Source organism: Myotis yumanensis, unplaced genomic scaffold (genome assembly GCF_028538775.1).
Source record: "Myotis yumanensis isolate MYYU_CA2020_CCGP unplaced genomic scaffold, mMyoYum1.0.hap1 SCAF_17, whole genome shotgun sequence".
Lineage (NCBI taxonomy): Eukaryota > Metazoa > Chordata > Mammalia > Chiroptera > Vespertilionidae > Myotis > Myotis yumanensis.
In genome coordinates this window covers 17,338,328-17,401,770 of record NW_027223768.1, presented here as the reverse complement: position 1 = coordinate 17,401,770, position 63,443 = coordinate 17,338,328, and the positions used below count along the sequence as shown (strand labels likewise).

General features: G+C 41.1%; 2 protein-coding genes and 1 pseudogene across 3 annotated transcripts; 1 reads left to right on the top strand and 2 right to left on the bottom strand.

Annotated features, from left to right (window-relative positions):
- The first annotated feature begins 5,596 nt into the window (after nt 1-5,596).
- LOC138995410 (tubulin alpha-1B chain pseudogene) lies at nt 5,597-7,004 on the top strand (annotated as a pseudogene).
- Nucleotides 7,005-23,140: 16,136 nt separating this feature from the next.
- On the bottom strand, nt 23,141-40,297 carry LOC138995348 (flavin-containing monooxygenase 1). Of its 2 annotated transcripts, XM_070395656.1 has the most exons (9): nt 40,163-40,294; nt 37,898-38,086; nt 36,519-36,681; nt 34,588-34,730; nt 31,571-31,770; nt 26,328-26,683; nt 25,507-25,579; nt 23,941-23,988; nt 23,625-23,707 (listed from the first exon to the last, which is right to left on the bottom strand). In XM_070395656.1, the coding sequence occupies exons 1-8, from the start codon at nt 40,292-40,294 to the stop codon at nt 23,979-23,981; spliced, it is 1,266 nt and encodes a 421-aa protein (XP_070251757.1). In that variant the 3' UTR covers nt 23,625-23,707; nt 23,941-23,978. The 2 variants fall into 2 exon arrangements, with proteins under 2 accessions (XP_070251758.1, XP_070251757.1); XM_070395657.1 differs by lacking the exon at nt 23,941-23,988 and having other exon boundaries at nt 23,141-23,707; nt 40,163-40,297.
- Nucleotides 40,298-43,033: 2,736 nt separating this feature from the next.
- On the bottom strand, nt 43,034-62,339 carry FMO2 (flavin containing dimethylaniline monoxygenase 2). Its single transcript, XM_070395654.1, has 9 exons — nt 62,265-62,339; nt 61,769-61,906; nt 54,602-54,790; nt 51,997-52,159; nt 51,355-51,497; nt 49,004-49,203; nt 47,207-47,562; nt 46,666-46,738; nt 43,034-45,234 (listed from the first exon to the last, which is right to left on the bottom strand). The coding sequence occupies exons 2-9, from the start codon at nt 61,898-61,900 to the stop codon at nt 44,898-44,900; spliced, it is 1,593 nt and encodes a 530-aa protein (XP_070251755.1). The 5' UTR covers nt 61,901-61,906; nt 62,265-62,339; the 3' UTR covers nt 43,034-44,897.
- Nucleotides 62,340-63,443: the final 1,104 nt, after the last annotated feature.

Below are 63,443 nucleotides of genomic sequence, written 5' to 3'. Positions count from 1 at the left end.
TAAGTATGTCAGTGACATGCATGTCTAGAGCTCAGAGGGGAGTTGGTATTGGAGACAGCGATTTCGTGTGTTTAAAAATGGTGGGAAATGATAAATTCTCAGAGTGGGGGGAAAAGAAAATAGGGCCAGACCCAAGGAACAACAACATTGAGGGGTCAGGTGCAGGTGGAGCGCTTGGCAACGATCATGAAGGAGAAACCAGAAAACTGGAAACCCCAAAGAGGATGATGTCACAAAAGCCACAGAGGAGAGATTTACAAGAAGGTGTGAGCAATCAGCTCTGTTAAATGCTGCTGAGAGGTCAAGTCCGGTGAAGAAGGAGCCACAAGTGCCCATTGTGTTTGGCAATGTGGAGGTAGGTCACTGGTACCTTTTGCAAGAAATTTTGGTGGAGCAGTGAGGTCAGAAAGCCACATGGTAGTGAGCAAAATAGATGTTGAGAAACTGAAGACTCGATAAACAAGTCTTTCCAGATTGGAAGTTGTTCTAAACAAAGTAGTGCCTGGAGGGAATGTGGACTAAAGAGGGGCATTCTAAAGTATTGGAGGGAGTAGGTCATGTTTGTATGATGATGAGAATCATCCAAAAGGAGGTGGGCAGCAATAACGTAGCAGAGAGATGGAACCTAAAGGAGGCAAAGCCATGGGAAGGTGGGAGGGTGAAAACAGAGCTGATCCAGGATTCAGCTTTGAAGGAGAAATAGGTACAACTCTAAGGACGTTTGATGATAGTTGACGGTGGGGACACTGATGGCTTCTCTTTTCTCAGTGAAGTAGGGGACACGGTATTCTGCTGGGGGGGCTGAGTGTGTGTGCGGAGGAGAGGATCCCAAAGTTAGCTCAGTGAGTGGAAAAGTAAACCTGGTGTGAGGAGCCCTGTAGGACTGGCACGCTCTGCAGGGAGCGCGTTGGAAGCCTCTGATTATGGACGTAAACTATGCGGTTCAGTTTATTTATATGATTTCTCCAGCAGTGGTCAGCTCTTTGGTACAGCTATAGAGAAGACAGATAGTAAGATTCCTCCGTGCTGCGTTTTTCCAGGCAAGCTTAATGTGAAGAGGTGAGGGCATCTGCAACTGAGAGACAATAATTATAAGATTGCGTTTGAACATGTGGTGTATGTGTAGGAAATGGTAACCGTGTCTATTTTATGAATTATCTATGGTATATATTTTTTTCTATTACCATTTATCCCCTCTTCCACCTTCTCTGCCCCCACCACACTGTTGTCCATGTTCTGTGGTATATTTTAAATCCAGAGACTTCCTGCCACTTCTTTTGGTTGGAACTGTCTTCCCCATCAGTATGGTGGTAGAATTGTCACTGTAGCCATGTTAGAATAAATAAAATAATAAACAGAGGTAAATCACAGGCACTACTCCCCCCACCCCCATATCAATGGTCTTTTGAAATGGAAAAGCTTGGCTGCTATAGGGTCATGGCCAGGGGAGTGCCTGCTGACTGTCGCCAAGAGCACAGGGAAGCATTACTTTGGTGAATTTTCCGCAACCCTCCAGGATCCAGTCCAGGTTGTCTTAGTCTCAGAAATATCTTCCTTTAGCAATGCCGAGCAGCTCCAGCATTCAGATGAGCTTACATTAATCAAGGTCATGAAACAATACATGTTAATACAATCAGAATATTCATGGATTGATTTCCAAGAGCTTATCATTTATATACCTGAATACTAAAGACTGAAAAGCCAGTGCATTTTCTATATAGACTTCCAGGAAAGCAAAGGCATTAATCAGAAGCTTGCTTGATGAGCACGGATTTGGAAGGAGTGGAGATCTGTGGTATAGCTTGTTCCTGATTCATCTATCTCTATGACAGGATGCGTTTGTCCCAAAGATAGAAATACTCAACATTCCACATTGATCTCCAATACAATAGGGACATCGTGCTGTGCTGTTGATTTGGGCTCCCTCTCTCCTTGATAGCACTGGTCCATGGTGCCCCTGTGTGCTCCTTTCTCTGTTTCCATGGCTACCCAAACCTCTTACTAATATTCTCTCAATAAAAATCAACTTACAGTCAAGCCAGGCCAGTTTGTGTGTGAAAGATGACTTTGCTTGCTTGTGCTCTTATCCATTGCATGTGATCTTAAAGTTTAGCGCTCAGAGAGGAGTCTTATTTCCCTTATTTCCAATATCTTGAGGAAAATCTATAGGTATCGGTACAATTTCCAAAGCCAAATAATATTCTTCTTTTAAAATTTACTTTGTTTTGGCTTATTTACTCCTAATACTTCTTCAGTTGTAAATACACTTGTCATAACAAAATATTTTCATGACATATTGAATGAAAACTTGTCATGTAATTTCCAGTTCTGCTTTTTAAACAATAATTTTAGGGTAACATTATCAAATTGCCAGTTGGGGATATAAAATCAGGCAAACTAGTTTCTTATTGAAAACCAGTGGATTCTCCAAATAGCATGACCTATTTCCTTTGTCATTGCCCAGCTTTATTAAGCTAATGGTTTTATTGAATTTCTACCCTTCTCATTGGGTTTGATTCTATAAACCTGTAGGCACTGAAGACTTATGGGATATAGGTTTCCCCAGTAGCCGAAATTAGAGTGTTTCTGTGAAACTTTTCATAAGCCCAAATGGTGCAAAGCAAGAAAGCAATTACCATTAATTTACATGGAAAAATCTTTGAGTGTTCGCCCAAAATATCCTGCTAAATCAAATATGCTTAATTATGTCCAGTTTTACATTAAGCTAACACCCTTGCCAGCTCTCTTGCACTTTCCTGATACCTTAGGACTCACCTTCCTAACGGATGCACTGAATCAACTGAGATAAAGCACACGTGCTCACAGACATGGTCAGAGCCCTGGCAGCTTTGAACTGAGATGCTGAGTGTGGTTCCTGAAAAGGAGCTCTGCAGGGCCACTCTCACTGCTCAGGTGTGCACTGCCCCTGTACGCCTCACTGTCAAACGTTTGGCAGAACACTATTTTCACTTTGCCCTTTTACATAAAAGCGAAAATCCTCTGCAGATTTCTTAGGGTCAGCAAAAAGAGGAATAAAGGAGGTCATTCATGAAAGCAAAGTGGTGTAATGTGAATTTTAAAAAAGCAGGGGAGACCTGTATTAGGTGAAAAATAAAAGAAACGATGAAGGCATCATGTGTTACTAGTTGCAGTGTTTCTTAAACATTTAGGGGCACATGACAATTTTGCTTTCTTTTCACCAGTGGTCCAGCAAATCATACTTAATAAAGTTGAAATATTATAAGCTTGATGTAATGAATGCTGTAATACCCAAATACTGTATGAAAATGTAATCTTATTAATGAATGTCAACAGATATTATAACTTTGCTAATAAAGATAAGAAAAATATTGCCAGTGCTTTGAAAAATTACCTCGGCCAACTTTAGAAGGTTATATATTAAATGAACTATATATTATATGTGTTATATATAAAATATCACATTACTGGTATAAAGTAGGATAACGATTTCTGTAATTTATCACTTTATTATTAGTTAGCTCAATAAACCTTTTTTTAATAATGAAGTAAAAGGTACATTTTGGCGAAATGTTATTTATTTTTCACAAGTCATATGTTAATACGACCCCAAATTTCACCAGAATTTTCTTAACTGTGAGGAGAAACCAAGTTCCTGGAACAATAGCTCCAAGTCAAGAGGGTGTGGCATTGTTAATGAGCAAAATTTGGGAGCCCTGGGAAGAAGGCAGGGGAAGAGGGAGGAGATGGGAGAAAACAGACTTGCAGACTCAGCTCTGCCTGAGGCTGGAAGTTCACCTGAGACAGGAAGTGAGTAATGAAAAAGGTCAAGAGACCAAAGGGTAAGGGGGTGGGTCTAGGGAATGCAGAGCAGAAAAGATGACAAAGGAAATTAGCCAAGTGGTAACTGAAGATACAAAATAGGTGATTTCTTAACTTTTCGGGTCAGAAAATAGAAACTGGAGATATTGCTAATAGATATAAATACTACCCAATAATTATCTCTAAAATTGTAACTTTGGCTGCTGTCTGTAGCATTAAAGTTTAAGACACTTTATTTTTTTTGCTGCACAACCAACTGTATATGACATGTGTAAATGAAACCACCCAGTTTCAAATTTTTTATTGCTCCATAGTAATTAAGAGAGGTAAGGCTGATAGTCCATTTTTTTTTTTTTTTTTTTTATGGCAGTGGGACAGGGTATTTTGAATAACTCTGACCGAAAAGAGAATTTCTTATATTACAGAGAATCAGTAGTCTATGTCTGGTTCAGATTTTGTTTCTGTAGAGTAGTCTCCATTCTTATTTCTGCTGGGGTTAATTAAAAGTCACTTCACATATATTTCTTTGAGTCTCAGTGATATAATTACTTCGAATGGGAATTAGTAGTATAATACTCTAAGGGTGGGACCATTGGCACAGTCTTGATCAGAAGAAGAGAGAAGAGGAATAGTGACTGAAAGAGAATTGAGGAAACCTTCTCAAAGTACTTAACAGCCTGGGTAAATTGCAGTGAAATGAAACTCTCATTTCAATGCCCAGTATTACCTATAGGAAACTTGTAATTGCAAAGTCTTCATCATAAAAGGTTGATAAAATAGTGCCACCATGCCCAGCCAGCATGGCTCAGTGGTTGAGGGTCGACCTATATGACCCAGGAGGTCACGGTTCGATTCCTGGTCAAGCATATGCCGGGTTGTGGGCTCGATCCCCAGTGTAGGGTGTGTAGGAGGCAGCCAGTCAATGATTCTCTCTCATCATTGATGTTTCTATCTCTCTCTCCCTCTTCCTTCCTCTCTAAAATCAATAAAAAAAAATATTAAAAAAAAAAAAATAGTGCCACCTGTTAGGCTCCATGTGACCAGGCCACCGGCTCAACCTTGAGAAGATGCTGGTAGGGCAATGAGTCATCCCAGTTTGCACGAAACTGACATGACTTTCATTCCCAGGAACTTTCTTAGTCCAGGGCAAAATGGGATAGTTGGTCCCCCTGTGCTGGCCACAATGAAGTGGAGACATGAATCTTAGTTTCAAGCTTCTTCCACTTTAAAATTTCCTTTTGATCTCTGCTATCTGCCTGTCAGGATGCCCTTGATGAGACCACTAATAGGAAGCATTCTTTGTCTGATTCTAGAGAAGGTCCTCTTAATCTTGGGGAGCTAGAAAACTGAGAATCTGGGCCCGAGGAGCCCCTGGCAGCAGTTGGTGTGGTTCCCACCTGGCTGTTATTGCTGCATTAACTCCTTCCCCGCCTTTATAGCTTCGAGTTAGCAAATGCCCACTGGGGCCAGCACTGCGCTAGGTCCTCTGCACATGCCATTTTGCACGGCAAACTGCAATACAGATACTAAAACTGAGGCTCAAAGAGGACAAGTGAGTTGCTTTGAACTCACAATGCATTTTGGTGATTGAGCTGGTGTTTGAGTGGAGGTCCAATTTCAAACCCAGCTGACGCCCTCATCTCACTGCTGCCTCTGTGAGTATCTGTGCAGGCAGAGAGAGGGAGAGAGAAAATGCTAATTTCATTTCCAGGCTGACTGTACCTACAGAAAATCTCCATTTGGCTCTGCTTTCAAGAATGCCCAGCTGTGAGTGCATTACTTACCTCGACTCAGCTTGTCGGGAACAGTAACCGGGACCCGTGTCTACTCCTGTTTCCTGCGCTTGCAGACCCGCAGCCATGCGTGAGTGCATCTCCATCCATGTTGGCCAGGCTGGTGTCCAGATCGGCAATGCCTGCTGGGAGCTGTACTGCCTGGAACACGGCATCCAGCCCGATGGCCAGATGCCAAGTGACAAGACCATTGGCGGGGGAGATGACTCCTTCAACACCTTCTTCAGTGAGACAGGCGCTGGCAAGTATGTGCCCAGGGCAGTGTTTGTAGACCTGGAACCCACAGTCATTGATGAAATTCGCACTGGTACCTACCGCCAGCTCTTCCACCCTGAGCAGCTGATCACAGGCAAAGAAGATGCTGCCAATAACTATGCCCGTGGACACTACACCATTGGCAAGGAGATCATTGACCTCGTCCTGGACCGAATTAGGAAACTGGCTGACCAGTGCACAGGCCTTCAGGGCTTCTTGGTTTTCCACAGCTTTGGTGGGGGAACTGGTTCTGGGTTCACCTCCCTGCTGATGGAACATCTCTCCATCGATTATGGCAAGAAGTCCAAGCTGCAGTTCTCCATTTACCCAGCCCCCCAGGTCTCCACAGCTGTAGTTGAGCCCTACAACTCCATCCTCACCACCCATGCCACTCTGGAGCACTCTGATTGTGCCTTCATAGTTGACAATGAGGCCATCTATGACATCTGTTGCAGAAACCTCGATATTGAGCGCCCAACCTACACTAACCTTAACCGCCTTATTAGCCAGGTTGTGTCCTCCGTCACTGCATCCCTCAGGTTTGATGGAGCCCTGAATGTTGATCTGACTGAATTCCAGACCAACCTGGTGCCCTATCCCCGCATCCACTTCCCTCTGACCACATATGCCCCTGTCATCTCTGCTGAGAAAGCCTACCATGAGCAGCTTTCTGTAGCAGAAATCACCAATGCGTGCTTTGAGCCAGCCAACCAGATGGTGAAATGTGACCCTCGCCGTGGTAAATACATGGCTTGCTGCCTGTTGTACCGTGGTGACGTGGTCCCCAAAGATGTCAATGCTGCCATTGCCAGCATCAAGACCAAGCGCAGCATCCAGTTTGTGGACTGGTGCCCCACCGGCTTCAAAGTTGGCATTAACTACCAGCCTCCCACTGTGGTCCCCGGTGGAGACCTGGCCAAAGTACAGCGAGCTGTGTGCATGCTGAGCAACACCACAGCTATTGCTGAGGCCTGGGCTCGCCTGGACCACAAGTTTGACCTGATGTACGCCAAGCGTGCCTTTGTCCACTGGTACGTGGGTGAGGGCATGGAGGAAGGAGAGTTTTCTGAGGCCCGTGAGGACATGGCTGCCCTTGAGAAGGATTATGAGGAAGTTGGTATGGATTCTGTTGAAGGAGAGGGTGAGGAATACTAATTCCTTTCAGCCCTGCAACGTGTCATGCTCAGAACTTCAGCTTCAACAACTGACAGGCATTAAAGCTTTCTGGTTAGATTTTTTTCGCTTTTACTTGTGATCATGTCTGCCTTTTTCCCCCCATGTATACCTGTACGATTTCCCCTTCGTGTTTAAAAGTAAAGGCATGAAGAAAGAAAAAAAAAAGAAAAAAAGAATGCCCATCTGTGCTCAGCATTTCCCCCGTGCACCTGCTGATCCTCATGTTTTGGACAAAGTGGTAACCCAATCTGTGTCAGAATAACTGTTCATTCTTGGTTTTAACATCATAATTTAAAAGCTTGTAAAGGCTTCTAAGAGTTACCAACTGGTCTAAATCTTACCTTGTGTACATGTCTTAGATTTGCACCAAAGGAATACTGTGAGTACCTCAAGGGAGAACCTTGAAGACATAAGCAAACTGTAGTCATGGGAACATCTTGGAGGCAGTTTGTTAGTGAACTGCTGTCCCAGCGACATAAGGCAATGCTATAGCGACTCCGGTAGAAGCAGTTTGGGGATTTGATGGCCACCAGAGAGATTCTCAGGGGGCTTTCTAGAGGGAACAAAAAACATTTGGCTAGCTGCTGGCACATTTGTATTCATTCAACAAATATTTATTGAGCTCCCATTATTATACTCTAGGTGCAGTAGAGAAAGCAGAAGAAAAGATAAAAGATTTTTAAAAAGTCCCTGAAGCCCTGGCCGGTTTGGCTCGGTGGATAGAGTGTCGGCCTGTGGACTCAAGGGTCCCAGGTTCGATTCCAGTCAAGGGTATGTACCTTGGTTGCGGGCACATCCCCAGTAGGGAGCCTGCAGGAGGCAGCTGATCGATGTTTCTCTCTCATCGATGTTTCTGACTCTCTATCCCTCTCCTTTCCTCTCTGTAAAAATTCAATAAAATATATTATAAAAAAAAAAAGTCCCTGAAGTTACTGAGCTTTCATTCTGGTGTGGGAGACAGATAATAAAACAAGTACAAAGGTATTTTCAAACAGCAGAGTACAAAGCACCAAGTACTTCTAATTAAATCTTTCATTGTGATCGATTAAATTTATTGCAAGAACCCTTTAGGTTGATCGGTCCAATGGTTTATTTCACAATAAATGTGAAGATTTCTTTGTGAAAAAAACTAGCAGTATTAGCAATATGATTAAGTGCAAAACTGGCTAGTACCGATTCTAAGAGCCATGACATTTCAGATAAAACCAATGTTTTCCATAGTTGACAGTTTAGAAGCATCCTCAGACAGGTTTCAAATGTCACCCACAATTTCTTAAATCGGCTTACCACTTGTTCACTTTCTTTGGTGACTCATGCCTTAGAAGGGAGTGGGAAGTGAGAGGAGGAGGGTGATGTTATTATGTGCTGTTCCCTGTGGGCTGCTTGTATATAAAAATGGCATGCTAAAATCGTTAGACTGGTGCTTGTTGTGTCTAACTGGGATGGCAGTGGTATTTTGTTTTATTTTGGAAAACATAGAAAGGAAGATCCCCAGATATTAGTGCCTTGATTGTCCAAACCATTTAGTGGAAACCATGATACTGCTCTGAGAGATGAAAAAACCCCTACAGGAGTGAAACATTTGTCACTCTGGCTCAATTAGAGCAGGGTAAGGACCTGAATGTAACTCACTTTCTTTTGATAATTTTGTACAGATAACTTTCCTGAAATATGTAAATTGAAAGGATGACTGATTACAGAAAAAGGAATGCTGCCTAAAATGTTAGAAAGGGACTCAACTCTTCAGAGTGAAGGAGATTAACCTGGTGTTTAAGAGTACTTGGTGGGAGTAAAATCATTCTTTTAGGTGAGATGGCACCAGCATTGAGTAGAAACTGTTGATATACAGATGATTTTCTTTCTCAAGATCAGGGGTGGGGAATGTCTGGCCTGAAGATCTTATAAGGCCCGCCAAATAATTTGGTCTGGCCCTGCCAAGGAATTAGGGGTGAGTTAATTAAATATTTGACCAAATACAGCAGGCTGATTTTTAAGTTGATAATTTTGTATGGCCCTCAAATGATGTTATAAATATCCAAATGGCCCTTGGCAGAAAAAAGGTTCACCATCCCTGCTCTAGGTGGTAGTCCTCTGTTAATCAAATCTGCATCATACATTTTTTGATATTTTAATTGTTTTTGTATGTGTGCCACCTGCAAAAGCTTCTCCCTTTCTAGTCATCTTGGGGGGCAAATAATTTTGCCAGTCAAATGATAATTTATTTGAAAAGTTATGAAGAAACATTTAGAAAATAGAAAGCTAGATACCAATTTTACACAATTAGCAAATTGATTTTGATGGTGTTCAAATTAACGTCAGACAAAAAGAATTTCCTTTTCCTTATGAAAGAATTTACAAATCAGAGAAAACATACCATTCAGTCAAGTATGGTCTGGTGAGTGTATCATTATCTTTTATATAATAAACTCCCAAAGGCACATGGGAAATAACTTCACACAAATGTTCTATTCCTACTGGGCTGAAGCCTGGAAATTTTGTTGTTGTTGTTGTTGTTTTTTTAAGGATTGGCTTTCAAACAGTTGCCACTTCACAGACTGGTTTATAGGTTGTTTTTTTTCTTTTAAATATTTTTATTGATTTCAGAGAGGAAGGCAGAGAGAGAGAGAGAGAGAGAGAGGAACATCAACGATGAGAGAGAATCATTGATCGGCTGCCTCCTGCATGAGATCAAGCCCATAACCCAGGCATGTGCCCTGAGCAGGAATTGAACTGTGACCTCCTGGTTCATAGGTCAACACTCAGCCACTGAGCCACGCTGGCCAGGCCCAAGGATACTTTTAAAAAATTGATTTTAGAGAGAGAGGAAGGGAGAAGGAAAGAGAGAGAGAGAGAAACATTGATATGAGAGAGAAACATTAATAAGTTGCCTTCCACACATGCCCCCACCAGGGATTGAACCCACAACCTGGCTATGTGCCCTGACCAGGAATCGAACCCTCTACCTTTTGGTGCACAGGACGATGCATTAACCAGCCGAACCACACCTGCCAGGGCTATGTTATTTTTGGAAGAATCTACAGATTTCTACTGGTGAGCTATTCCACATCAACATGCTATTCTATCTTTTCTGGGCTGCTTTTATGTTTTTAGGATTTGTAAGACTATTTTTCGGACTCTCAAGTATGAAAACCATTAAAGATGTATTTAAAGATACATTTACAAGAGTATAGTGAAGATTTGGAAACCATCCACATGTCCAATAACAGAGGAATAATTAAATAAATTGAAAATAGTTTGGTGTATGCATTAATAGAAAGTTGTATCAATAAAATTATACTTTTACAGAATCTTCAATGACATTAGAAAATCTTATTATCATATTACAGAATTAACAAGAGATTACAGGGATTTAAGCTGTCTTTATTATATATATTTTGGGTATGTTCCAAATTTTCTAAAATGAACATGTTTTATTTTTATAACTGTTTTTTTTTTTTTTTCCTTTTAAGAATTTGTTGGAAGCAAGTAAGTTAAGCATTTGCCATCTGACTGTACAGGAACATCGGGAAACCAGTTTCTGACTCAGTGGATGAGCTCATCAAACAAGAAACAGTAATTCAGATGTAAATTTCCTAGCTAAACGCTGCCTGCACCATCTGCTGGGACTCCTCACAGTTTTTCAGGCCGCCTGACTCACTAAGCATGAGTAAATGTAATTTCACATGTTCGCTTTTTCATGTCACAAATATTTAATGTTTCATCTGCCTCTATACAGAGCACTCTCTTAGAGCCGTTAGAGATAAAGGGATGAGTCAAATAGTCGTGGCCCTGAGAGGACTTAGCATGGCACGGCAGGGATTTGCCTGACTCTCAGGCCCACTCTCTGTGCCAAGTCTCAGTTCTCCTGTGCTCCAGTCACCCGAGACGATTTTTAAAAAAATGTATTTTTTATTGATTTCAGAGAGGAAGGGAGAGGGAGAGCGATAGAAACATCAATGATGAGCGAGAATCATTGATTGGCTGCCTCCTGCCTGCCCCCCACTGGGGATCAAGTCTGAAACCCAGGCATGTGCCCTTGACTGGAATTGAACCCAGGACCCTTTAATCCACAGGCTGAATAATGTGAGGTTTGTGCTCCTTTTCCTGTATGGGAGAGTGGAGAAAGGAGGTTACAGGTTTAGCTTCTAGAATTAAGGTTTTATGACTAATAACAGCCAACATTTATTGAGCAGCTGCTATGTGCCAGACATCACATTTCATTATTGCAACAACTCTCAAGCAGGTACTCTTTTTTTTAAAAAAATATATTTTATTGATTTTTTACAGAGAGGAATCGATCAGCTGCCTCCTGCACATCTCCCACTGGGGATATGCCCGCAACCAAGATACATGCCCTTGATGGGAATCGAACCAGGGACCCTTCAGTCCGCAGGCCGACGCTCTATCCACTGGGCCAAACCGGTTTCGACTCAAGCAGGTACTCTTATCATCCTTTTGCACAGGAGACACTGGGCTTCAGAAAGATTTTTTGACACCTTGAAAGTGTCCAGACTCCAGCCCTGACCGTGGGTCTCAGAAGACCATGTTCCCAACCACCAAGCGATATTGCATCCCCAGTGCTGGCACCGGAAGGGATCACTTCTGTACCCTCCTGTCCGCCGGGCAGCTGTGAGTCATGAATGAGCTCTGACTCAGGAGCCAGGTTTTCACTGGCTTCTTGAGGTGGGAAAGGGGAGGAACTGGGAATGGCTGAACTGAGGTTCTGGCTTTGTCCTGAGGGCATCAATTTCTCAGGGGATGAGATATGGGCAAGGAGGAGAAAATGTGAGGGTTTTGTGAGGAAATAATGAGCAAATCCCAGGTTGTAACTTGTGAGAAGGGGTTGGTCCTCCCTGCAAATCCCATCTATCTCTAGGGACTCTTTGTCTTCATCCTGTTTGCCTCCCTCCCCCAACACGCTCATTGCAAAACATTGCTCGAGAGCATTGTGTGAAATGGGAAGGCGTGGAAGGATTTTAAGCAGCAGACTTTAAATGTTTCCATTTAAACTCAATCCCTCTGGCAGGCTGGGAGGAAGGCGGCTCAAGATTTCTGATAACCAACTCCTTTTCCCTCCTCTGTGATTCAGGGGTGAGGTGAGAGAGAAAGCGTTTAATACTTCCTCCTGTCTACTGACCCGTTTGTCCAAGTTCCAAGATTTCCCAGAATGCTTCTCTCCTTGCTCACTTCAGCAACTCATCTGACTCATTCTGGAATCCCAGCCAACTTTCTCCTTTATTGTGCCCCATGAAGGCCCCTTAGGACCTTGACAGAGGGATCAGTACAAAGGTAAGCCATGCATTTGTAGTGATGTGTCACGGGGAATATCCTCTATCCGTTCTAGTAATGCACAGGCGTTTTGGTGCATAGCTCTTCAATGGAGACAAGGGTGGGTAGTTTACCCATTGGCTAACCATGGGAGACTTTTTTTTTTTCTTTCCTTTGGAAGATGTTTCTCTATCTTACTGGTGACTCCTCAGCGTAAACACAGCAATAACGAGAAAAGTTAACGAACACGTGTGCTCCTTTCCTCATGCCCTTCACCATTTCAAGCACTTGAGTCATATAATTCTCATTGTCTTCTTCTGAAGTAGGTGTTATTATTGCTCCATTTTACAGAGAAAGAAATGGAGGCCCAGAGAGGTTAAATAACTTGCCCAAGGACCACTTGATCATTCTGTCATGTGAAGAATATGTCAATGTCAGGTAAATTTAAAAATAAATAAATAAATAAATAAATATATGTATGTAGTGGTAAGAATAGTTAGCATGTGATCTCCCTCCCAACAGATTTTTACTGCACAGTACGTATTGTTGAATTTATTCATCTTGCACAACTAACATTTTATACTCATTGCCTAGCAACTTCCCAGTTCCCCTGCCCTCTCCAGCCCCTGGCAATCACAATTTTATTTTTTGCTTCCAGGAGTATGATATTTGAGCTTCCTCATATAGTGGATTCATGCAACCCACGTTGTTGCATATTGCAGGATTTCCTTCCTTTTTTAAGGCTGAATAATATTCCATTGTATGTATGTGTCACATTTTAATAATCCACTCATTTGTTGATGGACATTTAAATTGTTTCCAGGGTTGGTTACTATAAATGGTGCTGCAGTAAACCTATCAGTGCTACTATCTCTGTAAGATCCTGATTTGACCAACAGACATGAAAAGATGCTCAACATCACGAATCATCAGAGAAATGCAAATCAAACTACAGTGAAATGTCACCTCCCACCTATTAGGTTGGCTATTATCAAACAAAAATCAAAACAAATAAAAAAAATCCAAAAGACAAGTGTTGGAAAGGCTATGGAGAAACTGGAACCATCATGCACTGTTGGTGGGAACACAAAATTATGCAGCCACTGTGGAAAACAGTATGGAGGTTCCTCAAAAAATAAAGAAGAGGACTACCATATGACCCAGCAATCCCACTTCTGGCTGTTTGTTCCAGCAGGCTATTTTAAGGTGTGTTTAATTCTATAGAACTCTAGATTGCTTTAACCATCTGGGTGGAGTTATTTCAGATTTTCTCACCCCATTTCCCTTTATGAAAAACAGCATATACAAAACAGAGGACTCAGAAGGTCTTTAGTCACAGAATAAGAATGAACCATGCTGAAGTTAAATTTAAATGTTGTGTAAAAATGCCGGATGACCCTGGAAATTATGCAGCAGTTTTAGGAGGAATTAATGTCTGGAAAGATGCTGGCTTGTTTCCAGACACAGTCTTATCACCTAGGGTGTGTCTCTGGCCCCTATTTCCATCATTATTTTCTGTTTCTCTTTCACTCTCACTCACCTGAGCTGAGTCATTTAGACAATCCAGAAATTTGCTGCCAAAAGACTCCAGTCAGGAGGTAAGCAGTGCTAAGTGCTAAAGACATGGGTGACACCTGTGGCCACAGTTTAAAAGTTGAAACCAGCCCTAACCGGTTTGGCTCAGTGGATAGAGCGTCAGCCTTCGGACTCAAGGGTCCCAGGTTCGATTCCGGTCAAGGGCATGTACCTTGGTTGCGGGCACATCCCCAGTAGGAGGTGTGCAGGAGGCAGCTGATTGATGTTTCTCTCTCATCGATGTTTTTAACTCTCTATCCTCTCCCTTCCTCTCTGTAAGAAATCAATAAAATATATTTAAAAAATAAATAAATAAAAGTTGAAACCAGTCAGCACTATTGTGTGTTAATGCAACCATGTCAGCTGCCTGGGTGCAGGTGCTAGGTGGATGGAGATTTGTTCACTCCCTGCCTTGGGGGGAGCATGTGGGAGGCAACCAGTTGATGTGTCTCTCTCACATCAAAGTTTCTTTCTCTCTCCCCTCCTCCTCCCTCCCTTTCACTCTCCAAAAAATCAATGGAAAAAATATCCTCAGGTGAGGAATAAAAAATAAAATAAAATGAAGAGATAGTTGACACTAGAGCTCAAGGCCATATTCTTTTTTTTTTTAAATAATTTTTATTTCTTAAATTATTACAAAGAGTATTACATATGTCTCCTTTTTCCCCCCCCCTTGACATTCCCCCGGCCCCTACCCACTGCCCGCCCCCCCCCCCCCCCCCCAGCCCCGTGTCTTGTGTCCATTGGTTAATCTTATATGCATGCATATAAGTCCTTCGGCTGATCTCTTAATCCCCCCCCCCAAACCCTCCCAAGACTTCCCACCGTAGTTCGACAGTCTGTTCAATGTTGTTCTGCCTCTGTATCTACTCCCGTTCATCAGTCTATACTGGTCTCCTTTGTCTGTCCCAACCTCACTGGAGTAGTCTCAACCTCACCAGGGCCGTTTGAGCCTCACCAGGTCCGTTACAGCCTCACCAGGGTCGTCCTGACCTCACCGGGGCCGTTTCAACCTCACCGGGGCCGTCCTGACCTCACAGATTAGGCCATATTCTTTAAAGAGTTGAATTTTTGTGGGATCAGGGTGGGGAATTGGTTTTTAGGTGAGATTGAGGAACAAGGATACTTATATCATCTCCAGTGTTGTGATATGTTGGATGTGGGCAAAATATCATTCACTTGAGGAGGATCCAGGTGTAACCGTGAGAAGCACAGAGAGGAGGAAACACTCTGAAGTGTTTGAGGGTAGAGGGGTTCTGCTGATGAGATCTGTGAGTTCCACAGGACATGGTAGAAAAGTTTGGATGGTTCCGGAATGGTGGAAGGTTGGGCCTTCCTAAGCAGAGAAGAGTCTGTTGCTGATGGGTGACCTGGAAGCTTGGACTTGGGCGGGTGACTAAGGTAAATAGGGAGTTGAGACTTGCTGACATTAGTTCTGATGGTCTCTTAGGAGAAGATGGGTAATCCATTTATTCATAGCTTCTTGCTCTGGTTCGGACTCCTAGGCCATTTCTGATGGCAAGTCTGTGGGAAGAACCAGCTTATAGAGCTCCAAACCAATATTCCCTCACCCTCCCACCCGTCCTGATGTTCGTTATGGCACACAAAGTCCCGATGCCTCACCAGCCTGATCACCCTCTGCTGGTTAACATTCTATTGTATCAGCGTCATTGTTAGAGTGTGTTTCTTAGAACAGAATATGCTCTGAATGTGGGCTGGGAAGAACACAATGCCCTTCGCCTGTCAGCTCCTTTGATTTAAATGCTATTCTTAACATGCATCTACCTGTTTGTGCTTCTCAGGTCATGGTGAATAATTCTGGGACATTTTCTCCCCCCTCAGAAACTGCTTATTGTGCCAAATTCTTCCTACAATCCTATTCTTGTAGAATCATACAGTTCTTCAGCAAGATGGGCTCAAGATCTCATTTAATAGAAAGCATTTTGTAGGTGGGAAACAGTTTCCGTTAGAATAAATGATGAGTATGATTTGATATTCTGGGTCAAATACTTAGCTGGTTTAGAAAAACAAAGTACGAATGAACTCACTTGCTACTAGTTTCAGTTTCAGGGTGCGAATCTAAACCTCTTCCTCCTGGACAAGTTTGGGCTATTTTTCAGGACATTGTCCTGCTGGTGGAGGAATTTGCCGTTGCACAGTGGGATTTACCTAGAGCTTTGGCAGCTCAGGTATCTGACCTGGAATCAGGGCAGCTGGTCCAGCCACTTTATGGGAGCTGACCTGCTTTGGCATTTTAGTTTATTTCCTCTACTCTCTTAGCATTTTTATCTGAAAGTTAACAGTTAGTCCTGAATTTCATGCTGTCTTTTAAAAATTGCCCTGCTCAGCAAAGTCCTCTTTTTTTCTACCTAATGTGATTTCTAGTTTATATTTTTATCAGATACCCTGAGTATTTCCTCTGCCCCCTAATCTGACCCATACAATCTGACCTGGTCTGTTCATCAGATTTGGTTAAAGCTACTGCTCATAATTGCTGCTTATCTGATCACAAAACCAAATGACACACTATACTATTGATGTCACCTACCTTTAATAACATTAAATAAGAAAACAGTTTGAAATTAAATTGACACATTTGATTGTGGTAGGAAGATGAAAAATTTTGACCAAACATTGTCAATTTAGGATGGATTTAGTGAGTCTGCCCTTTGTCGAACAAGACGAACAGCAGCAACAACAACAAATTCCACAAATCATCCAAATTACTAAGCATCAACTTCTTAAAATAAGGCCCACAGCTGTGGGGTCATTTATGTATCTGGGTTTATGAAAAATAAACCTTGCTTCCTCTCATTTCCCTCCAGAGGAATTCAGATAAAATCTCTTTTGTAATAATTTCTTTGCTAGACAAGGGTAACAACTTTCTTATCTCACACCCATTACCCTAGCCCTTCCATCCATTCCTGACTTTGAGCTGGTGTGGTATACTGGTGAAGTGTACCATACCAGCTCTGGAATTAGCCAGACCTAGATTTAATTCATGGCCATGCCATACACTCGTTTGATGTTCCTTAAATTCTTTGACGCCGGAACCGGTTTGGCTCGGTGGATAGAGCGTCAGCCTGCGGACTGAAGGGTCCCAGGTTTCGATTCCGGTCAAGGGCATGTACCTGGGTTGCGGGCACATCCCCAGTAGGAGATGTGCAGGAGGCAGCTGATCGATGTTTCTCTCTCATCGATGTTTCTAACTCTCTATCTCTCTCCCTTCCTCTCTGTAAAAAATCAATAAAATATATTTTAAAAAAAAAATTCTTTGAGCCTCAGTTTTTTCATGTGTAAAAAGGGGATGGGGTGATACTTGTAGTAGCTATTTTGATATTATCAATTTTGAGAAGAAGGTATTTAGTAAATTGCTTTGGTTTTAATAAGAATATTGAAAGAACGGACTCAATTCAAAACCCTCGCTCTTATTTTCTTAGGAATATAACAATAGAAGAAAAGCAAATAAGGAAATCAACCCTAAGCTTTTTTCTGGCTGAGAACAGTCTCACATAGCATAGCCTCAAATAAACAGTGTCTGGTGGAAATCTCCTGCCTCAAGGATAGTCAAGGCTTGTGGCATGATGGTTTCTAATTTGTAGCACTTGCTTGTATTTTAACCCCATTAGAATGTTCCCATCTGGCAGGACTTAGAGTCTGGTTTGTTCCTTTTTGTAAAGGCCAATGCTCTATTGCCCACATATTACAGGCCTTTCATTGACTAGTTGTTAAATCTAAAATGCTTGCCCATAAGTTTCCCCCTGAACACATTCCAGTCAGGTTTTGTAGGTACCTAGTTTACAGGACGAGCAGGAGAGAATTAGGTACTGCTCCTCCATTACGGACCGTCATCTTACTCATTATCACCTTGTGACAACATCGCTTTTCGAAGCATGAAATTATTTGCAGCTTTTATTGATCTTTCCTTGGTCTTTGCCTCTGTGGTCAGGACTCTATTCTCAACATAGCTGTGTAGTTTTATATGGTCCCCGGAGCTGCCAAAGTTAAAGTAGAAGCTGTACTTTAGCAGCCTCATGAAAACCTGGGTCAATAGATATTTAATTCAGTTGGAAGTAAAATCTAATGTGATGTAGCCTACACCTTCCTTTCAAAGCAGCTTGTCCGTAATGGCTTGACATCATATCTCTTTGAGGTGGGTGCCTGACCCCTTGCTAAGGAGATAAGCACACCAATATTCTGGTACCATGGTTTTATTATCAGGAATTACTGTAATCTCTTACTGTAAAATGAATGCCTTGGATAAACTTTAGAGACTCCAGTAACACTTGCCTATGTACTTATGGAAATTCAGTGTTAAAGGTGGCATTTCAAATCAAAGGGGTGATGGAGTATTTGATACATACTACCGAGAAAATTGGTTCTTTTTTTTTTTTGAGAAAATTGGTTCTTATTGAGAAAAAGAAAAAAGCTTATTCTTATCTCACAGCAGGCTATGAACTGAATTTCAAATTGTTTAGAGGATTAAGCATAATAAATGCTTAATGTGCTAAAATAATACAAAGATTATCTTAGTCTTTTTTGAGAGAGGAAGACACAAGCAAGACATCAAACCTAGAAGTCACTCCCCTGCACCCTCCCCCCCAGATATACAGAGAACTTAGGTAAAATTAAAAGTGTTTTTATGGTGTAAATTAGCATAAACAAAATAAAAGATAAGAGACAGACAGACTAGAAGAAAATATGTGCAACATATGTAACACACAAAGGGTTAATATTTGTAAAACAAACAGAACCTTCATAATCATTAACAATAAAAAGCCAAACAATAGGAATTGTGAAATCACAAAGGAAGAAATATAAATGGCCCATTCACTTAAAAAATTAATAAAGGTTCTACACCCAATTATAATACAGGGTGTCCCAAAAAATGTAGACACACACATTTTTTGAAAGCTCAATTGATGTTGTTTTCAGATTTAATCCATTGGAATGAATAATTATTCAAAGTGTGTATACATTTTATGGTAACACCCTGTATGTAGGACCAATTCCAATGTGTGAGTAAATTTATTGAAACTCATCAAACTGCAGGCTTACAATAGGTAAATTGGGTGGTAGGTCAATTATATCTCAATAAGGCTGTTAAAAAATTCCTTCGCAGTACTTTTTGTTTACAACATTTTCCTTAGGGAAACGCACACGTATTTCCCATGGCCTATAAGGTCTTGATTTATTCAGTTTGTTTGGCTTTGATCCTTCCGAGTTCTCCCCCACCAATCTCCTTGCTCACCAATTGCCAGCAGCCCTATGCCCAGCAATGCACTGTACTCTCTTTTGCCTCAGGGCCTTCCTACCTGGAGTTCTTTGCCTGAAATACCCTTAATCCTTCACTTTTTTTTTTTACTAATCCTTTACATCTCAGTTTAAATGTTACTTCCTGAGAGAGCTTCCTTAACACATCCTTTCACAGTTTAAATCAGATTATTCTGTCATCCTCTCTCCCAGGTCTGTCCCTTTAGTTTAAAGCATTTGTCACAATTTGTAATTACATATTTATTTTGTGATGATTTGTTTAATTTCCATCTTTCCGCTGGAAGGTAAGCTCTAAGAGGGTAGAGAGCACACCTATCTATCGACTCATTTTCAGGGGGTATCCTCCAACATTTTATCTTAACAGGTCAATTAATTTAATTACCCAAGATTACGTATTGCAGTCAGAATACCTTGAGGGGTTCACTACAATGTGCCTTGCTAAAATGAAATGAAGACACTTCATTGGAATTTTTTCTTCTTTTTACCAGTTAGGCAAATGATAATATGAGCTCAGAGAAATTTTCAGGCTCAAGTAATTGCAGGCAAGCTCTATGGTATAGAAGTCTGAGTTCTCATAGTTGTCCGAATGCTTCTATACACATTGGCAGAATTGATGGTCAAAGTGCAGACACTCCCTTAATTGATCACATATTTTCAGAGAGCTGCACTCTTGCCAAAAGCATTCAGGGAAGATTTCTAAAGGGTATGTAATCCTTTTAGAACATCAGGTTCCTGCTTACTTGTATTGGGCTATTTTGGTCCCTCCGAGAATTGCTTTTAAAAATGTTTATTTATTTATTTTTATTTAAATATGTTTTTATTGATCTCAGAGAGGAAGGGAGAGGGAGAGAGAGAGATAGAAACATCAATGATGAGAGAGAGTCATTGATAGGCTGCCTCCTGCATGCCCCCTACTGAGGATCAAGCACCCAAGCTGGGCATGTGCCCTGACTGGGAATTGAACCAGTGACTTTTTGGTATCTGGGTCGAAGCTCAACCACTGAGGCACACTGGCCAGGCTAGAATTGCTTTTAGTGACTTCTGCCGTCAGTTAATACATAGAACAACATTATAAGAAAGAATGTACTCCTGCTGAATTTGTTGCAGAAATTCAGTGTTCTGCATCACCCAGTGCTCTCTTTGAGAGAACCCCATAGCCTTTCAGGAGTTCAGACCCGAATATCCAGCTATACCCATTGGGCATCTCCATTATACGCAGAACCAGGGACGAGAGTTAGTGAGATGATGGAGTTGAACATTAATACATAGAATCCTTTTCTATTAAGAGTAGGAATGAGTGGCTTCCAAATATTTAGTAGGGTGTCATCTTCCCTAATAAAATTAAGTGGGTACTCCAATATGTAAAACAGATAAAAGAGCTGGCTCTGGCTGGGTAGCTCAGTTGGTGAGAACATTGTTCCAATATGCCAAGGTTTTGGGTTTGATCCCAGGTCAGGGTACATACAAGAATCAACCAGTGAATGCATAAGTAAATGCAACAACAAATCCATTTTTTTTCTCTTTCTCTCCCTCTCTGTCTGTCTCTCTTGAAAAAAGAAAAAAAAAAACAAGAAAGAAAAAAATGATAAGAAAGCTGGCGTGTGAGTTGGATTGCAGGGAAGGCATGGTTTAGTTTTTTCTCCTCCCATTTAAGTATCTTTGGTCCCCTGGAGTAGGTAGCAAGGGAGTTACAAGTCACTGATCTAGTCCAATCCACCCATTTGGAACCCTTGTGTCCCCCACTGAGAAACAGAAGCACACAACTCATTTCATAAAATGGAGAAAGCCATGGGGTGGGGGGGGGGTGGGGGGTTTCTTCTTATTAACATAGGATTAATTAACACACTCTCTGATCTAGACTAGTCAATGTTGTACGTATAAGAAGTCACTAAGGGTTATTTTTTTTAAAAAGCTTCCTAAAAACTGGGTCAGCAGGGGGAGCCATTTGCTAACGTTTCTGCATTTCCCGTGGTATCTCTCAAACTTGCTGCAGAACTAGTAATGCATTAATATTACTCAAGCCTGTGCAGCCCTGAGCAGTGAGCAAAGCATTTCTGTGAGAGTTGAGAGAGAAGGAGCACATGGAAGCAAAGCCTCCACATGGTCCAGCTTCTTTGAATTCTTCTGATTTATCTCAAAAAATAATGCAAATACTGACTCTCCCATAAATTTCCATAAATTGTCCATATTTACTTTGTTTTAGTATTATTTTTTGTCCCAATACCCCCTTTCCCTCCCCTTTGGTAACCATCAGCTTGTTCTTTATATTTATGGGTCTGTTTCTCATTTGTTTATTCATTTTTGTTTTTTAGATTGCACATAGAAGTGAGATCATACAGTGTTTGTCTTTGTCTGACTTAAGTGATGCCGCCCAAGCAGGTGCCATTTGGGGGAGGGAGAAGCGTCACCATTATATGTAGTTGCAAGTTTTGATGCTTGCACAAGATGGGACATTTTAGTGATGAAAATGAAAATTTTTTGGTCAGAGTAGCATTTATTTTTAAATTGTGTATAGTTAATTATTGAGATACACATTTTCCCCCCTACGGAGAATAAGGAGGATGGTATCAGGGAGTGAGTAGGGGGACTGTTGGGGATGATAATGAGGTTAATTTTGTACATATTGCATTTGAGAAGCCTATGACATCTACTGTTGGAAATGTCCAATGAGGAGCTAGGTCTATGGCTCAGAAAAAAATGAAACAAGCACTAAAACGTGCATCCCTCTGAGGCAGCGGTTCTCAACCTGTGGGTCGTGACCCCTTTGGTGGTCGAACCACCCTTTCACAGGGGTCGCCTAAGACCATCCTGCATATCAGATATTTACATTACGATTCATAACAGTAGCAACATTACAGTTATGAAGTAGCAATGAAAATAATTTTATGGTTGGGTCACAACATGAGGAACTGTATTTAAAGGGCCAGAAGGTTGAGAACCACTGTGCTGAGGTTAACATTGTAAAGATAGCTATCAGTAAACACTTACCAGGACTTAGGTTAAGCATTGTTTGTAGATCACACCATTTAATCCTTACAATACCCTTATAACATAGGATGTATTATAACTCCTCTGTTATAGCAAGGAAAACAGAAGTTTAGGAAAAGTCAATGATTTACTCAAGCTCACACAGCTATTAAGTATTAGACCTTTGATACTGGGCTCAGTTCTCTAAGTATCCCCCACTACCTCCCAGTGGGACACGTTGAAAGACGCAGAGCATTGAAATGTAAAAAGATAGATAGTTTACATAAAACTGGCTCAGCGAAGGGTACTGTTTGTATACACTAAAGAGAATTTCTGAAAATTTCAAATTACTCTGGGAGATGAAATGTCTCAGAAGCCCTGACTTAAAGGATATGTGCAAAAATCAGTGTTTCTTATGTGCAAAAATATGTGTTTAATATGTTTCTTCTTTTGCTAGATTTCTGGGATCTAACGAAATGAATTATTTTTTTGAAAATAAAACCAAATACTGTTCCCCAGTATGGTTTATAGAATGCTTTCAAAATGAGGAATGAGAGCCCTTTCTTCCTATTGAATCTGTTCTACACTATGGCCATAGAATAGGTCCAGCACGGTCATCAGTAGAGAAGAAGAGGGGGGATAAGCAGGGAAAAAAGATTCAGGTGGGGACTCAGAAACATAGTGGTGTACATAAAGGGAAAGACCCACCAAGTCCAAGACACATCCATACACACTCTTGGGCATAAAAAGAGAGAGAGAGAGACACAGAGAGAAATATCCTTTTACTATGACTTTTATGATACCACTCTTTTAAAAAATATTTGTATTGCCCTAGCTGGTTTGACTCAATGGATAGAGTGTTGGCCTGTGGACTGAAGGGTCCCAGGTTCAATTCCTTTCCTCTCTCTGAAATCAATAAAAATAAATAATATATATTTATTAAGAATATATTAAGACTTCTGAAGTCATTTCAACATTAGAAACCACAGGCCCATGGTGGCGTCAAGAGGCCTGGATGTATGTTCTGGAGATCTATGTCCTGACTTAGCCACTTATTACTCTGATACCTTGGACAAATCAACTGACATTTACTTGAACAAGTTTTCTAATTTGTTGGATTGTGTTGTTCAGCCTTGCTTATGAAGAGAGAGCTTTTTACAGCAAGAAACTCGGCTACCATCACTACTGTTTCTCAGAGATTCAGAGGCAGGCAGGGGAATCTACTCTGTGCATCTGACAAGCCATTTAGGTAATCTTTTATTTAGAGGAAAATCAGAAAAACAGCCACAAGCAAAACCAGAAAGACAGTGAGTAAGATTGCAAAGGGAAATGGGGATTCTTGTACAGTGCGAGTTCGGGTGGCCTTGAGTGTCCGGTCCCACTGGTTCAAGATGGCATTTCTGGCTCCTTTCCATTTTCCTGGGCCAGTCAAGCGGAACTGGTATGGTGTGCAAGGGCCAAAGAAGATGGCCAAAGCCAGACGTGGATCCGTCAGGAGCATAGAGAACAGGTTGGGTTTGGCATTGATATCCGTCAGAAGTTCGTCTATGTATGTGATATAATCTGATTGTAAGGCTTTGCAGTAACACAAGCCAAACCTTTATAAAAGGAAGATTGGGGAGCAAGGGGAAGACAGAAAGATAAAATAATCATAATCTTAGAACAAGTAAAAGTGCCAAAAGTTAACAATGAGGCTGCACAATTTGGAATGGTTCCTGGGTTCTTCCCTCCATGCCCATAGCTGTCTATCTAATAGTCTCACTATATTATTTAAAGACAAGATGGGTTCCTTGAAAAGATACTGTATACACATGGTGCTTCAAATACTTACAATGCCTCTATTATTAGTTTAGTTCTTTTGCCAGATGATTAGCAATTTCTAGAAAAAAAAATGTATTTTACATAATTTTACTACTCCTAAATCTTTCTAAAACTCAATTATTGCTAGGTATGTATAATATAAAAAGCCACAAAAATCAATAGGGTGGAATGTCCCTGCAATGCTGGCATTAGTCCCTAAAATCATTGACTGAACTATGTGATAAGAAGCTTTTACACTTTGCAGCTCTAATTAATGGTCTATATTATATTAGAATCCCATAACGAAGATCAAATCATATTCTGGGTTCAGGATGTATCATGAAAATAGGTCAATAATATGAATTAGAGAAGTGATATATTTCTTAAATGCATTGATTTTAAAACTTTTTGTCCTTAGAAACCTCTTCTTTTTTTTTTAAAGTGAAAATCTACATCAAAGCCCTAAACAGTAAAACAGATAAAAACAGAGCTGCTTGGGTTGGATTAGGAGTGAGAGACCAAGCCCAAGACCACCTTCTTTACTGCCACCTCCCTTCTATTCTCTTTAGTCTTTGAATGATAGAGTCTAGAGACAAAGAGTAGAAAAGCGGAAATGTCTCCTCCAGGGAAGGCGTCAACAAACTTATTCTGCAAAAGGCTGGAGGGTCGCCGAAACCGGTTTGGCTCAGTGGATAGAGTGTCGGCCTGCGGACTGAAAGGTCCCAGGTTCGATTCCGGTCAAGGGCATGTACCTGGGTTGCAGGCACATCCCCAGTAGGAGATGTGCAGGAGGCAGCTGATCGATGTTTCTAACTCCCTATCTCTCTCCCTTCCTCTCTGTAAAAAATCAATAAAATATATTAAAAAAAAGAAATAAAACATCAACTGAACAACAACAACAACAAAAGGCTGGAGGGTCAGTATTTGAGGCTTCTTGGGCTATATTATGGTCTCTATTTCAATTCCTCAACTCTGCTGTTATAACTTGAAAGCAGCCATAGGCAGTAAGTAAATTAATGAGTGAGGCTATGTTCTAATAAAACATTATGGCCACTGAATTTCATATAATTTTCACATATCACAAAATATTTCCATTCCCCCCCCCCCCCCCCCCCCGCCGCAGCCATTTAAAAATGTAAAGAATAAAACAAGTGGTCGGTAGATTTGGCCACCAAACCATAATTTGCAGACTTGCTCTAGATTGGGTCTGAATAAAAATAAGACAGCTGAATACAGATTTGTTGAATGAATACATAAGCAGACAGACCCTTTTAGTGCCAGCGTGAACAAACCTGTTTGCCTTCTGATTATGGAGAAGGTATGGAATAATGTATCTGGTAGAGGAGTGTTAACGATGTTTGAGTTAGAATCCAAACTCCATGTGGTCCAAGGTGACCATGGTTTGAAGTGATGATTTTGGGACATTAAAATGTCTCAATTTCACTTTCCTTCCTCTCTTCTTAAACAGACGATCTTAGTTTTTTCCTCTAAGTCTCAGGCGCTTCTTTTTTCTCTAGCGTAACCCTCACCTCTCTTTGTTATGGTTTTTGCCAGTTTCAGTTATAATTCAAAAAGAACACAAAAGTCGTTAACTTACCCACTGGGCCTGTTCTCTTTCCTGGCATTAACTTCTTCTATCATGACACTTCGAGGTGGCAACTTATTCACACCTGTAAAACAAACAAAAATGCAATTTAACTTTAGGTTTAGGTGCTTGCTTAGTGGGTAAAGATGCCTTCCCATTGCTCAGCATTTATTCCTAGTCCCCAGCTACTCGTCGGCTCTTCAGCAAATGTGCTAGCAGCCTAAGTGGCCTGGTGGTTGGTATGTTCCTGGCCAAAAAGATCAGCATCTGGTCATCTTGCTACTTACTTGATATGACAGAACCTCACATCTGGTTTGCCTGAACTTTGTCATTGAATTGGTTGAACTCTCAAATTTTAATGGAATCAGTCCATTCAGTCAATCTAACTGACTTTTTTGAGCTATGGCTTATCTTTTGTGCTGATAATGGCACGGGTTCAGTATGGTAGTGTAATTCAGTAAACAATAGAATACATTCTGCTTTTAAGGATTCTATTGCTTTGGCCCTAGCTGGTTTGGTTCAGTGGATAGACTAGTGTCGGCCTGGGGACTGAAAGGTCTTGGGTTCGATTCTGGCCAAGGGCACATGCCCAGGTTGTGGGCTCAATCCCCAGTAGGGGGTGTGCAGGAGACAACCAATCAATGATTCTCTCTCATCATTGATATTTCTATTTCTCTCTCCCTCTCCCTTCCTCTCTGAAATCAATAAAAAAATATGTTAAAAAAAAGATTCTGTTGCTTTGGATAGGAGCGAGGGAGGGTATAGAAATTTCCAGTATCCAAAATAACATGGCAAACTGAACACACCTGCCCTGCTCTTTCTCACGCACTTACCTTTCAGGACTTGAACAGCCCATCGAGCTTGTGTTTCTCCTGTGGGTATCATGGAGCCTAAGGGTTTGATGAGGCCAATGACAGCCAGGGTTGGCTTTTCCAGATGTGCGGGGAAGATGTATTTGTACAGCGATGCCTGGCCATCTTCGACTTTCACTACAGTTTCATCAAGGAAGGGGAAAGCAAAGGTGTATCCAGTGGCAAAGACAATGATGTCAATGGGCTGTTCCTTTGGGGTGTAGTTAAATATGACAGAGTTTTTCTTCACCTCCTTTATGCTTGGCTTGATGAGCACTTTCCCAGTGATGATACGGCCTGGGAGCTCATCATTTATCACAGGCTCTTTCATCTGTGTCCTGAACAAAAACACAGGAGAGATATATCTGCCAGTGAATGATACAGCAACCCTCCCTTCCTGTCTTCATTCTGGGACCCTGCTCCTGGCTAGGCAGGAGGTACCAGTCTTTTTAAATCTTTCCTGAGCTTAAAACATTTTAAAAAATAGACTTTATATATTATTGCAGTTTTAGGTTCACATCAAAATTTAAGTTGAAAGTACAGAGATTTACCATATACCCTTTGCCCCTCCTCACACAAAGCCTCCCGCATCCTGATCCCTCACCAGAGTGGTGCATTTGTTACAATCAATGAACCTGCATGGACACATCGTCATCATGAAACCTGGGCTCCCCCACTTTTCCTACCCATCCCCCCTTTGGCAACCATCAGCTTGTTCTCTATATCTATGGGTTTGTTTGTTTTGTCTTGTTTATTTATTTGATTTGTTATTTTAGATTCCACCTAGAAGTGATATAATACGGTATTTGTCTTTCTCTGATTAGTTCACTTAGCATACTATCCTCTAGGTCTATTCATGTTGTCACAAATGGCAAGATTGCATTCCTTTTATTGCCGAATATGACCATACCACCTCTTCTTTATCCATTTATCTATCCATACACATTTAGGTTGCTTCCATATGCTGGCTATTACTAGTAATGCTGCAATGAACATATGGGTGCATATATATTTTTAAATTTGTGTTTTTGTTTTCTTCGGGTAAATCCCCAGAAGTGGAATTGCTGGATTGTATGGCAGCTCTATTTTTAACTTTATGAGGATGCTCTATACCCGTGGTCGGCAAACTGTGGCTCACGAGCCACATGCGGCTCTTTGGCCCCTTGAGTGTGGCTCTTCCTAAGCCTTAGGAGTACCCTAATTAAGTTAATAACAATGTACCTACCTATATAGTTTAAGTTTAAAAAATTTGGCTCTCAAAAGAAATTTCAATCGTTGTACTGTTGATATTTGGCTCTGTTGACTAATGAGTTTGCCGACCACTGCTCTGTACTGTTTTCCTTAGTGGCTGCACAATTTACAATTCCCTTTTCTCCACACTCACGCCGGCACTTGTAATTTGATTTACTGATGATAACCATTCTGACAGATGTCAATTGATATCTCATTGTGGTTTTAATTTGCATTTCCCTGATTATTAGCGATGTTAAGCATCTTTTCATCTATCTGTTGGCCATTTTTATGTCTTCTTGGGAGAAATGTCTATTCAGGTCCTCTGTCCATTTTTTAAATGATCTTTTTGGGTGTTAAATTGTATGAGTTCTTTATATATTTTAGATATAAATCCTTTATTGCATATATTATTTGCAAATGTCTTCTCCCATCAGTATAGGTTGTCTTTTCATTTTGTTGATGGTTTCTTTCACTGTGCAAAAACTTTTTAGTTTTTTCAGGTCATGAAAATTTTTAGCTATTATTTTTAAAAATAAAGTTTCAGTTCCTTTTTCTTTCTTCTTCTTATTTTGAGATCCGTATAATGCAACTGTTTGAGCACTTGATATTATCCCAGAGGTTCCTAAACTACCCTCATTTAAAAATTTATTTTTCCTTTCTGCTATTTTGATTGGCTTATTTCCACTAGTCTGTGTCCTAGGTTGCTGATCTGTTAGTTAATATGCTGTTGATTCCTTCTAATGTGTTTTTCATTTTAGATATATACTTCAAGTTGGCTTGATTTTTCTTATACTTTCTGTTGAAATGCTCCCTAAATTCCTCTATTTTACTCTCCAGTTTGGTGAGCATACTTATGACCATTTCTTTGAATTCTTTTTTTTTTTGGTAATCTTTACCCAAAAATATTTTCCCATTGATTTTTAGGGAGAGTGGAAGAGAGAGGGAAAGACGTAGAGAAATATCAATGAGAGAAACACATAGATTTGTTGCCTCCTGCATGTGCCCGACCAGTGCTCCGGCCGGGGAGGAGCCTGCAACCAAGGTACGTGCCCTTGATCGGAATTGAATCCGGGACCCTTTGGTTCACAGGCTGACGCTGTATTCATTGTGCCAAATTGGCTAGGGCTCTTTGAATTCTTAATTAGACCAATTATCTTGATTTCCTTAGGGTTTTTATCTGGGAATTTTTCTTGTTCTTTCATTTGAGAGACATTCTTATGCCTTTCCCTTTTGTTTGACTTTCTATGCTTGTTTATATGAATTAGACAAAATATCTGTCTCTTCCAGCCTTGGAAAAGTGGTTTTATATGGAAGTGGCCTCTGTGCAGGCTGTGTGTGCTGGGTGCTTTTGGCAGGCTGGTAGGAGCCGAGTGGCTGCAAGGTATCTGGGGTGCTGCCCCACTAAGCCAACGTGGCTCCAGATGGGGAGGCCAGCCAGGTGCATGTGGTGCTTCCCTGCTGATCCCGCTTGCTTCCTATGTTCCACCCAAAATGGGCTTGTGTCCAGGAACACCTTACAGAGACCTTGCAGCCAGGCCAGAGCACCTGGACAGAGCCCAGGGCCACCCTAGGGAGGTGGAGGGGGGCTTAAACCATGGCCCTTGGCAGCCCATCCAACCTGGGAGAATTCCAGCAGCCCCGGAGAGCTCTCACAGCTCCCCAGCCTTCTGTATACAGCGTCTCTCCTGTTTGTTGTTCACATGGGGGTCCCGTGCAGAAGAGACCTCTGTGTGGGCTTGATGTGCCGGGTAGTTTTGGGAAGCAGATTGAAGCTGGTCGGGCACGTATTGCCCCTGGAGCACCCGCCTGCAGGGGCACATGGTGATGCCCTATTGTTCCAGGCAAATCCAGGTGGTGTAGCTGGGGACGCTCCAGTGACCCCCAGGTAGGCCCCAGCCCTGAATAGAGCCTCCGTGGGCCCTATGGAGCTGGAGGGGATATGAGAACGGTGCGCACTGGCTCCTCTGCCCGGGCTTCCCGAGGCTGCCCTTCCCCAGCCTCTGACCGTCTGTCAGGGTGGTTGTTCTGAAGGTGGGGGGTAGAGAACCGCTCTCGTCGGCGCAGCGCCAGGTGCAGCTCCAGGTGCAGGCAGTTCCGGAGCCGGGCATGCGCGCTGGGCGCCGGGCGGAGCCTGCGGGACGGCATGGCGCGTGGTGGCTGCCGACACCCTGCTGCTCCTGCCTGTTCCCTTTGTTCGAAGACCAAAGGCTCCAGGCCACGTAGCTGGGACTGTGCTCTGGGAACCCACAGGTAGGCCAAAGCCCCCAGTAGAGCTGCCGCCGCCCTGTCTGGTTGGAGGGGACGTAATGGCGCGCGCAGCCTGTTCCTCTGGGTGGGGAGGCCTGCAGCTTCCGGGGGGGCTCCCGCCTCCCAGCCTTCTCTGTGCGGTCTCTGTCTCTTGTTTGTTGTCAGCAGCTGCTCATTCAGCGCTCGGTGTCTCTCAGGAGTCACTGCTCCCTGCATAGGCGAGTATTTGACATTGCTCTGGAGGGCCCAGGGCCGGGGCCGCCCTCCCACCCGCCGCCGCCTTTGGAGGGGTCAGTTTCGGGACAGGAAAGTTACCTCTGTGGGGCTCACGAGGGACCCAGAAGGACAGGACAATGACTTACATTTGCTAGAGTTTGGACGCCTGAGGAGAAGGAGGTCGGAGCTTGGTTCTCGCTGCCATTTGCAGACAGCGGAAGGCTGAAGGACTGCAGGAGGACCGGGGAGTCTACCAATTGCACAAGGGAAACGCGCTTTAAAGGAACAAGGGCAGGATTCTCCTTTTCTGGCTATGCCTTCGGAATCACTAAACAAACACTGGTTTTCAATGAGCCGAGCCATTTTTGGCTTATGGTGAATCCACAGCAAGAGACAGCATCATAATGATGAACAGTCTGAACTACCAGACAAAATAGAGGCAGATTCAGAGAGAGCAGGCAGAAAGCTCTAGTGGAGGGTGGGTGTTGAGGGGTGGGGTGGAGTGATTGAGCAAAAAAAGAAAGAAAGAGAACTCATGGACTTGCACAGCAGTGTGCTGAGTGGGGGGTGAGGGGTATGGGTGGAGGTGGAAGAGGACACAGGGGATAAATGGTGATGAAAAAAATAAATTAAAAAATAGAGATCCAACAGCTGATTACAATGATTTTGAATTTAAAATAAAATGTTCCTATAGATTATATGGCTATAAAAAAGGCAAAGTATTGTTTGCATTTTAACAGGGTTTGGGAAAGTCATTTGGTCCCTTTAGCCTTATTTATCTGTCATACAGGGATATGACCTCTAATCAATTCATTTGCGACAGCGTAGATAGAGCCACAGGGTATTATGCTAAGTGAAATAAGTCAGACTGAGAAAGACAAATACCATATGATTTCACTTTTATGTGGAATCTAAAAAATAAACAAAATAGAAACAGATTCATAGATAGAGAGAACAGACTGATGGTTGCTAGAGGCGGGAGTGGGGGGCTATTGGGGACTGTGTGGAAAGGTGAAGTGATTGAGAAGTACAGATTGGTAGTCACAAAATAGTTATAGGGTTGTAAAGTACAGCATAGGAGATGTAGTCAATAATATCGTATTAACTGTGTATGGTGCTAGATGGGTACTGGAAATATTGGGGACAACACTTTGCAAAGTATGTTTGTCTAACCACTATGCTGTGCACCTGAAACGAATACAAGATAATGTTGAAGGATTGCTGTAGGTGAGGTTTAAGTAACTTGCTAAGGTCACAGAGCTCACTTATTACTAAGTGATAAGCCTCAGTTTACCCACAATAAAGGGGAGATGATACTAATACTCACTTTAAAGATTGTTGACAAGGTGAAATTCATAATTTTACTTACCGAGAACACAAAAACGGTGAGCTACTATGATCAAGGAAGTGTGTATGAAGTTTTCCTTCATATTCGGGCATGTTGTCATGCTATTGCCTGGTTTGGATATGCCGTGAGAAGGATGGAGGCTCTTTCTCCTAATAGCCCTCTGCAGATACATCATATTTACCTGTCTTCTGGTGCCAAGCCATAGTTTGCATGATTGAACCAGCTGTTTATCTTTCTTGACATCCACCAAGTCACAACTGGAGTTGGGAGGGAATTTCTCAACATGTTATGAAATCGAGTCATGAACAGCATGTCCCATGGGAGCCCCGACTCACTGACTCGGCTCATCACCCATGCCCCTCCAGTGGTGCTAAGGAACACCTGGAAGGAAGCAATCAGAGAGGTCACTCAGTCTGACAAAGTGAACAGCGCTGGCCTGCCAGAGATTTGAGAAGTTTCCTAAATTGAATGACATCAAAAAGTCTGCCACCTTCAAAATACATCCCTGACACGATAGTTTGGCTCCCTCAAGGCCTATTCTAAAGTCATTCCTTTGAGATAATGGTTTGAGTACCTAGAGTATTAAAATGCCTTAAGACATATTATAGTAATTGTAGAAAATAAGAACAGGGTGTGGCAGCAATTAAAAGGAGTCTAGAAAAGATTTCAACAGAAACCATTGTTTGAACTGGCAGTAAAACTCAGTAATACAGTTAGTTTTGGTGGACTTTATTTTTATTTATAGATTGACTAAGTTTACCAGCTGACTGAATTCACAAAGCTGATAGTTTTTTGTTTGTTTGTTTTTTGTTTTTGTTTTTTTTTGGTACCTACACAATAAGAAGTTGTCCATACAACTGTTTAAAACTAAGAAAATTTAGTCCACGAATCTGTTACTCTGCAGATACAAAACAACTGATTAACAGATGGCTTCCCCCATAACAAACTGGGGTGTGGCAACCAGAGCTACAGTGTCAGTGTTTTTATTATATATGCTGTTTGGCCTTATAATGGAGTAGTATATGCAATACAGGAAATGTAGGAAAAGTTGTGAGTATATCAATAATTCTGTATTGAACATATTTGTACTGAACCTGCCTCTTTGTCGTGATATAGAATCAGATAGGACATGTTGGTAGATACGAATTTTGTTTTAAACGGAGAGGAGTTTCTTGGTTGATACAGAAATGATAAGATGTGTGCCAACACATGTTTTCTGACTGAAGAAATTTCCAAGTGATTAGAAACATAGACCCAATAATCTGCTTCCCACATGTGGTGGTCATAGTGGATGAGACTATGCTGATTTTTGTTTCAGGACCTCCTTTCTCTTTCTTCAGGATGACTTCACCAGACTGCTAAGTCTTTCCAAATCAATCAATCAATCAACAAATCAGTCATCAAGTCCTTTATTTGAAAGTTTTAGAAGGGAATATCAAAGTTATAAACTCCCAGTCCTTTTTCTTTATGTAAAATTTGGCTACTTTCACTCTTGCAGTCATTGATCTAGTTATTTATACTTGTTTCCAGCATCTGTTCTCCCTACGACTACGTGCTCCATGGTAGAGGGAACTTGTTGTGTTCTTCAGTGTATCCCCAGTGCCTGGTGCAACATTCAGCACATGAGAAGCCAACAACTAATATGTATTTGTTGGCCAAATGGCTCTCAATGAGTTTATAGCATAGTTGGAAAGAAAATGTATACTATAAGTGTAATTAGCAATAGTAAGAGTTAAAACGTGTTAATAAATGTAATAGCAATAGTAAGAGTTAAAACGTGTTAACTGAGGAGTGTATATTACAAGTATCACATCAATTCTTACTAGGGAGAGATCTCTTTGTGTTGGGGTCAGGTAGCTTGGAATGTCCATGTCATTGGTAATGAAAGAGAAAAGGGTCCTGCAAAAGGGGTATGTGATGTGATCGAAGGGGGAAACAGAGGCACGGGATTGGAAAGGGCTCAGAATACACCTGTCAGGCTATAGTTGATGTTGTGCAGGAAAGTAGTGGGGGGCGGGGGCGGGGTAAAGTTAAAATGACAGATTTGGACCAGATTGTGGAGAACCCTATAACACAGAGCTAATACACCTACAATTTATTACTATTATTTTAGATAGGGGAGTTATTAGATGTTTTATTTATTTATTTTTTAACATAAGAGTGTCATAACAAGAGCAGGCTTTTCAGAGGATTTGTTTGTTGGTGGTTGGGCATCTGCGGGGATGGATGGGGTGGGTGCAGGGTAGAATTAAGGACAGGGGCTTTGAATGAAAGAGACTTAGATTTGAAGACTGGCTGTACCACCTGCTAGGGGTATGATCTTAGGCAGGTTCCTTAACCTCTCTAATTTCTTTATCTGTAATCACGGTTCTAACAGTACCTGCATCAGTGGCTTGCTTCAGTGATTGGTTGGGGTGAAGCACTTGGCACAGAGTAAACCCCAATAAATATTAACTATTTCTACAATTATTATTAGGAGAACAATGCCACAGCTGTGGTGTGAGGTGGTATGGATCTGATGATGGTGGTGGCAAGTAATCCAAAAAGGAGGGAGCAAATGGGAGAGCTTAGCAAGGAGAAACTGCCAGGATTGTCTGACCTATGGAACTGGGTAAGAAACAGACGCCTCTGGTAGGTCTCATGGGATGACTGGGAAAACAACAAAAAATAGGAACTCTGAAGAGTAGGTTTTGGAGGGAAGATGCCACCTGGAATTTGCGGTAAAATTTATAATTGTTGAGGAAAAAATACTTTAAACATTCATGTTGTATATGCGTTTTAGGCATTTCTATTCCTTTCATCGTTTATCATGGTGTCCAACACTGTTTGCCTGAGACATGTGTCTTAAGGTGAAGTTCTTCATTAAATCACATCGAGAATGATACCTTCTCGGCTGTTGTAAAAATAGTCATGGGGATGTAAAGTACAGCATAGGGAATATAGTCAATAATATTGTAACAACTACATATGGCGCTAGAGGGGCACTAGACTGATCAGTGGGAACACTTCATAAGTTATATAAAATCTAATCACTATGCTGAATACCTGAAACTAATATAATATTGAATGTCAACTCTAATTGAAAAATACAGAACTAAAAAATTATTCATGGGTTCAATAGCAATCATGATTGAAATAAAAACCTTTAAAACTAAGAAAACCAAAGAACTTTATATATATATATATATAAAATAGTACCTTTTTTGCCACATGGCTGGCCTCTACAGCAATGTCTGTGCCAGAATTTCCCACTCCAATCACAAGAACGTTCTTGTCCTTAAATATATCTGGATGTTTATACTGTCGGCTATGAAAGTATTGACCTTCAAATGTATTTATACCTGTAGAAAAAAAAATAAGATGTAAAATAGAGACTTTACAGAATCAGTGAGTAAAACGTAAGTATTGTTCAATCAATGACATCCTTTAGACACATGTTTTAGGTTGTTTATAACAGCATACTCAATTTTAAGAAAATCTGAAATATGAATACATGACTTTGCGATCTGCAGAAATGAGTGATTATTCAATGGAGGTACTTCATTTCACTAAAATAGGCCTCTAGTTTTATTTACTGGATAATTAACTATTACATTGAAATATCATGGCAAAAATATTTATAAAGAAAAGTGTAAGGAGTCATTACCATTTAAAGGTTGACAGGACATCCTATATTTGACAGAACATCAAATATATATAAAATTTGATTTATATAGAATTTTCACAAGCAAGGAACAAGAGCCCCTCACTTATGGGTGAGGAAACAAAGGGTTAGGAAGGTTAAGTGCAAGGCCCAAGATAATTTAGCTTGTCAATTGAATCTGTATCTCCTGGGCTTCAGGCTTATCCTAGTCAAATTGAGTATATTGACTCAGTTGCTTTCAGAGTATGCTTTCTCCTCATCTGATCTGACTTGAGTGACATCTGGTGAGCAGATCCAGGACCATTGAAGGTATATATATGAGTTTATTGTAAAATGAGTATTGTTTTCACTCCAGGTTATTTGTGGATTGTCATTTCTCTACTGGACTCCTATAAAAATCCACTCATTCCATACAGGCTGCATGGTCTCTTATTCACTTTGATATTCTTAGCACCTTGTGCAGTATACTATAGGTGCTAAATAAATGCAGTGCACTCTCAATGCTATGGAACTTTCTTGATTCTTGGAGTGATCCGATACTAGGCACTCCTTAGGAGTCTGGAGTAGCTCACTGCTCAGTAATTTTCTCTGTAGGCAACAACTGATGAAGAATTGGGTTGTCATGTGGGGTGGTGAGAGTCCATTGTTGAATGTGTTCAAGCAGAGGTGGTGAGCCTCTCTCAGGGATAATGTAGCAGTTTCCTGCATCTGGAAGAAGACTGAACTTGTTGCTTTTTTTTAAATGAATCTGTCCTGTGGCAGTTTTCAGGATATGCTTTATCTTAACCTGACCTGACTTGAGTAACCTTTGGGGGCAGACTGAGAACCAGTGGAAACATGTGAATTTATTGGAAGATGAATCTTGAGATCACTACAGGTCATATTTAGAGAAAAATTTCCTACAGTTTTAACTTTTTGAATACTTACTGCAGAGAAAATAAACCAACTATTGCATTTTCTAGTCCCTCTGAATTGTAACCCAATTGATATTTTATGGCGATTAACATGAATCGTAGTTGCAAAAGACAGAAAAAGATGTCTTCACTTGCCTCCCAAGACTTATTGATGAGTGATTGTAACAGTGCCATGGTAATTGCTATGACTCATATAATAAAAAAACCCCTAAAAAATCAAACTGCTTTTTCCTTTAGTCACTGATTGACTTTTGGTGGCCTCTAAACTAAACTTTGGCAATGTGCGTAGGCTACCAACTTGTCTAGGCATCCCATGTCTTAAGGAGGGACATTGAACCTCAGTGAAGCATAAAACTGCTTGTTAGTTATTCATTCTATTCTTTGGTACTCATAGGTTGTTTGGAACACATGAAAGCCAAAAACTGGTTAGGAAGTGCAGACTAGGAAAAAGACCTATTACCTAACAACTTTAACTACTTAATGGAGGAGCCATAGGCATTCACTCCCAGACAAACCAAGTAGCAGGATAGCTCCATGAGACAAATTAAGGCCAACTGCAGAAAACGTTATACCTGGGAAGGAGTTCAGTGGCAGGTGTGGGTTAGTGAGGAAACCGGTGCAGACCATGATGGCATCAAAGATGGCGGACTCTTGCTTCCCTTCATGCCGGGTGACCACCTCCCATTGGCCGGTGACAGTAAAATCTGGACGTTTCGTTACCCTGCACACTTCAGTCTGAAGAAAGAATCACAGATGTGATAAGTAGTTGGCAAGGTTCCGGTAAAGGCTGATGTGCCAGTTGACATTTCAAACATTCTAGAGCACAGATTCTACATCATTAATAAGCATAACCCTATAAATTGAATTGGGCTATCTCTGGCAACTACCAACCCATTCTCTGTTTCTATGAGTTCAGATTTTTAGATTCCATATGTAAGTACGGTCATATAATATTTGTCTTTCTCTGTATGATTTATTTCACTTAGCATAATACCCTCAAGGTCTATCCATGTTGTTGCAAATGGCAGGGTTTCCTTCTACTATTCAAAAAATGGCTGAAGTACATTCATACACACACACACACACACACTCTCTCTCTCTCTCTCTTTATCCATTCATCCATCAGGGGACTCTTAGGTTGGTTCCATGTCTTGGCCATTGTAAATAATGCTGCAGTGAACATGGAGGTGGAGATATGTCTTTGAGTTTGTTTTGAGCAGGAGTACTTTAAAGGTTGTGAATATAAATATTTTTTGTTACTTGTTTCCATCAATCTTCCCATTTATGTTGCTTTCTCTGTATAGTTCCTTATGGATTCCTCAACATACCATCTTCAATAGGGAGGGAAACAGGAGAAGGGAAACACATGGATTTTAATTTTCTTTTTTTTGGAGAGGAATGGGAAAAGGAGACAAGAAAGAGAAAGATGACATATTAACTTATTCATGTCCTGCTACCTTCCTCCCTCTCTGTCTTCCAAAATGGGAAGGAGATTGGTAGGGTCAGTGAGAAGAATAATATTTAAAGATTTTTCTATTCCCAAGGATACTGAGAAAAGTTTTCCCTCAAAGAGTGAGTGTATGGGCCATTGTACATGCCAATCCCGATCAAAGGATAGTAAAGAAGAGAGTACCCAGGCACTGATAGTTCTCAGTTCCCCTCTGTGCAGGCATTTGGCCCAAGTTGAAAATGTAGTTAGATATATTTAAGGCCCCTTAGTATATTTGTATATAAGTATTACAAATTAAAATGTAATGCATGTGAATCTTTACACACAGTAGCTACCACCAACTTCACATTCACTTGAGGTGTGGTTAAGTACAAGGGAAAAAGGAATCTAGCCAGGTCACATCAGTCTTGCCAGTTCATTTTCCAAGACTAGGCTATAGAGAGAGCACAAAAAAATAGGTTAAAAAGTACTTCCTGACTATTGATTGATGCTGTGTCTTACCTTGAATCGAATGCATTTCAGAAGGTTGAACTGGTTTGCATACATTCTGAGATATTCCAGGAATTGAGAATTGGGCACATAGTTTGGATAATCTTCTGGGAATGGAAAGTCTGAGTAACAGGACATCTCCTTGCAGCTGTTGGAAACCACGGACTTGTAGAGGCTGGCTCTGCCTTCTTCAACATGTTCCTGTACAGACAGTGTGTGCACATGCGCATGGATGTGTTTGTGCATGTGAGGGCACACCCATGAAATGGATGCTAATGATTAGACAACCACACATTGACCAATATTAAGGTGATCCAGACGATATATGTCACCTGTCACCTTCTAGTGGGATTTGCTATCCTGCCCTTGAGAGGTGATGAACAGTGGACCCCATTATGAATTTTATGATCAGAATTATAATTTCACTCATCACGTGCTAACAAATAAACCTGGCATGAACTCACCTGTCCAGATTCACACAGTATCACAACGAAGTACAGGAGAATATGGAAATAGATGGAAGCCAGGAAGTAGTAGTATCTGAATGATGGGCAATTCCTAGGTTCTTTGGTTAATGGGGTGTTATTGATTATGGAGAAATGGGGTTCAGATTATGAAAGATTTCATATCTAAAGGTAAGGAATTTGGATTTTATAGGAAGGTTATGGCAATCTTCCTAATGTTTGAATGTGGAATTTCGGAAAGATAATTCTGGCTCTTTAAAAGGTGAATTAGAGGGATCTGGAAAGGAAGGAGGCTTTAATTAAGAGCCTAAGACACAAATCCATGTGCTTGCTAATGAGGGCTTGAGCAGAGGCAATGATAGTTGAAACCAAGAGAGGTGGGATTGACAAGCAGCAGTATGGTGCAATTTATGGGATTTAGGACTTTGGAGAGGAAGCAGGTAAAAGGTTTCCAGGTTTGACAACCGTGTGTATGGTGAAACACTACTAGAAGTGCCCTTAATTGGGTAGTTTCAGTCTCCACTCTGATAGATTAGTAGTGCTTCTCTGGAGTGCTGTGTTAAGAAGGATTCTGAGGCTCATCAGAGGAGGAGTATCATGCTTGACTAACAGTGTCTTCAATGGCCATGGGGTGGCGGTGGTGGGGGTGGGGTGGGGTTTACAATGACCTGAGTATTGGGTTTCTGCTATCCTATTGGAACATAGGCAGTTTGAATCGTGGGAACAGCTGTGCTCTTTCATCAGTTCCCTTTCGGAGGTCTGTACGCAATGATGGTCATGTTCAGTGGTTGGACACATTTCAAGATACACAGTTCTCTATGTGAGCCCAGCTGGCCTATGCAACCTTGGCCTCTCTGGAGCTTTGCTCACTGAGTTAGAAAACTATTACTTTATTCCAGTTCCAAATACTACCCTCTGTAATAGAGGAATGTTCTCTTTCTCTAGCCCTTCAGGGACTCTGAGGCCAGGATACCTGACACCTTGTTCTCTTTCACTATTCTTCCACAGCACATTTCAGGCTCAGGGGAAGTGTTCTTGCCCACCTGAGAAAGAGGGAAAATTGGAGGTTTGGGGAAATCTAATGCTAATATTTCCATGGAGCTCATAGGGTTTCAGGTGCCTCCAGCAGGGCCCCTATAACCCCCTGGACCCCAAACCAGTCACCACTGGGCTGTATAGTCCTCTGTCCTCCTTCTTCACCTTAACCCCGTCTTCAGTCCAGACTGTAGCCCTGCTGAGATTTGAGAGTATTTCTTTTGCTCAGGGAACAAAAAAATCTCCAAACTCGCATTCTTGACTTCTGATTATTCTTGGCATGGACTGAGATTGCCTGGAAAGCAGGACCTTGAGGATATAACCCATTGTACACTGAGCCCTGTGCTGTTTAATTTCAGATAGAGCCGGGCTAGAAAAAGAAGCAGGCACACGCAGCTCAGTCTTGCAGGCAGAGGCTGCACTTCCTGCGCTGTGTTTATACCTTTGCCACAACCACTGCGGTCTCTAGTCTTGCCTCAGCCTGCTCCCCTGGTCCTGGGCTTTCCTGGCCCGTCCCAGCCACTCCAACCTCTTCCGCAGCCCTTCAGGGCACTTTCTTCCTCTTGGCTCTGGATAAAGTTTGTAAGGCGGCTGACGCCTTCCACTTAAGCTCAGGCTGTGCCCTGCTTTTTTCTTTCAGTGGCCCTTCCTGGTTCAGCAGATATTTCTAGTCTGTCCCCAGAGCAGCTGGCCCTTATGGAAGAAATTCAATCTCTTTTTGCATCGGTCAAGTCCTTTTCTAAATAGGACGCAACAAAGTGGTTGAAACCCCACTTACTGTGAATCTCCACAGGCCCCCAAGGTCATCGCTCCTCTCAAAGCAGGTGGGCTCCAGACCTCCCTCCAGGCAGCACCTGATGGAGGCCAGGCCGCTGACCCCGGCTCCCACAATTGCAACCCGCTTGGCCATGTTCTCCTGTGTGGGGGAAATGCGGCAGAGCTTTCTACTTTTCATAGGTGGAAGCCCCACCCCGTTCTTGGCTGCTCTAGCAAATGAGAAAAAAGGTTTTGGGCAATGAAGGGATTTGCTCCTGTTGAATGATCTGCAACTGGTCTCCAGTGTTTGTGAATGTGAGAAGAGAGATGGTCAGGTCACTGGTTTGACCCTTTCCCCCCTCCCCCGCACTCAGGCCTGGTGCCAAATGTCAGTATAGTCGTTGCTGAGACTGTAAATTCTGTCAGAGCAGGCACGGATCATCTTGAAACTAAAACTCAGATAAGTGTTGGTGACATGCGGCCACACAACAGCTGGTGGAGTGGAGTTGGGACTAGGAGTCAAGACACTGTGGATGCATAGAACTCCAACAGGCAGAGGAGGGGAGCATGAGAGTGATGGCCAGAGATGGTCTGTGGAGGCATCTATTACCTTGACTCCCTGTTGAGCTTCCCACTCTCCTGACTCTACAAGAGGGGACTGCATTGTAGTGTTGATTCACTTTCTACCTATTAGTCTCTCTGCATAAGACTGTATGTTTCCCCAAAGCTGGGCATTTTCTTGACTTGTTTCTTGTTTTCTCACAGCTCCTAACAGCACATTTGGTCTGTAATAGTTGTTGCATAAATACTTGCCAAGAGGTTGATATCCTAATGGCTAAATGAATTAATTCATATATATATATATCCTTTTTAATGGAAAAGAAATAATTGAGCAAATATTTTCTTGGAATGAGGGGGAGCAGAGTTTGCTACCCCAAAATATGCCTCTTTGGGATGCTGATTATTTTAAGTGGCTTATTTTTAAGAAAGGAAAGACTCAGTAAAAACCTTTGACTTTCCCCCTAACTGCTTAAAAAGAAGCTAGATAGAGGACTTGTTCTGGGAAAAGATGTCATCACAGGTAAGTGTAATATGAACTGGTGTTGCAAGGGTCCTTTGATCAAAGTCCTCTCTGTGTCCTGTTGTTAAAGATGGCCCAGCAAACATTTGCTTTTCTGTCTCTATGTGAATTGCCTTCCTGCCCTTTGAAGTCCCAAACCACAACCCACAACCCCTTCTCCTTAGCTCAAGATGGCTTAGAAGCCTCAACTGCCTGATCTGTCCTGTGGTCTCATGTTCTTATGGAACCCCATATGTACATATGTAATGAATTTAGACATTTTTGTTTGTTAATCTGTCTCATGTTAATTTGATTATTACCCCCATCAGCAGAACTTTAAAAGATAGGAAGAGAAATTATCCCTCCCTCCCCACCCCAGGAGCTAATATCCTGGGTCAGAGAATCCTTCTTCAAAATGACCTCCTACCAAATGTGTAATAAATAAAAAGCCTCTCCCACCCTGCTGGATGGCTCAGTTGGTTGGAGCATCAATCCATGCACCCAAACAGTTGTGGGTTCGATTCCTGGTCAGGGCACATACGCAGGTTGGGGATTTGATCCCTGATCAGGGTGCAGATGGGAAGCAACTGATAGATGTTTCTCTCTCTTTCTTTCTCTCTCTTTCTCCCTTCCTCTCTAAAATCATTACGAAAACATATCCTCAGGTGAGGATTAAAAAAAAAACACCTCCCCAGGCCACCACTGTAACTCAGCCTGGACCGGATGCAGCCAGCCCTCTGGAGCAGTAGATCTCCCTGTGGCTTTTCAAGGGACAGCAGGAAAGCTGCCAGGTCAGAGGCTGGGCTTGGAGTTCAGTGTTGGCTAATTACCAGCCGTGTGACTTTAGGCACACACATTGTTTTTCGTCTCAGGTTCCTTCTCCAGATAGATGTTGCTAGGTTATTTTCACATCTTCAGGAGGCTTTCCTCAATTTGATATTTTTGTAGATATCTGCCCTGGCAATTTTGGGTTTATTTAGAGAGACAAAGTGACAGAATCTTTGGAATCAGAGCCATTGGGGAAAACTAGAAATCTATAGCTAAAGGTTGTCTTTCAGCAAGTGAAGGAAATGAATAGGGAAATATAAGAATGATGACAAAGGGAAGGAGAGAGAAAAAGAAAAAAGGGAGAGCACAAAATAGGTTTCGAAGTCACCCTGAAGAGTTCTTTCTTTTTTCTTTAAAAAATTTTTTTGCTTCAAATCTGCTTGGTGGGTCACCAAGGTCTCATATTTGCAAAAGTAAACATGAGAATTCATGAACGTGTGCAGATGCCGCGATGGCACCCTAACTTAATTTCTATTTTGCAGGGGGAGGGGGTCTTAGAGTTGGCTGTGAATGACAGCCACAGCAGGTAACTAACTAGGTAAATTAATTTAAAGACTATAAATCAATGAATTAAAAAATACAAAAATGATGTTTTGAACCCGTGGGAGCCATGAGAATGTGCTGCATGGATGCCTCATCACAGGATGCTACTTGACCAAGGCTTGAGCTGCTGCACTCAAGTACATTGCTGTGCTGGTGCTATGGCCCCTTTTCATATGAAGCAGACCATTCATAGGAGAGTCAGGACTTCTCCGGTGGCATGAGGACTCTGTTGCAACTTCCCCAGACTACACAGCCTCAACTAGGGTGTTTCTACTTATTTTATTTAAAATAAAATAAAATAAAAATAAAAAATAAAAATAAAGTAAAAAATAAAATAAAATAAAATATTTTTTTCATACTTTGACTTTTCCCCCCTTTATTGATTAAGATATTACAAATGTGTCCTTATCCCCCCACTGCCCCCTCATCCCCCCAATCCTGGCCTCACCCCCTGTTGTCCACATCCATTGCTTATGCTTATATGCATGCATACAAGTCCTTTGGTTGATCTCTCCCTCTCACCCCCACCCTCCCCTATCTTCCCTCTGAGTTTTGAGCATCTGATCGATGCTTCTCTGTCTCTACATCTGTTTTTGTTCATCGGTTAAATCCTTTAACCTCTGACCTTTTACCTCTTTTTGAAGGCTTTGGTCTGGGCCTATGGCCGAGTTTATCTCCCAAAGCTCAGTGGGTATGTAGTGCATGTTTCATAACCAGATGTTTATTGCTCAATGTCTATTGACATTGAATTGCTTGGGTCTTTTTTGGACTTCAGTTTCAAGAAAATGTTTGTCTCTCCTGACAAACTGGTATGCTTCCTTTGATCAGATGATGAATATTACATGTGATTTAGCTTTTTGCCTAGGTTATCTGTAAGGTTAGAACTAAATACAAGGCTCAGTTTTCCTAATGCTTTTCATCTACTTGGGAAATATACTTTTCCTCCTTGATGATTGTTTTTCCAAAATGTCAATGATGATCTTAAATGTTATTGTATAGGTACCTTTCACTGTAAAATTACTTCAAATGCTTCTTAGGTTTAGCTGAATTATAAGCCAAATATAATCGGATTACATTTACAAGGAGTGCTGTCCTCCAAAAGTATATATACATGATCGTAAATCATATATACTGCTCAGTACTTTATCAATACTAGGGATTTTTGTAATTAAGTATATTATAGGGAAAGGTTATGTCTTTAGTTCTGAAGTCAGGCAAATCTGGGTTCTAATCCCAGCTCCATCGTAAGACCATCTGTATGGTCTTGTCTTGTGCATGTCACTCAATTGCTATGAATTTCAATTTCATATCTGCACCCATCTCCCAGAATTGTTGTGAGAATTAAATGATATAATACACATAATGTGCACAGAGCACAATGTCTAGTCTATAATGAGTACTAAGTATATAGTACATAACTATCATGGGATGTTTATTTTTATTTTACAGCAGTGTTTCTGTCAACATAGAAGAAAAATATAAAAAATATAAGAAAATATAAGAATTTGCCAAAACCGGTTTGGCTCAGTGGATAGAGCGTCGGCCTGTGGACTGAAAGGTCCCAGGTTCGATTCCGGTCAAGGGCATGTACCTGGGTTGCGGGCACATCCCCAGTGGGGGGTGTGCAGGAGGCAGCTGATCGATGTCTCTCTCTCTCATCGATGTTTCTAACTATCTCTCTCCCTTCCTCTCTGTAAAAAATCAATAAAAAATATATTAAAAAAAAAAAAAGAAAATATAAGAATTATAAGAAATGCTTGGCTTTTGATATGAGACTCTTAGAGCTGCCTGAGTAGTATTGCCATGGCTTTAAAGACTATTTTCATTTTTTTCTCCAGTATTTTTGAGTGATTCCCCACCAAGCAAATGGAGGGTGACCTAATGTCTGAGAATTTTGTCACCAAATAGTCTGGATAGGAAGACTGTTCAGAGCATCACACAGGCGTTTAAATATGTACCTGTAACTTAAAATTTCCAGTGATTTAAACAGTGGGGCCTGCTCTTCATTCTGTGTAATTCTGCTATTTTCTGCACAGCTGGCCTACATCAGGGCTGGCGACACTATTTAGCCCGTGTTATTTGATTGTCCTTTTTGGAGAGTCTAGATAACTTGAGGGAAGAGTGAAATGGCAAAGACATTTTATGACACTATTTTAGTTTCATACATAGTCCTAATCCTGCTAATTCTCCACAGGTACCTCTCTTACTCTTTCCCTCTCAACTCTAAACTTTAGAATATATGCTTAATATTTTTTCTTTCTGTCTTTTTTTTTAAGTGGTACTGACTGATAATAAAGCCACAAGCTGGTGGGTTAGTACCCTGAAGTTAGAAAAAAAAGGCCAAAGCAACAGCAAGAAGCCCCAGGATTTTCAGCAGGAGGGAAACTGGGAAGTTGGAAGCCGGCTCTAGAGTGCGCGTCTTTAGAGGCATCAGCATCCTCTGTTTCTGGGAGAGGATGGCACTCTTGGCTCCTTCCCATCGTCCAGGCCCCACCAAGCGATACTGATAGGAGTTGCAGGGTCCAAAATAGAGTTTCACAGCCAGTTTAGGATCTTTGAACAGGAGAGAGAGGAGGTCTGGCTTCGCACCTATCTCCGCGGCGAGCTCATCCAAGTAATCGATGTAATTGGTCTGCAGAATCTGGCTCGGGCTCTCTCCAAACCTGAATGAAGAAAGTGAGAAGGGCAGATTCACAAGATGTTCAAAGTTATATAAGAACAGAAGGCATTCGGTAGCTATTGACAGGGTGAAGGAGTGAGTGAACAAATAAATGGAAAGTGTTGGTTTATCCCATCAGGAGGCCCGTTTTTCAGATTGACTATAGACCACTGATGATGAACCTTTTGAGCTCGGCGTGTCAGCATTTTGAAAAATCCTAACTTAACTCTGGTGCCGTGTCACATATAGAAATTTTTTGATGTTTCAACCATAGTAAAACAAAGATTTATATTTTTGATATTTATTTTATATATTTAAATGCCATTTAACAAAGAAAAATCAACCAAAAAAATGAGTTCGCGTGTCACCTCTGACACGCGTGTCATAGGTTCGCCATCACTGCATAGACTGTAAAATAAAGAGCCTGTATTTCAGATTGACCATAGACTGTAAAATACATGAGACTTCGAGGAATGTGACAACATTTACAATCATGATGATTATTTGTTATTTACTAAGCAAAGTACCAACTAGTCAGGATTGTTGTCAAGACTGATGAGGTAACACAGATGAAAGCCTAGCCCAGTGCAAGCACAGAGGAGACACTTAATATTTGCTTGTAAAATTAGTAGAGTCCCTGGCACTCTGGTTGGCATATGATGCTCAATAAGTGTTAGATGAATGAGCATTTGGACATGAGATAACCCCTTCATGTCATATAAGGCTCCAAGTCAACTTTCCAAGGGGACTTAACCCACTTGAACCTCGTTTCACTTCAGTCACAAAGTAGTAATCCTCGAACCTTCATTTCACACATGTATGTGTCTATCATTTTACTTTTTATCCAATCACAGAAATCCCCCCTTTGCTTTCTCCCACCTCCTTAATCTATCACCAATAGATTTCATGTAACTCACATACATTTTTTATTGTCTCCTCTTTTGATTGTAATGTATAAAATAAGGTACAAAACTGCCATTCTCCCAAGCAGTATCTCAATCTGTTGAGACTCTGCTTCCTGGCAATTGTCAATAGTTTAGCTCAAATAAACTCACAAAAATTCTTCAAAGGTTTGAATGTTTCTTACATTAACACCATTCCCTTTCTAAACACAGAGTGTGAGTGAAGACATGGAATTGAATATGCGCATCATACAAAACAAATGAAGTTCAGTCAAGGGAAAATGTTCTGATTTGGTAAAATTCCTATCTTTAAGTAGTTAGTTGTTCAACTACTATATATAAGAATCACCTAGGAAGAACTCAAAAAATACAAACATCCAGTCTCATCCAGAGATTCCGATTCAGTTGGTCTGGGCTGTGGCCTTAGAATTTGCATTTTTAACGAACAGCTAGTTAGTTCTTACAGCTGGGTAGAGTACTCACTGTGCTTTGAGAAACACTGTTCTAGGTAAAGATTAAAAAAACATTCTTACAGGTCAATTCTGTTTTTGTTCCTCTTGATAATGTCTTCCATCATAGCCCTCTCTGAGGGCAAGGTACACAAGCCTAGAATACAAAAGGCTGGTTTAAGTAGTGGGTTGGTTTGGAGGTTCTAGCAGGGGAGTTCAGCTACTCCTATACCCTTGACCAAAGACCGGTCCTCTCCTTTGGGGGGAAGGTTGTCCTCTTTGACCTAGCACGCAGCTTCGTAGGGACGCACATACATCAGTGAGGGAGGAGGGGGACACCCTCCTAGCCAGCCAGATCAGCGGAATTAACCCTGGCGATCAATGGGGTGACAGATGTCGCAGCCAGATCGCCCTCACATCCAAAATTCACAGAACTTTCTAATATATTAAAGGAATGATTACAGATGTTTGTTATTATATCTTTGTATTTGTTATTTTATGACGTCTCCACTAACTTTTTAGGATGTAAGTCTTCAGAGAGCAGCCAAGATTGGCGATCTTCTTGTCTAAACTCATTATTGAGCAGACTCTACCAGGTGTGAGACCTCAGCCTTTGAAAACTTACCTTTGAAAACTCTCGTCACCCAACGAGCTTGAAGTTCGACAGTTGGGAAAATGGAACCTAGGGGCTGGATGAGACCAATGCAGGCAAGGGTTGCCTTCTCCAGGTGAGGAGGAAACATGTATTTATATAGCGAGACCATATTATCCTCTACTTTCACAAGTGAGTCTTCCAGGAAGGGAAAAGAGAATGTATATCCTGTTGCAAAGACAATGACATCAATGTCCTCTTCCACTGTCCCATCCTCAAAGATGGCAGAAGTTTCCGTGAGCTCTGTCACTCTTGATTTCACCTTGATGGCTCCATAGAGTATACGACTTGGAAGGTCATCATTTAGTACAGGTTCTTTCATAAGGTATCTGAAACACACAGAAGAAAACACTCAGAAGGAGCATTTAATGAGGAGTCTTGAACTGTCTTGATATTTTGTGAGTGTGGCTCTGAAAATAAAGAGGTTTCTCAAAAATCCATAAAACTTTCTAACTTGATTAGTTGGCTTGACCCCGAATTTACTAACTGACTTTATTTTCATGTCACAAATCTCTCCCTTAACAAAGGGGAAACATATGGGTGATAGGGGTAAAAGATATTTCAAAAAATGAAAGCATCCTCAAGGGCTTATACAAAATGCAGGTGCCTATGGTCATTCGCTGAGTATTCCAGTGGTTACTAGCCCATTGATGTTTCTCTAACATTCTTTTTTGAAAAAATATATTTTTATTGATTTCAAAGAGGAAGGGAGAGGGATAGAGATAGAAACATTAATGATGAGAGAGAATCATTGATCAGCTGCCTCCTGCATGCCCCCCACTGGGGATCAAGCCCGCAACCCAGGCATGTGCCCTTGGCCAGAATTGAATCTGGGACCCTTCAGTCCACAGGCCAACTCTCCACTGAGCCAAACCGGCTAGGGCTCTAACATTCTTTTATGTTATCTACCTTTAATTATCTTGCTGTTCCATTTAATCTCTATCTGATCATAAGTAAGAAAGGGAAAACATATTAAATTCCCATTAGTTTTAAAAATTAGTAAGGAATCAGTATGAAAATTAATGCATAGAATTATATTGGGGATAGTTGCTAATCTCAAGTATCCATGAAATCTCCATATGTGATAGCATGGGCAGTGAAGCAAAGTCTGCTTATATTTCGGTTTAAGGCAATCCATGCTACAGTTCTCAGATCTCAGCATACAGCAGTCACATGGCATTTGTTGAAAGATTCTAAAGCTCTTCTGTGTTGCCTTTCAAGGGGAGGAGCCTGTTATCAACTAAAGAAAAATAAACATCTATAATGTTTGCTTGAGTTTTTAAGTTCGATGATGTATAACTTTGACATGAACAGAGATTTTTTTTTTTTTGCAAAGAGACAGTGATTATGTTCTCAAAGCTGCCCATGGGAAGAACCCCCATGATACACAGCGTTAGCAGAACATAAATCATCGAGTGGAGACTCTGATACATGTTTCCTACCACAACCCTCTGAAAAGAAGGCCACAATCTCATTAAGCAGCCTTTCTGACGTTGGACAGCTCTGGGTAATAGAAAGTTCTTTTCATGACCTACTTTTGCTTTTTTTGGAGCAGCTCATACCATTTCTACTTGATCTTCTTAAGTATTCACTTTTAAAATGCATACAGAACAACTTTTGGAATTCAAACTCCAAAACCTATACCATACCTATACTGTTGGGTTGAAGCTTGAGCTACCATGTTAGCAATTTGGCCCTCTGTGAAGGGAGGCACCTCTAACAACCTTGCTTACCAATGAGTATACCATCAAAAAAGCAAAAGAACTCTACTTGTTTTGAGGCTCAAGGCCATAATTTTCATGGTGGAACCACTGATTCATCTGCCGTTCCAACATCCATTTTTGAACTGCTCGTGGCAGGACATTTCGGAGCATGGAGCGAAACCGGGTGTGGAACACCATGTCCCAGGGGTAGCCACAGTCAGAGATACGGCTGAGGACCCAGGAACCTTGCCTGGTGCTGATAAACACCTGGCAAGCAAAGAGAAAGACAGTTTATGTTAGGGCATCGTCCCTTTTGGGAGGAACCTGCTATGTAGGTGATATATCACACGTACGGCCCCTGAATTTCCTGCAATGCTTTATCTTAAAGATGATTGACTTCCAAGTGAAGTACCATTTTGTTTTCACTGCTCTATGGCAACTTTGTCATAGAAGAAGTACCCAGTGGTGTTCACATTGATAGAGGAAGACTACAACAGTCTTGAGAACTTTCCTGAAAACATGAGAAAATCTTCGGGCTAATACCAATCATAAAATCCACAGGTCTTTACCACGTTTACGGTTGTGGTTTGGTGCTCCTTCCCTCTTCTCACCTTCCCACCTGCCCACATTTCTTTTATAGTAAAGGAAAGTAATTAAAATCCTAGGAAAGGTACCAAGACAACCCAATGACTATATAGGCATGCATGCATAGATCTGTACTTCCCTGGAGTGGGAATACCAAGGGGTGTCAGCTTCCTCCCACACTTAAAAGAACAGTTATGTATTTTAAGTGTTAAAATCTGAACGTATATTGTGATTTCCATTCTTTTGAAATACACATCTGAGTCTTCTTTCTGGTATGTTCTTTACCTTGCTTACTCAGATTTCTCTCATTTTGAAATTATATATATACACATATTTCCAGATAGGTGGTTTACCTTGCTTACTGTTACCTCCCCGGCCCCTTGCCCAAATGCATATTTGAATTGCTTTCAAAATTTTACCTGACATTCTATGAATTCTGATGTATAAGGTGGTCCCAGATAAACAGTTAACTATGATTCATGTGTAAGAAAACCAGTTCACTTAAGTGTTTATGATCATGGACTCCAGGACTCTGCATCTAGACTCCCTAGGTTTGAATCCCAGCCCCACCACGTACAGGCTGTGTTGCCTTGGGCAAGTTATTTCAACCTCTCCATGCCTCAGTTTCTCTTTCTGCAAAATGGGGATATTAATAGTACCTGCCTCATGGGATTATTATGCAGGTTAAATCAGGTGGTATAAAGAAAGTACTTAAACTATTATCTGCTAGCTATTATTACTTTGCAAATTTAGGCGGGAGGAGAGGAGTTTCGTGTAGTGCCACATGTCTGGAGTAAACAAGAATTTGGAGACCAATTTTGCTGGGAAGGACCTCAACTCCTTAGCTTGTGAAATATTTCCGTGAGTGTCTTTTCCCAATACTTACTGTCTCCCCTTCTTCCTTGGCACTGACTGGATAGGTGACTTTTACAGGTTCCAGTGTAAACCCTTCATTCATCTGGGGATACACCATGTTTGTTTATCATGTTTGCTACCTGGCATCTCAAGCCCTGAAAGTCTGAGACTCAGAACAGGACAGTTTTGCTGGTTGTGGACATAGGTATGTAAGTCCTGTGTAGCCTGAAGAAGCCAAGCTGAGGAGGCTAGTGTACAGGTGATAGGGCTCCTGGGTCCAGGCCCTGTTAGAAGGGAATGCTTTGGGGAGAGGAACCCTAGCTATTTTCCCATCTTTGCCTAGGACTGTCCTACTGGAAGGGATTTATTTTCTGTTATTCCCAATCATCGATGTCAGCATTATCTACACCTTGTAATGCTTGACTCCTTCACAGCTCAGTTGTGTCATTCCTGAGCAGGTACAAAGATGAAAGTGGTTGGAAGGGCTCAGTGTGCACCTACATATCTATGATCTTGGTTGGGAGTCTTACTGACTATTTAATCTTTCTTTTCATAATCTTTGGATAACTGAGGATTATTTACATTTCAAATATAATTCAAATGTGCACTAAATTTCTAAATGCCCCTGCTCCCCAGATATGAACAGGTCAGCTTTTCACTAAGGCCCCTGCATGGAAACAAGGCTTCTTAGGCTGACAGTCATCTGGTCAAAACTTCCCATTTTCAAAGTGAGAGAACTGTAGCCCAGAGAAGTGAAATGACTCAGCCTATACATAGCTGATAGTGGCAGAGCTGGGAGGTAAACTGTGGCTTCTTTACATACAGATTTTCTGATGCCACATGAATCAATGGAGAAACCAACCAACCAACCAACCAGTTAAGGAGTAATGGAGCCTTGATTACATGGCTCAGATTTTCCAATGTGCCCCCTCCCCTTTCCTTTCCTCCAAGGTACAAGGTAAGCAGAGAGCTTTGCACCTGAGAAGCCTTCTTGCTCAGCTCAACGGCAATATCTGAGGCCGAGTTTCCAATTCCAATCACCAGGACTTGCTTCCCCTCAAATCCGTCTGGGTTCTTGTATTGGCGGCTGTGAAAATACTGGCCTTTGAACCTCTCTATACCTTCAGGAGGAAAAAGAGAGAAGCCTGTCAACTATGTCAAATTAATTTCAAGAAAACTGCATTGTCAACTTTTCCTTCCTGGGGTTAATCATTTCTTTTGCCTCTTCCTCTCTTAAGGGAGTTATAATAGCAAGGCCAATGGATAAACTCAAAGTAGGAAGCATATAAGAAATGTTAGCTTAAGCATATGGTCCAGGACCAAAAGAGTTTCCAGGAACTTTCCCCACTAACTCTGTCCATGGGCATGGTTCTGCAGAAAAGGCTCCAGGGACAGAACAAAGTCACAGCTGTTTGGCAGGATAGAAAAAGGCCAAAGCAGGCACATGGCTAAAAGGGCCTCTCCAACACGGAGGCAATGTGGATATGAATTCTCTGACATCTTGACTTTGGAGGAGGTTAGCTGGATTCCTGTGTAACAGAAACAAAGATGATCATTCCAAACTGCATAGGAAGTACCTGGACACCTGCTCTGAAAAGCTGGACATCCCCTAGGCCTCACCTGGAAATGACTCCAGTGGGATGCGAGGGAGGATGTGATGGCCACTGCAAACCATAATTGCATCGAAGATGGCACTTTGCTCCTTGCCTTTGCTCTCGGTGACAACCTCCCACTGGCCAGAGGATGAGAAATCCGGGCATCTTTTCACGCTGAGGACGGTTGTCTTAAACGAACATAGAGAAGGCATCCTTGAGAATTAATCTGGCATATAGGGGCCTTGTCCAGTGCCCTGAGGAGTGGGGATGAGTAGAATGCAATGTTTGATACAATTTAGGTTCCTTTTGAATCCATTTCAAGCCAGTTAAGGCAAAGACTGCTAAGCTCAGCCTTCTCATTCTTCTTTGGCAGGGAGATACCAACTGAGGACATGCTGCTTTGTGCGAGAGCCCCCGCTGAGCTGACTGAGTGAGAACTGGAGCGAGATGCAGGCGTGGCTGGTAAGCTCTGGGCAAAATCCATGTTTATCAATCAAGTGATCACATAATATTTATCAAGAACCTTTCATGTGTCCACTTCTGTGCAGACACTGTGCTAGAGAAGATGTTTCATGAAAAGCGATTTGCAGAGCGACTGGCATATTGTCAGCACTCCGTGAATGGGATATTTTATATTTTTAGAACAGGGAAAATCACGATAGCAATACTGTTCATGATCTCATTTGGATGAAATAATTTATTGGTTCATTGATTTCTTAAAATGTACCTTACTGTCTGGAGATCTGTGAGTTTTTAAAAGTACATATGAAGGTCGTATGTCTGATGTATTTAAGAACAATGTCAAATGGAAGCAAAGCTTTTCTCACTTTCAGAGGAGTGGCATACTTCTCTTTGTAAGTATTTGAGTTTCGTATGCATGCTTTTCACATTTTCAGATATTTCTCAAAATGTAGCATTGCTAATTTTTGGGACTGTTCAGATTTTAAAAATGTATATGGAATATTAGTATAAAGCTTACGAAAGTACTATAAAACGCCTGGGCATTTTCAGCAGAGAGTAAAGATTTCAGATTTGTAGTCCAGAGTAGTATACTAGCTAAAGTCCTGTGGATTTTTGCTATTTAAAATGTAGTTTGAGGACCAACACCTTCAGTATCACTCAGAAGGTGATTAGACATGCCACAGAGTCATTTACATTTTGAGTTGAGCCCTAACTTCTTAGGGCTTATACCAATTCAGAGATCAATACACGGAAATGTATTTTCCTAACCCCTCTCCAGCCTCCAGAAAACAATTGCAGCGGTGACACAGTGAACAAGAAAACTAGTTTCCTTGCAACTCTAACATGATCTTTAAAAGAATAGAGACTATTGTTCTGGCCGGTGTGTTCAGTGGTTAGAGTGTTGGTTGGCCCACACACCAAAGGGTCATGGATTTGATTCTTGGTCAAGGACACGTACCTGGGTTGGAGGTTTGATCCCCAGCCCCAGTTGGGGTGAGTGCAGGAGGCAACTGATGAATGTGTCTCTCTTACATTGATGTTTCTCTCTCTCTCTCTCTCTCTCTCTCTCTCTCCCTCTCTCCCTCTCTCCCTCCCTCCCTCCCTCTTCCTCTCCTTCTCCCCCTCCTCCTCCTCCTCTCTAAAAATCAATGAAAAAAATAGCCTCAGGTGAGAATTAACAACAACAAAAAGAATATAAATTACATGTTATGAAAGGGCAATACATCTATTAAATAAATTGGTAGCTAAGTAGACAAAGATCTATAAAAGCTTCTGATATAAAGGGTCTGTCATTTATAGGATGGATCTACCAGGAATTTGGGAAAAACTACATTAGATGGGACTGGATATTTAAAAAAAATATATTTTTATTAATTTCAGAGAGGAAGGGAGAGGAAGAGAGAGAAACATCAGTGATGAGAGAGAAGCATTGATTGGCTACCTTCTACACGCCCCACACTGGGGATTGAGCCCGCAATCCAGGCATGTGCCTTGACTGGGAATTGAACCATGAACTCCTAGTTCATAGGTCAGCGTTCAACCACTGAGCCACACCGGCCTGGCATGGACATTTTAATAGTGCTTACAAATACAGATTTTCACCAAAGCCAACTATTATAAATTAATATAATACAAACCTGGAGCAAAACTAAAATTACTGAGAAACTGAGATGTGTTAAAAAAAAACCCCTGAGCTCCATTAGGAGTTATGTATTCAGAGATGTAGTTTAAACTTTATTTCCTAGGCACAGTTAGTAGTTCTCAGAGTGTAGGTTATTGATAAAAATTCAGCATGTTAAGTGAGATATTGGTGTTTTTATTGTTGATTATTTGTTTTTTTTCCCGTGTTTTTTTATTAAAGGGAAATGAGGATAGGATTCTTCAGTGGTTACAAATATTAGTTTAAATGCAGTTTCCCTATCATTATCATCATCATTCAAACCTTTACTTTTAACAGATGATTTTTCTCTTCTGTTAATGTGTACAATTTATAGCATCAGGGTAATGACATTCTTTTTGGGTTTTCTATCATGCTCTCATCTTTCAGCAAATAATTGGATTGCAATACTTTGTTTTATCCACAATCTCTTGCATTATCAGAGTAACTTCTCTATTTAAATGTGATGTGAACTAATGTAGAGAAAACAACTCCCCCCAAAATACAATACCTGGAACTGAATATATTTTAGAAGATCAAACTTTTTGGCAAAGATTCTGAAATACTCCAGGAGCTTAGAATTGTGCAGGAAGTTTGGGAAATCTTCAGGCATTGGGAAGTCACTGAAACAGGACATTTCTTTGCTGGTGTTGGTGATGACAGATTGGTAGATACTCGCTCGGCCATCTTCCACATTTTCCTAAAGGATCAAATAAAAGTGATAATCATGCATTTAAAAATTCCCTGGGTTTCCTAGTCTTCTTCCAAATCTGACCCCTGGGTGATGTGATCCCTTTGGGTGCAGTATATATGTCCATCATCCTGTGTGGTAGGCCCCAGGTGGCGCCTTTCAGTGTGGCTCACTGGAGGGGCTATTGCTATTGGTGGGCTTGGGAGTGGGAACCATCCTTCTTTGGTCATATTTAGCACCCCAGGTCTCTACCTTTTTAATGCCAGCTATTGTGACAACCAACCCTTTCTGAAATTTCCCCTGGGGAGGCTATACCCACCTTCCACCTCTTTAAGATCCAATACATTGTGAAACATTGGTCAGAGAACATAATAGTACTCATTCAATTAAAGTGAATACCTTCAGCTGCTAAAATTGGGGGTATCAGCTGTTCCATGACTGTGTCTGTTGTTATTGAAGAAGCTATACGCATCAACAAAACCATTCGTTTCAGCTCACTTCTCACTGCACTATAAGAAAGGCACCTAGCATAGCTGCTCTAACATATTGACATAGACACACTCACTATCACACCTGAGTTTTCTGACATTTTCTGTACAAGAAGTTGTACTTGATTTTGTCAAACAAACTCAAAAGAAATCTGGAGGCTTTGCTAGAAATACATGATAAAGATTTTTCAAGGGTCTTAGAGTTTGCAAATCGGGAACACAACTAGGTAATGCCCAGAGTGTTCCAAAGAAGAAAGAAAAGCTATGAGTTCTTAGAGTAAAAAGTACATTCTTGGGAGAATCAGTCTTGCATTCTTAGCCTCTGGATTGATCCAAGATAGTAATTCTCTAAGACCAGTGCTCTGAATAATGGATGTCAGGTGGTCTGCATACATGAACATTTTTCCTTAGTCCTTTAGCGGGTAACCAGAGGGTTGTCTAGAGGTTTAATGTATAACCAGGCATTGATGAAGGACTGGAAAGTTAAAAAGTTTAAGTTCCCAGGCTAGTTAAACAACAGAATTGTTTCCTCATTCCTCAACCTACTTGATTTTGGTAATTTATCAACTTGACTGTAATGACTCCACATTATTTCTTCATGCTATTCTTCACTTTCAAAGAGTTAAGAAAAAGTAAACTGTGGGATCTTGACTCTTTTATACATGACAGAAGGAGCCTGCTCTTTATATGTATTGTGCTTCACAGGGGTTATTAGTCTCAACATGAGTCACCAAAGCTAAAACTATATTTGCTTTCAGATCATGTCATTGAAGAGCAGTACGTAGAATCCTTGCTAAATGTGGGTCTAAGTTTGTAATGATCCTTTTGCCTCGCACATTCCTTATCTCCCTTTCTTTCCTATCCATTTATCCATCTATCCATCCATCCATCCATCCATCCACCTACCTACCCACTCAGGCCAACTCAAGCCAGGAGTCAAATGCCTTTCATAATGAGCAATGTATTTATATTTTCTAGATTATTATTATTTTAAAAATACATTTTTATTGATTTCAGAGAGGAAGGCAGAGGAGAGAGAGAGAGAAACATCAATGAAAGAGACAGAATCATTGATCGGCTGCCTCCTGCATGCCCTACCCTGGGGATTGTGCCCTGACCAGTAATCGAACCATGACCTCCTGGTTCATAGGTCCCATGCTCAACCACTGAACCACACCAATCTGGCTCTAGATTACTTTTGCCAAAAAGTTTGATCTTCTAAAATATATTCAGTTCCAGAATCAAGGCTCAGATTATAACTTTGTTGCACTTTCAAGTGGCTTGGTTAAAACTAGTCTGATGAGGGTATGCCAGTTTTCTAGGTGATTAGGGTTTGGTATGATGTTATTGTAAACTGTACGTAAGTATTAGAATGTGAAGGGAGTTTGTATTAAAATATGAAAAGTTTCTGTCTCATATACAAAGATACAATAATCTGAACTGGATGAATGATAAATCAGAATCTGGACCTGCACAGAGACTTCTTTGCCCAGAACAAGCCTGCCTAGAGTTCTTTAAAAACCTCTGGCTATTTCTGTTTTCGACCACTGGCTTCACATGGCATAATCCTGGAGTCAAACTGATTGTGTAAAATATTTCTGGAAGGCTCAGCATGATTTAACACGATATTCTTGGCAAGACTGAATATCTGAGTTTCTTATCCAACCAAGTTCTCAAAATCAGAAATATTTCATAAAGCAAAAATAAAAATATTTTCCCCTCAAGATCAGATAATTTTATAAGTATTATAGAATAGAGTTAAACACAAAGGCTCTGGAGTTACACTGGGTTGATAACCTAATTCTGTGATCTTTAATGGCTTTTTAACTGTGAGCAAATTACTTACATCAGTTTCCTCATTTCCCCCCCCTATAAAATGGGATTCATTAATAATCCTGACATCACACAATTGTTATGAAGTTTTAAATGAGATTAGGGTGCTTAGCATGATGCCTGGTGCTAATGAGTGCTCAATGCATGTTTGCCTCTGTTGCTATTATTACAGCCCACTAGAGTTTTTACTACTAATCCAGTCAGGGTTTAAACTAAGATGGACTATTATACTAGAGCCACCATATTGGATTTTTTTAAGTGCCAATAAATTGGCTTTCAAATGTGGTTGGCTTCTCTGTCAGGTCAATTGTAAGCGATGAGAAGAACCGATTCTGATGTCTGGGCTCCTCCAATAATTTCAGAGCTGGAGCAAGGCTCTCCTTTGGGGGCTTTACTTTTGTAGTTTATCAGGGAATTGATGATGACATCACAATTCTTTTTCAAATTGGTTTGGCATATTGGATCTTGAGGGAGTCACATTTTAAGACAGAAAGTGATTGTTAGGGTACCAAAGAAGGAACACATGTGGCCAAAAGGGGTAAAGAATTATGAATTTATTAGGTCATCTGGATACCAGCTGGGCTGAGCCCCCAAATGGCACCAGCATCCAAAGACAAGGAGTCAGAGGTTTTTAAAGGACTGTAGGCGGGCTTTTTCTGGGTGGAGAATTCTCTGTGCAGGTCTGGATTCTGGGAAAGTCCGGAGGGGAGAGATAATGGTTTTAGCAAGTGGAATGTCCCTTGATCAGTTCCCAGGGGAGGAGGCATCGATTCAATTATTTGATCAGTCCTAACGGTGATGTTTCAGGTTGCATCCATTTATACGTCAATGTTTTCAATAAATACATTCAGTACTGTAAATGTGTTTTCTCTTCCTTATGATTTTCTTAATAACATTTGCTTTTCTCTAGTTTAGTTTATTATAAGAATACAGCACACAATGCATACATATATAAAATATGTATTAATTGACTGTTTATGTTACTGGCAAAGCTTTCCGGTCAATAGTAGGCTATTAGAAAGTAAGTTTTGGGGGAGTAAAAACTTACATGTGAATTTTCGACTGCATGGGGATTGGTACTCCTCATCCTTATGCTGTATATGTAACCGGGAAATGATAATTATATCCAAATGTTAAAAAACACACACGCACAAAAGTAATGTACTATATTGCTAACTTCCTTGTGAGCACAATTATTAGGAACAGTAAAGGAGGCAGAGCAGGTTAATGGCTGAAGGACGATTATGCTTTCGTCTTTTAATACCTCAGTAAGATTACTAAGTGTGAGGGGGTCAGGAATCTTACAGACCTTCACTTTTGTTGTTTTCCCACCACCAGTGTTCTTCTGGGCAAGTTGCGTATCCTAAATCTCAGTTTCCTCTTCCCATGTGAAAATAATCATAATACCTACTTCCTAGAAGTATTGTGAAGAAAAATGAGATGCTGCATGGGATGAGTGCTTCCCCTTGTTGGAAAAATTGCTAGAAATATATTATTTACCCATCTTCTCCATGTTCCAAAGCTGCCACTAGGGGGTATTGAAGAACCTTTTAGAACAGTGGTTCTCAACCTTCCTAATGCCGCAACCCTTTAATACAGTTCCTCATGTTGTGGTGACCCCCAATTTCATTGTTACAAATTGAACATAATTAAAGCATAGTGATTAATCACAAAAACAATATGTAATTATATATGTGTTTTCTGATGGTCTTAGGCGACCCTTGTGAAAGGGTCTTTCGACCCCCAAAGGGGTCGCGACCCACAGGTTGAGAACTGCTGTTTTAGAAGATTCAACACCCTCTGAGCAGGGCATGGGACAAGGATTCTTTTTTAAAAATATGTTTTTATTGATTTCAGGGAGAGGAAGGGAGAGGGAGAGAGAGTTAGAAATGGCAGTGTCAAGAGAGAATCAACTATTGGCTGCCTCCTGCACACCCCCTACTGAGGATGGAGTCTGCAACTGGGGCATGTGCTCTGACTGGGAATCAAAGTGTGACTTCTTGGTTCATGGGTCAACACTTAACCCCTGAGCCACACTGACCTGGTGGGACAAGGATTCTTAAATTTTGTTTTAACTTGTCACCACTAAATGTGGTATGTAATTGTAGAAGGATTGTGTAATTATGGAAATTAAAGAATAATCTGTTTTCAAAATTGATTTTGGATGGAGGAATGTCTTGGAGTGGTGTGGAGGCCTCAGCCTCCTTTTCAGTACCTCCTCCCTTTGGCAGTCCAGTCTCCTGGTAATCAAGAGCCTCACTGGCTTCTGAAATTTTGTCCATTGTATGTTTTACTCTGCAGAGAGATTCCTTGTCTTCTTTGGTTAGAGAAAATTGTTTACATTTCTATATTGAATATAGTTGTAAGCCAGGTTTGAAATGTGACATTATTACAGCTCCCATGGATTTATATACTTAACTATCTCATACCTAACTAGAGGCCTGGTGCATGAAATTCCTGCATGGGTAGGGTCCCTAAGCCTGGCTGGCGATCAGGGCCGATCTGTGGGGTGACCGGCGGGGTGATTGGGGGGCCCTCACTGGCACCCACCTTGGCTGGCCTGGGGCCTGCAGCCTGGGGCAGCTCCTGCGTTGAGTGTCTGCCCCCTGGTGGTCAGTGCATGTCATAGTGAATGGTCGTTCCACTGGTGGTTCTGCCGTTCAGTCGATTTGCATAAAGACTTAATTAATTTAAATTTTAGTCCTAACTTTTTTAATTGATAGGAAGTTATCTCTACTACCAGAATAGGAGAGCAGGAGAAATATTTTGGGGCACCTTCCTAGAGTTCACCAAGTCATATTTTTTGACAGATCACTAAAAAAAAACTCTCATTCTTCTGCTGCCAAACTAATGATAATTAAGTAAGGGACATTGACTCTTTGATTTTAAATCCCAAGTCAGGTAATAAAACAAAACAATGACAAATTTATTATTAAATAGAAATTTGTTATAATTTCGCATTCTTCCTTAGGGTAAAAAATCTACCTGGGGGGTAGAACCCCAAATGGGATCTCCACGTGAACTGAGAGTGGGCAAAAATAGCACCTCTTTGGTTAAAACAGGAATGTTCACCTGCTCAAGAAAAGCTGCATTGATTTTAATGAGCAGATGCTCATAAAAAATGAATGTGATTCAGCTGTTTTTCCAGTTTCCTCTCTGCAAAGTTACCTGTTCTGTCATAAGTATCAATCTTTCCATCTTAGTTCTGGCTGTGCTTGGATCACTGAATTGAACAGATTTAAAAAATTTAGCATTTGTGCAATATTTGCCAAACTTGTCTCATCATGGGATTCATTAGAGACTCTTGTTAAGAATAGGGTCCTCCCCGCTCAGAAGATTTTGATTAAGGAAGTCTGGGCTGGTGTTCAAAATTTAGTATTTTAAGAAACCCCCAGGTATGTCCTGTAGTCAGATCCCTTTGAGAAGCCCAATGGGGAAAAAAATCCCCTTTGGCATAAAATTCAGTTTGAACTGGATGTCCAGTTTGCTGGAAGTCCTCCCCATCCCCTTAACCGGTCCGTTTGCAGAAAGAGCACTTCAGATGGTCTCTGCCGATATGAAAGTCTGTTTTTCATGCTCTCAATCCATTTGCTCCTGTTTGGGATGTTCCCACCTATTTTACTCCCTCATTTTAATGTGCCTGATACATAATCCCTCAGCTTGTCATTCCAGTTCTGAGCTGAGGTTTTGTTTGAGCAAGAGTGCAAATTAGGACGTAGGTATAAGTAGGGATTTCGCTGCTTAGGAGTCATGGAGACCCAGGTTTGAATGCCCGTTCCTCCAGCTATGTGACCGTGACCACATCATTTACCCTCTCTGTTTCTATTTGCTTGTCTATAAAATACAAACATAGTTATGGTAGCTACACTTATTGTACTGTATTATAAGTTTTTGATATGAATGATCTCCCTTAATCTTTAAAATAGCACTGAGATAATTAGATTTTTCTGTTAATATCTTTATCCTACAGCTGAGAAAACTAAGACACAGGGATATAAATAACTTGCCAAAGATCTCACACCTAGAAGGTGGTAAGCTAGTACTCATTCAAAAAAAATTGGGGAGGAATAATTATAAATCTTTATAGCTCTCTATGTATTTTTCTAATTTTTATACAAATTCTGAAGGACAGCTAGCATTACCAATATTTATATTTGGCTAATAGCATGAATTGAATGAATAGAGTATATTAATAGTATAGCTAAAGAGTTTCCCAGCAGTAATACAAGAGTGTCATCAGTAAAGCTAAGCAAACAAGGTCTCTTTGTCAGAGAAAAGTAAAAATCATTAGTAATAAGAGCACACTTTCTAAAAAAGCATTTGCTCAATGATTGGAATAGAAGTGGTGTCTTGAAAAGAATTCCTGTCACTTCTTTTTTGTAAGTTCTCTAATACTAGCTTATTACTTTGAGAATGGCCAAAATAATGGGCTGCAAGATAGAGGCATAAGAAGAGATCCTTCACATGCCTGGCTTTGCCACGTATGTGTTAGAATAGTAATGACCTGGGAGAGATGCTAGCCTATTTTTTTCAGCTCCTGTATAGCTGCATGAAATAAGTCTGATAAAAGTTGCTTAGGGAATCCCTCCATAAGGCTCATCAGTAGCTATGCTTCCCCCTGTAATAGCAGCACAACCTGTGCAAGAAACAAGAAGATCTCACATACTTTGAACCTCCACAGTCCTCCAATATCTTCGGTCCTCTCAAAGCAGGTGGGCTCGAGTCCCTCATCCACACAGCACTTCAGAGAGATCAGTCCACTGACACCAGCTCCAATCACTGCCACCTTCTTTGCCATGGTCTCCTGTCACAGAGTTGGTCAGTCAGTGGCTCTCAGTGGGGCAAAAGATAAGAGAGTCGTAAGGTTGTGGTCAGGTAACGGGCTTTAAACGCTATAGTAGTGGTAATTTAATAACCAGCTGGAATGGAATAAAATGCCTCAGTAGTCAAATTCCAAAGTCTCATGGGCTTTATTGCAAGCCTTGTTTACAAAGTCTTGGTTCAACATTTAAAAGCAACCCACTTAACAAAGCCAAGTGGTTCAATGACCAAGTTCTAGGGAGATGAGCCAGATCTGCAGTTCTGTTCACTGCATTCGAGAGCCTTAGAGTTTAGAGCTGAGCGTTTCCTTGTCAGCTTCTTCCCCCAGCTGTTACCCTTACCTTTGTTGTTGCCTTTTTGTCGCTATCTCTCACACACAATGGTTTGCGTTGTCGGTTGTGTGCTCCTAGGCAGTCAGAAGGGTTTTAAGAGTTGGAGCAGGCAGTGAGAAATGGGAGGAGCTTCTTACCCCAGCATTCTGCCAGTGGAAACTCCAAGGACTTCGTTAGTTATGAAATCAAGCAAGGAGCCCATATTTTGAGGTCCAGGGTAGTGGTAAAATGTCTTTATAGTACCAACACTATATATCCGCTTACAAACATATCATACAGATAGATTAAAAACCATTTTTGTAGTGGATGTAGACAATGTTCATTTGCAAATTAGCAAATATGCAAATATGGATAAATGAAAAGAAGTTGAAATTACCCTTAACTCTCATACAGAGATAAATTTAGCCATTGGTGACAATTTGCTATATCTTTCCAGATATTTATATACATACACCTATGCACACACAAACAAAAATGAAATCACAATCTAAGTATGATTTCCAATTTGATTTTTCACTTTCCAGTATCTCAGTACCTTTATATCCATAGCTGCATTTTTAATGGCTATATGAATTCCATTTAGTTGATAGATTATTTATCCACCTCACAAATATTCAGTTTTGTGTATTAGGCAATATTTTTGGCATATCTCTGTGTCTAGATGAATAAAACAGATTGTGTCCCTGGATTTCTCAGAAATGACATACTTCCTTTTGGCTTGGCTTTCTTAGACTTGACAACTTCCAGGTCCTAGTATACCATGCTTATCTCTTCCTAGACTGCTTACCCTGACTAGATTCATATCTCATCTTGATCTGTCTGCTTGTGGGTACACTGGCTTGGATGAATCTAGTGGTCCTTCTAAGATCTTCCTGTCCATTGCCCTCTTTTTGGACTAATAGAGAACTGGATAATCTTTTTACAGTCTGTTATTAGCACTACCATTAATTAAGAAGACTTACCTAATTTGCAACAAAGGAAGCAAGAATATACAAGGGGAAAAAGACAGTCTCTTCAATAAATGGTGTTGGGAAAACTGCATAACTACATGCAAAAAAATGAAACAGGACCACTTTCTTACACCATATTAAAAAACACCCCACCTCAAAATGGATTAAAGACTTAAATGTAAGATCAGAAACTCTGAAATTCCTAGAAGAAAACATAGGCATAAACTCTTTGACACTG

What these genes read in the sequence shown, in the direction of transcription:
- LOC138995348 (XM_070395657.1), bottom strand. Translation starts at nt 40,294, where the DNA reads ATGGCCAAGCGGGTTGCAATTGTGGGAGCCGGGGTCAGCGGCCTGGCC. An exon ending in GGGGCCTGTGGAGATTCACA is followed by an intron (nt 38,087 to 40,162) that starts GTAAGTGGGGTT and finishes CTGTCTGTACAG; the next exon opens with GAACATGTTGAAGAAGGCAG. An exon ending in TGAAATGCATTCGATTCAAG is followed by an intron (nt 36,682 to 37,897) that starts GTAAGACACAGC and finishes TTCTTTCTTCAG; the next exon opens with ACTGAAGTGTGCAGGGTAAC.
- FMO2 (XM_070395654.1), bottom strand. Translation starts at nt 61,900, where the DNA reads ATGGCAAAGAAGGTGGCAGTGATTGGAGCTGGTGTCAGTGGACTGATC. An exon ending in TAAAATATATTCAGTTCCAG is followed by an intron (nt 52,160 to 54,601) that starts GTATTGTATTTT and finishes TGTTCGTTTAAG; the next exon opens with ACAACCGTCCTCAGCGTGAA. An exon ending in TGAGCAAGAAGGCTTCTCAG is followed by an intron (nt 49,204 to 51,354) that starts GTGCAAAGCTCT and finishes TTTGCTTGCCAG; the next exon opens with GTGTTTATCAGCACCAGGCA.